We start from the raw sequence: 72,089 nt of genomic DNA, 5'->3' as shown, positions 1-72,089 counted from the left end.
TGAATATGACCAACTTTTGCAAAATTTTGTGAAACTCATCACAATTAAACTTGCATTCATGAGTTTGAATATTCACAAAAAGTGGTGACACGGGATTATTCAAGAACTTCTAATACTAAAAAGTCTTCTAAGCTACACCCTCACACGATTACTAACTTAGGTACCCCTTACACGGAGGGGGGTAATCAAATATATAGTTAAAGCTACCTCCATCACCTCATGTACACACGCAAAAATATATGTTATTGTTATTTGAAAAGAGGGGGTAGGCTAACTGCACCTCAAAGAGGTCCAGTTGAAGCACCCAAATCCGTTGTGTGCTTTGAGGTATTCCAATATCTCAAATCCAGTTGAAGCACCCAAATCCGTTGTGTGCTTTGAGATATGCCAATATCCTTGAAATTCTCCCTCACACATTTCTCAATGTTGAAGAGATGGAAATTTCAGGGTGACTCACCTCAAAAGTCTCACTTTTTGGCCTGCGGAAGGCCATAGGGTTTGGGCTGCAAAGTTGTTGCAACTTTTGGGCCGTTCGATACATTCATTGGATGAGTGCCACGTGGCCCTAGGTTCACTAAAGGGTGTTTTAGACAACCTGCAACGTCTTTTCCTGCTGCGGCCTGCTCTTGGCAGGTCCCGTCGGTTTTTGCCCTGCTCCTAGCAGAGAAGGCGACGCGTGTAGGAGGTGTCGTCCTCCCGTGAAGGTGGCGCGCAGCAAGTACATGTGTTTTCGTGTTGTTGCTGCCAGAGGACGTGTGCAGTGGTGTGGGTCTTCCACACGGCAATGCTGTGTGTTGAATGCTGAAGGCGGGCGCTGTCTAGATGCTTTTCGAGGTTGTGGATCCGTGTGATTTTAGGGGCGACTCCATTCAATGTCGTCAGCAGGTGTGGCCTCAGGTGCTGAATGGCGTTAGTCTTCATTCTCTGTGCTTGAGAGCACGTCTTGGGATGCGATGCTTAGAATATATTAATCCAGTCCAGATGCTCATTGTAGCTTCTATAAAAGATGAGAAAAACGCAGTGTTGTAAAGTGTTGTAAGAACTCCCTGTCTCAGCTGATCATCATTATGCTGTGTCGTGGTTTTGCACATGTAGCAGATTCTCAAGTGTCTTTTACTGTTCGAGCTTTTGAGCTATGATCTATGGAAGATTCTCTCTGTCCTGCCTCTGTAAATATGCCAGGAGGTCTTTTCTAAATATGCCAGCAAGTCTTTTGTAGATGTAGAACAAGTCTCAAGTCTTTTTTACTGCTTCAGATTTTGATGTATTTATCTACTGGAAGATTCTATGTGTCCTGCTTTTGTAAATATGCCAGGAAGTGGCGATCTTTGCTTCTATGTTTAGGCCTTGATCTATCACTATTTGGCGGAAGATTCTCTTTTCGCTATCCAATTTCTATGTACTGATATGCTAGAATTCCAAATTTAAGCTCGCTTGAGTCACCATATGTGAACGAACGTTTTCTTTTGCTGAATTCTGTTGAAGAGGTTGATGTTGGTCGTGAGCAGTTGAAATTTTTCGAGCATCTGCTGCGGATTGGTTTGAGGGTTGTGTGTTTTGCTTAAAGTATCTGGATCCTTTATTATCATGGCATCGGATGCTGGTATTTCTGGTGGCGGTGAAGGGAGTGCAAGCAATGCCTCGCCTAGCGGTGGTGAGAGCATGGACTTCTCCGGAGGTTTGTTTCCCTGCTTGCTCAACGGTTTCGTGTACGCTTATGTATGCCGATAATTGTTGTCGATTTGCTTGTGCTATGCTGGTCTTGATTTTGACTGTCGGTCCTGGTTTCTTTTTGCTTGCGAGCGATGCACTCGAAGTGTTTCTTGTGCTGGTGTTCTTGTTGGTCCTGCTTTCTTTCGGCTTGGTGCACCTGACGAGGCAGCAGAGCATGGCATGACGAGCCTAGTTCTCGGCCTTGGCTGCACTGCGAGTTTCAAGTGCTCAACAAACCAAAATATATTGCTTGCATGTACTTGTTATTAATAAAAGTAGTTATGCTACCCTTGTTCCCTAAGCCTTGCAGTTTACTGTCGGTCTCAGTCTTGGCCGGCTCTTGGTTATATGGAATCTTGCAATGAGTGAGAGAGAGAGAGAGAGAGAGAGAGAGAGCTGGACTAATAATCATCTGGCAGAGCATCTGTTGCTGCTCTTTGTCATGCTCACTCAAACTGATTTGAGATTATGTGAAGTTGCTTCAGTCCTTTACCATGGCAGCAGGGGATAGCAAAATTTCCAGCGCTTCGGCAATGGCCGAGTGGCGGCTGGCAACGACAGCTGGCAAGACACGTTGCATTATTGTCCCCGCCATTTCAACAGTGGTGCCCAGCTCATCCACCATTGCAATTACACATTCAATCTCGGAATCAACCTCGGATTCGGGAGCCTGAAGCTTGACTTTGACGATGAACTCGAGCCCGGTGGCGTTTATGACCATCATTCCGCGCAAGGCCGGTGCAATTACACTATAGGGGACATCGGCAAGTAAAGTTGTGAGTAGCATGAGCAGTGAACTTGTCACATCTACATCGACTTTCCCCCACAATGCTCAGCCACGTCAACTCCTCGACTAAAGGATCAGTCATCGTTTCCATGTGCAAACCTTTTGCATGACGCACACACGGATGTTGTAGTTCCAAAACTAGAACCTTGCTTCTTGCCAGCGATTGCTTTGCTTTCTCCTCGCTGCTTGATCTGAAGCTGCTGCAAATTGAGAATATATCGTTTGTTCTGTAAGTATTGCATGGCTCAGCAAATGCCACAGATGCATCATGCTCCAGGACAGCATGCTCTGACATTGTCATTATCACAGTGAGTAAGAGAGTGAGAGAGAGAGAGAGAGAGTGTGTGTGTGTGTGTCTTGCGTCTAAAACACTGCTAGATCTTGTTTTTTAGGATCCATTCAAATAGATAATCAGAATCAATGTCCAAAACAATGTGTTTAGAACTATATTGCCCAAATTTTGACCTTGGAAATCAAAGGTTGAATTAAATTGAAACCGGGAAATCTACGCTTCAAACTGGGATATGTGAGCATTGATTCACTTGAGTAATGGGGCTCGGTCGGTAAAGAATGCGCTTGATGCTTTCCGTATTTCTGTTGGGATAGGATGGGTGCAAGCAATGTAGACTCCTTGTTAGGATGGAGACCATTGCAAGGCTGTAGTCATTCACACACCTAACTCCTTGTTTCCATACCATACATGTCATGTGTAGCGTATGTGTAGCGTATGACAAGAAGCACGAGAATTCTCACAACGTGACTTGCATCAACATCATGAGCTTTTGTGAGGGGGCCACCGTATACCTGGCTGGGTACGATTCGGGGCAAGGGGCTTAGCAGTAGCATCATGCGCACGCAACGGCTATCTCGTATCCCACAGCTCGACTCTTCTTATGCTCTGGTTATACCTTTTCTGAGTTGTCTCTACATGCAACAGCTCACAAGCCTCAGCAGGGCCAGGCTCAGGCATCAGTCCTCCATTAGCTTTTGACTTATGCATCTCTACACATGCTCGCATCTCTCGCTCGCCTGAGGAGAGTGAATCAAGAGGCTCTAGCTTACGCTCTTTATGTTCATGCTCGCTTGAGTAACTTGCAATTTTGCTTCCTGGCTCGACGGCCTCCATATACGTTGCCTCTCGAGCAGAGGCTCATGATGTTATACATTGTAAGAAAAACATTCAAAGACTCTATTTCCCTGGATGAGGAAATTTCTAAATCTTCTTGTGTATGCAACCTTGCGAGGGATTTGAAACGTGACATTTTCCAAGATTAAATAGATTAAATAACAACGTGACTTGCATCAACATCATGAGCTTTTGTGAGGGGGGCACCGTATACCTGGCTGGGTACGATTCGGGGCAAGGGGCTTAGCAGTAGCATCATGCGCACGCAACGGCTATCTCGTATCCCACAGCTCGACTCTTCTTATGCTCTGGTTATACTCACCCGGTCAGGAAGCTCCTCAAGCACTTTCTGTGCTTAATGAAGTGCACCACATCTGGCATACATGTCCAGCCAAGCACGACGTTTTCTTTCAAGAATCGCTTCTCTTTTCTTTTACCCGGCAAAAAGAGCCGAGAGCCGAGAGCTTCTTGGTCTTGCCCAAGTTGGGCATATCCTGCAATTAGTGCATTCCAAGAAACGACATCCTGAACAGGAAGCTCTTGAAGCACTTTTTGTGCATTATGAAGTGCACAACATTTGGTATACATGTTGCTAAGGCAGTGCCAAGCTTATGTGATTGCATCTAGAAAGGCATCCTCGCTTCGCACCTGCTAGAAACAACCCTGAGCTTCTTGGCCCTACCCAAGTTGGGCATATTCCGCAATCATTGCATTCAAAGAGACGACATCTTGGACAGGAAGCTCCTCGAGTACTTTTGTGATTTATGAAGTGCACGACATCTGGCATACATGTCAACCTAGAGGGTGCCAAGCACGACATATTTCTTTCAACAACCACTAACTAACAATGCCATCGTGAATTTTTTTGGCCATATTAGCATCTTGGGCACCACCCACAGTCACTTCATTCCAAGAGACGACATCCCAGACACGATTGCAAGCATGCGTGGTTGCATATGGAGAGATGCCCTCACTCTCTATCTGTGCTGAAAACAGCCCATAGCTTCCTCACCCTGATGCCTTCAAGATGCAAGCATATGTAATTGCATCTGGAGAGACACCCTTGCTTTGCATCCGTGGAAAAGAGCCCAGAGCTTCATGGCCATGCCCAAGATGGGCATATCTCACAAGCAAACATTCACGGAGACGACATCCCGGACAGGAAGCTCCTCAAGCACTTTTTGTGCTTAATGAAGTGCACCACATCTGGCATACATGTCCAGCCAAGCACGATGTTTTCTTTCAAGAACCGCTTCTCTTTTCTTTTACCCGGCAAAAAGAGCCGAGAGCCGAGAGCTTCTTGGTCCTACCCAAGTTGGGCATATCCCGCAATCAGTGCATTCCACGAGACGACATCGTGGACAGGAAGCTCTTGAAGCACTTTTTGTGCTTTATGAAGTGCACAACATTTGGCATACATGTCGCTAAGGCAGTGCCAAGCTTATGTGATCGCATCTAGAGAGACGGCCTCGCTTCGCACCTGCTAGAAACAACCCTGAGCTTCTTGGCCCTACCCAAGTTGGGCATATTCCGCAATCATTGCATGTAAAGAGACGACATCTTGGACAAGAAGCTCCTCAAGTACTTTTGTGATTTATGAAGTGCACGACATCTGGCATACATGTCAACCTAGAGGGTGCCAAGCACGACATATTTCTCTTAACAACCACTAACTAACAATGCCATCGTGAATTGTTTTGGCCATATTAGCATCTTGGGCACCACCCATAGTCAGTTCATTCCAAGAGACGACATCCCAAACACGATTGCAAGCATACATGATTGCATATGGAGAAATCCCCTTACTCTCTATTTGTGTTGAAAACAGCCCAGAGCTTCCTCACCCTGAAGCCTTCAAGATGCAAGCATATGTAATTGCATTTGGAGAGACACCCTTGCTTTGCATCCGTTGAAAACAGCCCAGAGCTTCATGGCCATGCCCAAGATGGGCATATCTCGCAAGCAATACATTCACAGAGACGACATCCCGGTCAGGAAGCTCCTCAAGCACTTTTTGTGCTTAATGAAGTGCACCACATCTGGCATACATGTCCAGCCAAGCACGACGTTTTCTGCAGCCAATATCGATATTGAGTATTTCAGTCAATATCGATATTGCACTCAGGAATGGAGCTTTGGGAGATGCTTTACTCCAAGGTTGCACAAAGCTTAAGAACCTTCTTGAGATCCATTTTCAGCTCGCTACACTCGAAAGAAACCTTTTGTTGGCAGCACCCTGCTTTCCATGTATGGCAAATGTGGGTTTCTTGATAAAGCTCAACAAGCGTTTGAGAAGATTTGCAGTAAAAACGTCGTTTGTTGGACTGCACTAATTGCAGGTTTTGTTGAGGATGGGCATGGCGAGAAAGCATTAGAGCTTTTCAAGGAGATGCAAAAAGCTAGTGCTTCCCCCAATGCCATCTCCTCTGCCAGTAACTATCACACATTCGTCTTCTAGATGCCTTGAGGAAGCTAGCACACATGCGTCTTCTAGATACCAAACCATACCTGCGGGGGGGGGAGAGAGAGAGAGAGAGAGAGAGAGAGAGAGAGAGAGAGAGAGAGAGAAATGAAATGTAATATTAACATCTTCAAAAGGCCAAAGGTGAATCTAATACCAGGTATGGGTACAAAAAGTACAAAGAACTCAAAAGAAAATAGTTGGTGGGGGTGGGGTGAGAGCTGATACAAAGGGTGAGTTGATACAGTGGGGCTCTCTGACAATGGAGGCATCATATACATATACATCAGTATCCAAAGATATCAATCATCGGACAATGACGGATAATATCAATGTCCTCCATGGTGAGCACTCTTTCGAGACGGCTCCTATGTCTCGCCAGTATCAGTCATCGGACAATGACGGATAATATCAATGTCCTCCATGGTGAGCACTCTTTCGAGACGGCTCCTATGTCTCGCCACTATGTTATGGATCCTCTATTATGCATGCCATGCAATTGCAATGGAAACTTCTAAGCTTAAAGATGAGCCTCACACATGAAAACCCTTGTAGATGATCCACACACTAAAAAACACAAAAGTGTTGGTGCACAAATAACCAAAACCGTTTACAGCTGAGTAAGCAAAATGTGTGTGTGTGTGTGTGTGTGTGTGTGTGTGTGTGTGTGTGTGAGAGAGAGAGAGAGAAGGATACGTGCACCCTAGTAGCGTTATTCACCTTTCTGGTGGAGCATGCTCTGGCTTCTTGATCGAAAGAATTTCCCTGACGCCACCTCCAATAGATGCCACCCGCACAGTAATCACTTGACCAACTTTGAAGAGGCGCTCCAGGATGGCAAGACCACCTGTGAGTCCAGTATCCTGGGCCGTAAGATAGGCTTCCTTGCTGCTGGCATAGTGACAAAGTACCCAACACGAATGACATCCTTAATGATGGCCTGCTGCGTGCCAGGGTCTCCTTTTTGCAAGAGCTTGTGAGGGGCCAGGTCCGCATGGCCGCTGGGAGGTCAGGTCCCACACTCTCCCTATGAAACGCTAGCGGCACTCTCTCTCTCTCTCTCTCTCTCTCTCTCTCTCTCTCTCTCGTTGTTTCACTGTTTGCGCAGTGCACACCTCCGGATGAAGGAGGTAGCGCCACCTGGCAGCCGGAAACACCCTGAGCTTCTTGGCCCTACCCAAGTTGGGCATATTCCGCAATCATTGCATTCAAAGAGACGACATCTTGGACAGGAAGCTCCTCGAGTAATTTTGTGATTTATGAAGTGCACGACATCTGGCATACATGTCAACCTAGAGCACCATGAGTTTAAGACACGTTCTCATGATATGAGAAATAGGGTAGAATGTGTGTTTTCATAGACATAAAGATCAAGTTCAATCACAATTTAGAAACTTTAAAATGAATATTCTAGTTCCTTCATAAAAATGCTTCTTCTAAAGTTAGAAATATTCCCTTGACGTTTCATTCTTAGAAAACATCATTGCATTGTGAGAAAGTAATTCATATGATGAGAAAAATTTACGATCATTACTATTTTTCATTTAAATTTCTAAGTAAGAAAACCTACTTTACATGGTTAGAAAGTAAACTTTTCATGGCTAAGTGACTAACATGAGAAAAATTCATAGGACCTTTATAAGATAATAAAGTCATTTTCTCACAACATAAACATCATATTCTCCTCATCGTAAGAATAATTTCATTATGATAATACAATTTTGCTATTTTTATGAATAAAATATTTTTTTCTATTAAAAATTATACTCTTAAATAATATACTACCTAGGATAAAGGGGCCATATTAACAACCTTTACGTTGGTGCCGAGCGAAAAACGTGGTTGCTACATGATTTTGATGACTTTGTGCCCAAAACACCGATGAAGCAAAGGTCATGTTGCTACAAAGATTTGGGCCATGATAACGTCTTTACAAACATGGACGACAGAAAGCAAAAATTTTCTCGTGAAAAATAAAGGGGTTCAAGATGCGAGACAAGCATGGGCTTATTCACGAATGCGGACTCGCGTGGACTTGAGCCTGCTCTCAACCAATAAGAGGTTGATTTAGCTCTCAAAAACCATCCCACCAAATAACACTCGATGTCTTAGAATGTGGTGCTTTTATTTAAGTTGTTTTAAGCCCCGTCCGTTTTCCTACAAGGGACCATCCCATTATTGACCCCCGTACCCTAAAATTGTATATTTTGATACCAAAAAAGTCAGTTTCTCTCTCACACCTTTCTATCACCCAAGTGTGGTAGATTGGTAATGCCACTTCCCTCTTGAATAACAATCTCTCTCTCACACCTTTCTATCACCCAAATGTGTGGTAGATTCGTAATGCCATTTCCCGCTTGAATAACAGGTCTTGAGTTCAACTCTCATCATCGGATAGATCTTTAAGGTCTCTTGGGATAGTTTCCCACGACGTTAAAATACTCTTCTTCTTCTTCTTCTTCTCTCTCTCTCTCTCTCTCTCTCTCTCTCACACACACACACACACACACACACATACACATGCTTTTATGGATTATGTATATATTTCCTCAAAACCATCTTACATATTCTACCTATCTAAACAAAATCTCCTAAGACCTAGAAATTGTTCAATAATATGAGCAAACTTTACTTTTCATCTATAGAAGATTCTTCAATACATCATTTAAAATCTTACAAGATAAAGAAACCAAAAGTGAAACACAATTTTACAGAAGTACGTCAATTTTGATTGGTAATTTAAAGCAATATATATTGTAAAACATTTAGCGTATCAAAGTTGGAAGATATACCATAAAACTTAAATCAACATTATAACTATCATTCAATTCCAACATCAATTCTTACTATGAATTGATTAAGATAAAACAATCACGTCTTGAGTAGCAACAAGCCCTATGCGTTGATTTACATGTACCTTTCCCAATGCAATTACCCAAGAAACTAATGTGTCCAACATGACAATCTTTGATGTAGACCCTTTTACATCCACAAAATGTACGTTGTTTGCTTCTATTAGCTTCACCTTAGAAGGTAGGTTTCCATACATGGCATCCACATCATTTTCCCCTAAGTACTTCATGACAATTGCTTCCTTGTCCTCATTTGTAAGGACATCTAAATCAACACTACTCTTGCTTTTGATATCACCCTGATAAACACCCAAAGAAGTAATCATTTTTGTACAGGTTGAAGATACCAACCAAGTAAATAAACACATAAATAACAATACTAAACACAAATCAAATCACACACCTGTGTAAAAAAAGATAACTTCCATACTTGAGCATCTCCATGTTTTTCTTGTCTCACTTTCCGTTTTAGTGTTGTTTGCTTTGTAATGTCAATATTTACAATCAAAGACATTTGTGTAAGCTTAACCTTCAACTTTCAAGCAAAACACTTATAATCAAAGCTCCATAATGCACTACAAAAGTAATTCTTGTTACATGAGTTTACTTAAAGAAGGAACCTCTAAAACTTTTTAGCGTTCAAGTATAAATTCATAAATGTAATACTCAAAAGGAGTGAGAATTCAGCTTATATGTATAAGCATGCATAAGTGGCAATTTACTATAGCATGCATAAGCACCTCATTTATAAACGCACTAAAAATATATCCTTCATACAGTAAGTCAAGTCCCACAAAACCAAGGTAAAAAGCCAAAAAGATAACTTCAATCCCAATCTCAATCTCTATATCTAGAAGGAGCTCTCACAAGACGTTCTCGTCTTCCTCTTACAATGGATACTTGTGATTTCTGCAAAAAATTGGATAACTTGCAGAACATTCCTTATACAAGACAATCTATATTCAACTTAAAGAGAATGAGCAGTAACCTTAGTATCTTGTTTGGAACTTTGAAGACCCTTGTTGTTAGCATTTGTGATATCACTCAACGCCTACAATAAAACATTACTTTAATCCACTTGCACTTGAAAACCAAAGAAACAAACTCAATCTACAAGTAAAAATCTTTTTCTTCACACTCTTTTCAAGCTCTTTTGAATTTGTCCTCTTTTTGGAGCTACCTTCAACCTACATGTGACATGTGACAAGACTCAAGTAGAGAGTTGACTTGTATTTAAACACATACGATTCTAAATTTTGATGTATACAATAAGATAGAATTCTTACGATGTTAGAGTTTAAGTGAAAAAACTTTTTCCTCAAATTTTCGTCTACTTCAATGTCCTACAAGATTCAAAGCAAGAAATCATGTAAAGTTCCAAGACACTTTACATAGATGTACATACTCTTCAACTTACATTCTCAAAATCACTAGAAGCTTTAATTTCTTGAGCTGCACTCTCATCATCTTCTTTCGTCTTGAAGGCCTCTTTTGTGCAAAGTGTTGCTTGTCTTGCAAGACTAGAAGTCATATCAATCTATCAAAGAGAAATAAAAACACACGATGTTGAAAGAAACTAAGACCATAAATCAACCCAAATAAGCATCTTGTAATTCATGATTGCATGCATGTTACACATTACCGAGTGATATTCATGAACTAGCTCATCGACTAGGATGTTTTGATCTTCCAATTTGCTTCTCCATAACTTTTGAAGTATTGGCAAACTTAGCATTGTCGTCATTGACAACATTCTCTTCACAAGTCATTGAAGCTATGAGTGCACATGGAGACGTGATACTCATTTGACCATGAGTGAAGTGATCGTCCTAAATAAAGGAACAAGAGTTTGACAAGTAACTAGATAAGCAAAACAATATAAGAGTAAACATATTATTGCTTTTCACATTATAATAAGAGATAGAAACCACTTGAAACATGTACCTCATTATTTTGCAGATGGGGGAAGCTCTCTTTCTCATTCTCATTAATGCTCGGTTCATCAAAAGCCTAGACAAATAGCATTATCACCATCTTTAATATAAGATTATCCTCGCACAACAAACTCTTTTACAAAGCACTTATAACAACTAGCTTTGTCCAAGAAAACAATGAAATCAAGATCTGTAAGCTAAAGTGCAATACCTCTTTGATTGTTACACTTTCATAGTTGGACATTTTTTCTTCACTTTCGCTCAAGCCAGTCAATATCTAAACATTAAACACTTTGCATTCATGTCTAACATGTGAGATGTATCTAATGGTTTAAAGCAAGTAGAAAATTGCTCTTGCTTTGTGCAATATCCTACCTACCCTCTCATGGACGATGCAATGTACAAATGTAATTTTACACATTTAGAAAACAATGAACTTTGGCAAGCTGCATACTACTTGAGTAGCACTTCCCATAATCAACAACTACATGTATTATTACCTCCTCCTTTTCAAGTTTGTCAATATTGGCATCACTTAAACATACACACGTTTCATTATTTTCCTGTAACATATCAAAATGAAAGTATTTATTAAATCAAAATGTAGTTTTAATTAACATTCCATTATGAATATTTTTCCATTGCATATACAACATAATGCCAAAGCACTTCAAGTTGCAAGCATAGGTGATAGTCTTGATAGACATCTTCACGTCAAGGGCCTTTAGGTATGAGTTTAAAACCAAAGATAGAATGCAATGCAACATTTGTAGCACTTACAATGAGAACAAATATAGGAAAACACATGTCTAGAAACGAACGTATCTGCATAAATTTGCATGTGAGATCAACCTCAACAGACCAGCTAATTCCCCAATTGAGGGTGCCTATACCACAACCACCTTGGCCTCGAGAGCCTCATCAATAGCTAGTGTGAGGTTCCAACGATGGGACCAATGGTGGCTTTTGAACTAGGAGCCGCATGAGATCTAAGAATTGCCACACTAGGAGCCTGCCACATATTTGATTTTAGGAATTGACAGATATGTGGGAGAGTGGTGAAGGAAGCTGGCTAGGAGGAGGGAAGGAGGTTGCGATTCCCAGCCAACCAAAACTCGACCATTTAGGTCCTGCCAAGGCTATCAATCTTGTCCTCTCCCCTATCCAACTTATAGTTGAGGCCTTTAAAGTCTCTCCATTTAGAACCCTTTTTAGGTTTTCTTTCGGCAACCAATGATTTGCAAACAAAAGTGAAGTAAATGCCAATCTAGCAAGGTGGGACAAACCTTTGAAGGGTGGTTGGGACTCTGTGCACATGTATAAGCTTGAAAGAGAAGCGAAGAGAGAGAGAGATTGCGACAAGGAACAACTTCATCATCATATACAAGATGTGTACAAGGAGGAAGCCGAGATCTCCCAAACGCTTCTTGTTGTTGCGCTTCTCCTCTTTGCCTGCCCTTGCCATTACTAAACCTCACCCCCCTCCCCCCTTGTTTGCACTACCAACCTCTCACCTCCTCCCTGTGCAGTGTCGTACAACGCCCCCCGCTGTCTGCTGCTTGTGCCCCCTTGTTGCTACATGTTCCCCTCCCTCACACTGCCATTCCCCTCCCACCCTGCTTGTCACAGGCTTGGGCACCCCAAGTCGAGAAATCCGACATGACACACGAGAGAACCACTTAAAATACTTTACAACTTTAAAAACTTGAGTCGACACGGCCCGATGTAGTTCCGTGCCCAGAGATTGTTGGAATTAGGGTTGCAGAGAAACACACACAGCTTGGAGAAGACGAAGGAAGCTCAAGGCACACAATAGAGAGTGTGTTACTTAGTGTGCAATGGAAAGATAGATAGCCCTAGAGTGATGGGCGTATATACAATGCACGGGGGAAAAAACCTCCTAAAGAGGGAAAAAATGCCCCGGCGGTCCTAGTGTGTTCACACACATCACTACCATATGTATATGGTAACAAATCCCCCCTGGAGTGATGCGGTGAACGAGAGCTGGCACATGAGTAAAAGGAAGTGCCATACCCTGAGGACATGATCAATCCACAAAGGGGAGTAAGCCCAAAGCTTTGCGGAAAGCTTCAAGCTTCTCACGAGACAATGCCTTTGTGAAAAGATCTGCAAGGTTGTCCTGTGTTGGCACATAAGCCAAGCTGATCTCTCCTACTAAGAGCCTCTCCCTGACATAGTGGTAATGCACCTCAATGTGCTTTGTGCGAGCATGAAAAACTGGGTTCCTCGCAACTGCCAATGCGCTCTGACTGTCAGTGTAGATAATGTTAGCAGTGTCCTGTCCAACACCCAAATCAACCATCAGGCGTCTGAGCCATACACACTCAACCGTAGCTGTGAAGATTGCCCTGTACTCAGCCTCACAACTCGAAGTGGCCATAGTAGGTTGCTTCTTGCTCAACCATGATATACATGAACTGCCAAGCATGAAACAAAAACCACTTGTGGACACTCGCGTGTCAAAACAACCAGCCCAATCTGAGTCCAAAAAAGCATGTAAGTCTGGCGGCAATGATCCCCCCTTGGGATAAAACAAGCCAAGATGTAAAGTGCCACTAAGGTAGCGGAAAATCCTCTTGACAGCCTGCCAATGCTTAGACCCTGGGCTATGCATAAATCTGCTGACATGTGAGACTGCAAACTGAATATCCGGCCTCGTGTTGCATACATAAATGAGGCAGCCACCAGCAGTTTGATAAAGAGTGACATCAGCAAGATCGCCAGCATCATGTAGACTCAACTTCAAACCTGTTTCCATGGAAGTGGCAATAGGTTTGCAATCCTCAAGTCCAAACTTACATAGCAATGTCTCTATGTAACTTTTCTGACACAAGGCAATACCACCATCACATTGCTTAAACTGTATACCCAAATAATCATACAACAGCCCCAAATCTTTCATTTTGAAAGTAGCATTCAAATCAGCCTTAAATTCAGCAATATGTCTCTCATTTGGTCCAGTGATCAACAAATCATCAACATAAAGAACCACAATGAGAAGTACATCACCCTCACGCTTTACATACAATGTGCTTTCTGTTGGACTGTTATGAAAGCCTTGTTTGACCAAATGAGTGTCAGCTTTCTCATACCAAGCCCGAGGAGATTGCTTCAACCCATACAAAGCCTTGTTACATTTGCACACTTTGTCCTCTTGTCCTTTTATGACAAAACCGCAAGGCTGCGTTACATAAACTTCCTCAAATATGTCACCATTCAAGAAAGCAGTAACAATGTCTGATTAATGTACATCCCAACCAAAATGAGCTGCCAATGCACATAGAAAACGCACAGTAGTCATACGACAAGTGGGAGCAAAAGTCTCTTCATAATCTATGCCTTTTTGCTGTGCATAACCCTTTGCAACAAGTCGAGCCTTATGGCGATCGATCTCACCATCCGGCTTGCGTTTCAACTTGTAAACCCACTTCGTACCAATGGCCTTTTTGCTAGGAGGCAAATCACATAAAGTCCATGTGTCATTCTCTATAAGTGCATCATATTCTGATTGCATGGCAGCCATCCAATTTTCTGAATTCTGTGCTTCATCAAAAGATAGAGGCTCCTCAACATCATGTAAACTAGACTCAGCCAAAGCATAACAATCTGATGCATAAGATGCATGGCGAGAGCCTGAACGAGTACGACTAGACAAAGGTGCATCCAATTTACTGTCACGCAAAGTGTGCACCAGCCATTTTGGCATACCTCTAGCCTGCTCATTTTCAACCCTTTCCTCATCAAGTACATCATGTACATCTGCATCAGTAATAGGCTGATCTAGAACATTTTCAGAAACCCCCATAGGCTGTACATTTGCCTCATTGGAACTTACATTCGTATTTCCACCACTGAAAAGAGACAACAAAGTGTCATAAATGTCCTGTGAGCTTACATTACTGTCTTTGGTACATGACAGCAAGGGCTGAACAGAATCTTCCACAAACACTACATCCCGTGAAACCAGAATACGTTTTGTTTGCGGATGATACAACCTGTAACCTTTGCTTTCAGCACTATAACCAACAAAAATACATTTGATAGCCTTATCATCCAATTTTCTGCGCTGCACTTGTGGCACCAATGCATATGCCAAACAGTCAAAAACACGCATGTGCTCAATAGAAGGCTTTCTATCATGCCATGCTTCATATGGAGTAATAGACCGCAAAGCTTTCGTAGGACACCTGTTAAGTACATAAGTGGCACACATAATGGCCTCAAGCCAAAAAGAATGCGGCAAAGCTTGACTTTTGACCATACATCGTGCCATTTCTGTCAGTGACCTGTTTTTCCTCTCAGCAACACCATTTTGCTGAGGTGTATAAGGCACTGTACATTGGTGTTTTATCCCACGACTAGCCAGAAATGCATTAAATTCATGAGACATATACTCCCCCCCTCGATCAAAACGGAGGGTGCCGATAGTACATTTCGAGACATTTTCAGCCATAGCCACAAATTGTTTGAAGCACATAAAAACTTCGGACTTCTCTTTAAGCGGAAATACCCATGCATGCCTGGAGTAATCATCAATGAAAGTCACGAAGTACAGGTAATTACCCAAGGACGGAGTTTGCCTGGGCCCACAAACATCACTATGCACAAGCTGCAACCTGCATGTGGCCCGAACTGAACCATCCTTTGGAAATTTAGAACGCTGCATCTTACCCAAAATACAGCCTTCACAAACATGTTTGACAGGTGCTTCAAGAGGCGGCAAAGAAGCAACCATATCAGATTTCTGCAAACGCAGCAAACTGGCAAAATTCAGATGACCAAAACGTGCATGCCAAAGTTTTGCATCTGAAATAGCCCTTGAATCTGCAACAGCATTTGCAAAATTTTGTCCACACTTGTCATACAAAGTGAGCTTATACAGCCCACGGCACAAAAGCCCAGATGCAACAATTTCATCACCAAAACTGAGGTCATGAACTGTACATCTATCATCCACAAATTTGACTACAAGTCCAAGTCTAGCAAGTGCGGATACAGACAAGAGATTCTTCTTGATCCCAGGTACATAAAGTGCATCAACAAGTGTGAAGGAACTGCCATTAACAGCAGTGAGCACAATCTTTCCAACTCCCTGACCTGGATAAGAGGCGTTGTTGACACAAGTGACTGAATTCCCATCAGGGACAGACTCAAGACAGGTAAACAATTCACGATGTGAGGTAATGTGCTTTGTAGCACCACTGTCGAAATACCACACATGTGAATCTGCAGCAACTGACAAGCATGCATCATGGACAGCAGGATTGTAAGTGCACTCTGCGCTAAAAGCCCATTCTCTTCATTACAGTCTCTTTTCACAGAAAACTCAACAATGGCTGCATTTGTAGTGGAACTAGCATTTACAGTGGAACCACCCTCTTTCTTCTTAGCCTCTTTGGCCTTCAACTTAGGACACGACTTGATCAAGTGATCATTGGCTTTACAATAATGGCAACGCATCTTCTTTTTGCCCTTATCACCAGAATTGCCAGACGAAGTACTGCCAACAGAAGCATTAGTACGGCCTTCGGAGGAGGGTTTTACAACGTCTCTCTTCTCTCTCTATCTCTCAGTCTCATTCACTTGCACGCACAATGTCCATTCACTTTGTTTGTGATCATAGCACTTTCCATTAAGAACGGAAGGCTCTCCCTTCCATAAGAACTAAATGGAACCTTGAGCACAGTTCGGAGCACTCATCTCGAGCAAAGCGCAAACAATCATTCCGCTGCACCTAACATTGACACGTCAGGAGTTTGTGACATCCCCCCTTCTGGTGTCGTATCTCTCTTCTCTCTCTATCTCTCAGTCTCATTCACTTGCACGCACAATGTCCATTCACTTTGTTTGTGATCATAGCACTTTCCATTAAGAACGGAAGGCTCTCCCTTCCATAAGAACTAAATGGAACCTTGAGCACAGTTCGGAGCACTCATCTCGAGCAAAGCGCAAACAATCATTCCGCTGCACCTAACATTGACACGTCAGGAGTTTGTGACATCCCCCCTTCTTGAAAGAAAGTAATCGTCCGCGATTACAAAGCAAATCTGCAGAGCAGCTCAAGTTAGCTCAAAAATTTTCGAGGGACATTTCGAGGGACAATCTGAGGGTGAACTCTTCAACTTTTGACAAATTGGGCACTTGTGGACATAGTCATCCTTTTGCTCAAAAATTTCCAAGAGACATTTCGAGGGACAATCTACTCTTCAACTTTTGACAAATTGGGCACTTGTGGACATAGTCATATACATCCTTCCTCAATTTAGGCCGAAAGAATGACCTCTCAAAGCTTCTCCAAAGTACTGTTGATACCTCGATGACCCCCAACAAGTGAATCAAGAGCACCATGAAGGAGCTCTTTGTTTTGTTGTGATGCAAAGGCAACCCCTGTATAAGAGCCAACCGTCGTGAAGAGTGTAATAACCTGGTTCTCTTGCCAAGGCCAAATTGTAGAGAGTGCTAAACTCAACGGAGTCACGATACCCTGCTTTCATGCTATCCAAGTCCATGCCCTAAATCTCCAAGATTGTGGCTGACCGGATGGTCTCTACTATGTCAGACTTCCAGCTAAGAGCATCTACAATTGGGTTGTGCTTGCCAAGCACATACTCTATCATGCCACCGAACCGTTGAAAGATGTGTCTTGACAATCGCTCCAATCAGCACTAGGCATGTTCTAAAGCCATTTGAGGGCTTGATGGTATGTTTTAACTGTGAGCTCTCTACCATAAATAAAGTGCTTACAACGTTTGAAAGCCGAAACGATTGCGAACAAATCCTTGTCGTAAATGTCATGCGAAGCAGATAGAAATAGCTGACAAGATCTAGCTTTATGCTCTTCACAAATCCTTTACACCCGATGGGGTCCCAACCAACCCTCTCAAGGGCCCCCACACCGTTGCCGATGTGGTATTTGCTTTTGATTGCAATAATGGAATTTACACAAATGCTACTTGTATACAAGACTCTAGACTCTGAGAATGGGGAAGATGGCACCAATAACTCTCCGAAATGGAATACCTATGGGGCTGATGTGAATTGTTGATGTTGCGACTCGATAGAGAGGCCAGGAATGCACCGGGAATTGCCGGGCTGAATTGGCCTCACCGATTGAAGAGGCAAACCTAGCTGAGATCTGGACTGGTATTGGAGCAGGGAATGGCTCCTGATGTGGCCCAATGATGGCTGCAAAACAGGCTGAGAATTGCCTGATTTGGATGAGGAAGAATGTCCTCCGAGATGGGGAATTGGAGGAAAATGAGAGGGGAATGGGGCAGCCACGAATGGGCTGCCAATAGTGACCTCAATGGGAGATGGAAAGCTGAGATGGCTCCCAATGTGCCGCCGGTGAATGGGCTGCAATGAGGGGCTTCAATTGGCGTTCCGTAGGGCGATGAAGGCCAGCCAGGAGGGGCGCCTATGGCTGCTGAGATGGATCGCCTACTGGTTGCTGAAACACCATGGGAAAAGGCAGGAAACGCAGATCGCCAACTGCTCGAGAAAACACAGCTTTCAACCCTTTTGAAAACGCCAACCATGAGCCATAAAAGAGGGCACCCAAACTTCTGGGAAATGGAGGGGCAGGCATCCTTTAAATAGGCAAGGGGTTTTCCTTTTATATTTTAGGAAGGGGATGCATAAATCGAGATTTGACAAAACCAAATCCCTAAAAATAAATAATGCACATTTATGCCAACCTTGGGACCAAATCTAGTCCTTACCTGGTGACCCGGTGATATGATGGACTTAGGAATTCCACCACAATTGTCGCCCAAGAAGCTTCTAACTTCATGACCATTCTTCAAATCGGGCCAATCACGTATAGTCTAAATCTTGGCCGGGTCCATTTATAGTCCTGCTGGTGAGACGATGTGTCCCAAAAAGTATATCTCCGGTAAGAAAAATTCACTCTTCTTGGCATTGATTACTAACTTGTGATCTCGCAATGCCTGAAAGACCTGTAGCAGATGTTGTCTATGTTCTGCCTCATCCTTGGAGAAGACTATAATGTCATCAAAGAAAATGCCAACAAAAGATCTGTACTTTCTGAAAATCCTATCCATCATTCGGTTAAAAGTCGATGGAGCATTGGTAAGGCCAAAAGGCATCACCAAAAATTCATATAAACTGAAGCTCGTCCGAAAAGCTGTCTCGTAGACATCTCCCGACGCAATTCGGATATGATGATATGCGCTTTTCAAATCGGTCCTGTTGAAACAAGAGGATCCCTGTAATCTGTCAAGAATATCATCGATCCTGGGAATCGAAAATCTGTTTTTGATGGTGATTTTATTGATAGCTCTATAATCAATGCACATTCTCCAAGATCCGTCTTTCTTTAAAACCAACAACACCGGAGAGCAGTAGGTTGAAGTACTCGGGTGGATAAGACCCTTTTCCAAAAGGTCTTTCACTTCTTCATAATCTCTTCATTTTGCCCTCGGCTCACACGTTAAGGTGGCCGGTTCGGTGGTGTGCTTCTAGGTATCAGATCAATAGTATGATCCTGAGGACGAGATGATGGCAACTCGCCTGGCAGGCCCTCTGAAAAGCAATCGGCATGAGTGTGGAGAAAAATCTTGGCATTCTTTATTAAGGTCAAAACATAGTCGACCTTCAAGTCGCTTTCTCAGCTCGATAGTCAACCATGGTGTTGTTCTTGTGGTACCAAGGGATTTTGAGGAGGATGTCACAACCTTCCTAAGGGCATTACGTAGAAGTCCTCGTGCCCTAAATAACCCTGACATTGCAAACAAAGTTTGCCAATGATTGGTGTAATGGCAACATCCCATCCGGATGCCCCTAGAACTTCTCCGCCTGTGGCCTCAGCCTGTCAGATGTAATTCCAAGTCGAGCCGCCAATTTAAGTGAAAAGAAGTTGGCCTTGGCTCCTCCATCAAAGAAAATAAGGGCTTCCTGATCTTTCACTTTGCCCTAAGTGCGGCAAAGTTTTGTACTTTCGTCCATCCGATTCGGATCGGGCCCCATGCAATGTGGTACCAGTTTTGTTTTCATCTGCCTTTTCTGCCACATTCCTCTACTGCTCTAGAACTCTTTGGCCTATCTTCAGTCTATTCTTGCTATGCCTTTTGGGGCACTTTACGGAGATGTGTCCAAATTCCCCGCAACCAAAACACTTCCCCTCTTTGACATAGATAGCCCTTTCTCTAAGAGTCAGTCGAGGACGTGTATCTTTCTTTTCTTTGTCATGGGAACTCTTTCTCTTTCTACTTTCATTATGAGAGATCTATTGGTTCTCTGAGTCAAGATCTCATCAGTGGGGTAAGTCAAGTTTCCCAAATGTATCGCAAAACCCCGTTTCGCATGACCCATCAATTCTTGAATAGAATTCGACTTTTGTTCCAGGCAGTAGTCTCGGAACTCTGTAGGGAGTCCGCAGCAATACCGCTCGATCTGTATAAAAGAGACCTTCATAAATGAAGAGGTTGGTAGAAAAGAGTTCCAAAATATCTCGCAATAAGCGTCCAAAGAATCTCCCTTGGTCATCCGAAGATGATTCCAAGCGGCACGTATATCTCATTTGTACTCCCGAGTCAGCCAAGAAGAAATAAAGAGCCTTCAACCATTTAACTGGAGCTTCCTTCCTCAGAAGAAGAGTGGACTTCCACACCATGTTCGAGCATTTCCTTTGAAGAAAGATGTAGCCATCCTAATCTTGGAGTGCTCTGAGTAGTACCCTCCAGAGAAGGCTATGTCAAACTACGGAATGAAGGCCAAAGCCCTCGGAGCATCTCGGAACCCAGAAAAGGATTCAAATTTAATTGACTTTCCACCTTCTTTAAACTCTTTTGTTTTCTTGTCTTCGAGGAAGTCATATTGGTTTTCTCTGTAGAAGTGCTTCCTTTCAAGAGTGCTTGTCCATGTCTTTCTGCGAGTACAGGTTCCGCTTTTTTGCACTCGTCTGTCTTTTCGGCTTTCCTCCCTACTTGAGAGGAGAAGCAATGGCCACACGCCATCTCGAGTAAATCTTATCGATCGGGTAATTCTTCAAGTGTTTCGCCAATCTCAGGTCCCTGGAGTACTTAATCAATCTGTTCACACATATGCAAAAGACCTCGGAGCATCTCGGAACCCAAAAAGGATTCATATTTAATACAAGTTCCGCTTTTCTGCACTTGTCTGTCTTTTCGGCTTTCCTCCCTACTTGAGAGGAGAAGCAATGGCCACACGCCATCTCGAGTAAATCTTATCAATCGGGTAATTCTTCAGGTGTTTCGCCAATCTCGGGTCCCTAGAGTACTTAATCAATCTGTTTACACATATGCAAAAGACCTCAGAGCATCTCGGAACCCAAAAAGGATTCAAATTTAATACAGGTTCCGCTTTTCTACACTTGTCTGTCTTTTCCGCTTTCCTCACTACCTGAGAGGAGAAGCAATGACCACACGCCATCTCGAGTAAATCTTATCAATCGGATAATTCGTCAGGTGTTTCGCCAATCTCGGGTCCCTGGAGTCACACATATGCCGATCTGCAGTTGACGTTTGTACTTCTTTCAGGCAAACTTGTCCAAAGAAAAATTTGCCCAAATCTTCATTCTTTTCTTCAGTTCCTGCGCCGGATTTTCAACTTTTCTTTGTCTTCCCATTGAGAGGTGTCATCTCTGTCGGATTCTTCACGAGAACCCATGTGTAACCTGGGATTCTTTATGGCTTTATGCCCTGTAAGACAGAGCGATGAAGATGGGAGCGCACCCGATGCGCGATGTATGAAGGGTGGGAATGGCTAATAAGTCCGGGGTCGGGACACGAAGATTCTTTCCCAAAAGCTGTGTGCTCTGCAAAAAGGATCGGATCCTCCGTAGAAGAAGAATCTTTCTATGCTCTGATACCACTATAACAAACTTGGACACCCCAAGTCAAGATTCTACCGCGACACAACAGTGATTCACTTCAAAATAGTTCACAAAATTGACACGGCCCGACGTAGTTCCGTGTCTAGAGGTATTGGCCCCAAAGACTGGGGCCCCTATCAGTATTTCTTTTTGTATTAATCTGTGTTCAAAGTACAAGAGAGTAGGTAGGTGCTCACTCTCAAACTCTGCGTCCAGATGCTCTGTGAAATGAGGCCCTGCCCACTTATTTATTAAGTACAAGGGATGCCCAAAAGCAGAGCCCCAAAAGCATTTAACTCAAAAGCAATTGCCCCAAAAGCTGCCAACAAATTCAGCCAGCACAATTTACAAAAATCCGTACGGAATGCCATGTCAGCAAACCAGCACAAATTGCGGAGGTCCATACTGCCTGCCACATCAACCTGTCATCCCATTTTCCGACGAGAATTGCGGCGCGTTTTTCGGTTGTTGCTGCCACGTCAGCAAGTGTGTGTGTGTGTGTGTGTGTGTGTGTGTGTGTGTGTGTGTGTGTGTGTGTATCTGGGGGCACTGCCACATCACCAATTTGTGACATTCTTGCTCCGTAGTCAACACATAACCGGACTGACTTGTCCTTCTTCATGATGAAGAGGACGAGTACTACGAATGGTGAGGATGATGGGCGGATAAATCCTACCTGCAAGAGGTTTGCAATCTGTGTTTCCAATTCCCCTTCTAATGCTTTGGATAAGCGATGGAGAAATTGGTGGGGTGGTTTTGCACCTAGAATGAGCTCGATCTGATGGTCACAAATTGATGGATGAATTGATTGACTGCTCCATGGTTGGCCTTACCATCATACTTTGTGAAATTGGGTGAGTTATGAACCAATCGTGTGTTGTTGAACCGTTGCTCGGAGCATGGGGAGCCTTAATTAGTATGACGGAAAGATCAAGCGTGAATCCAAAAGCATTTGCTCTCAAAAGCTACCAGCGTGAATTGCAAAAATCCATTCAACCTGCCACGTGGCACAGTTAGCGCAAAACGGGGAGTTTTCGTACAGTTGTCCATGTCTGCACTCCACGCGATTTAGTCTTTTGGCATATTTTAATGGCCTTGTGTCCCTTGGGACCCATTCGAAAGGAACCATAAGTTGGAACAACTTTAAAAATCAATTTTATCTGATGTTCAGGTAGTCGTGCCACGTCATCACTTTGTGAAATACGCCCCTCTTGAAAGAATTGTAATCGTCCTCGATTACACCTGCAAAATTTGACATAAGCCATAAACTAGTTAAGTAGACACTAACTCTAAGTTCTGACGTGTTAGACGACACAAATCTAGCACTTGCACAAAGACGACAGTCACTGAACATCCACATCACATTCAAATCATATCTGTAGCGCGGATAATGTGTCGTGCTCTCTACAGTGGGTGGTCCTCAGTGCAATGTGCGTGACAATCTCACTCAAACAGACTGAACAAACAGACTGAACAGAAAGGAAACAATAGACATCAACAGAGCTCACAAAGTCACAACAGCAGACCAGAACATATGACTCGACTATCTCAAAGACTGATACAGACTCTGGCGTGGTAGCACACTCAGCTCCAGCCCAGGACTCACAGGTACAATGGGGTGTGGAGGCTCAGATGTGCAGGGATGGTGAAGATGTGCTCTGTGAATAGAGTCACTCTAGACGACTACGTACAAGATAATCCCCCTGGCCCAAAACGACTACTCATATGTACAATCATCAAGAGCTACCAACGGCTCATAAAGAACATCATCTAAGTCTATCCCCACTGGGTAGCGGTGTTACCTGGCCACGATGTTCGCTAGACCACCGTATCCCTACCACGTCTCTGCCCAGCGAGTCCGTCTACCAGCGAGTCCGTCTAGTGTGAATCGACCAGACCAAAGACCAACTGTAAACTAACTGTCCTGTGAAAGTGACACTGTAGCCTGCTACAGGTTGCCCGCCACAAGACCGCTGTCCGTCCCGGAGAGCGGAACTGAAGAACTGAAATATCGGCGATCTACTGTTGGTGGTCGGATGATGGAGGAGGAGAAGGAGGAGACTGATAGAAAGGTGGGTAAGGAGATGGAGGCCAAGTGTATGGTGAGGGGTAGTGGCCATGAGGAGGGTACATCGGATATGGAGTAGCCACCCCATGAGCAGCAGCAGGCTACGTAGGGTGAGAAGATGGAGCTGGTGAAAATCCAGGAAAAGACTGAGTAGGTTGAGAGGGTGGAACAGGTTGTTGGAATCCAGGGAAGCCATAGAAATGCTGAGGAAAGGATGGGGACTGGGAGGGGGAGGCCATAGAGGGTCCATGAAATTGTGATGAGACCGATCCTGCTGGTTCAGACTCCATATTGGTGGGATTTGCTTTCTCTGCTGTTTGAGAATCCCCTGAATGGGCTTTGGAAACGTCCATCTGTATCTGTGTTGCCATAGCAGAAATTTGCATAGAAACCGGGGTTGTAGTTGTAGTTGTAGTTGTAGCTGTAGCTGGAACTGTCTGTGAAATGGCCACAGCTTGGTATTTTGCACATGAGGGACACAATGTATGTACCACAGGAGAGAGGTCCTGAACTGCTCTGGCCATATCATTTGCCTCTTTTAATTGTTTTTGCTAAGTGTGGACAATTAATTGTTTGAGGTCCACTACCTGTTGAGTTAAGATTTTTATGCGATCTTGAGCCGTAGCAATGAAATTGTCCCGATCCATCGCTCGTTGACAATGAGCTTGCACTTCCCTTTGCATACCGTCATAGCAAGCCCGATGCAGACCATTGGTACCTTGCAATGAGAGGGCTACATTCATAATCGTCGCAATGGCTCTTCTGTCCGCATCTAAAAGTCTGTCGGCCTGAGGTGCAAAATTCTCATATAAGTTATGCTTTTCAGATGTAGGTGTTCCAGAGCTAGATGCCCCTGCAGTACCCCCAGGTCCCCCTGCACTAAGAGTAGTACGTGGTGCTGGCGACACCACTGGAGTTTGTGTTTTAGTGACTGCAACACTACTCACAAGAGGTGGTGTGAAAGTTGAGGTGGCCACAGAAGTAGACATACGCATTGATGGTGTTGTAGTATGGACGTCAGAGATTTTGACCTGTGATTCGGAGAAGGGTAGTGTTGCTAGTTGCTCAGACGAATCTTTTTGTACCTTTGCCCTCTTGCGCAAGATGCCTTTCCCTTTGGCCATTTTGGAACAGTCTTGTTCTTTTGGATCATCTTGAAGGGTGAGCACAATTGTTGCATCTGCCTTTTGCTGCATAATCTGCACTACCCAATACATAATAGGGGCTGCATAGCAATTGAACCTTTCCGCTTTCCCTTTACGCTGAGTCCGAAAACGCTTTGCCCTGTCCTGTAGCGCTTTAAACAGCAGATGGTGAAATGGATACGGCACGCAGTGGCAGAGACAAAAAAAAGCATCGCATATTGCTGGAGAACTTGGAGAAGATGGAACCCCTATTCTTTCTGGTGTGCGCAGTAAAAAATAAGACTGTAACACTGAATACAGCTGCTGACTCCTGTGATAGTCTGGATGTGAGTCCAGCAAAAGTTCCTGACAAGCATTTGCAGCTTCCTCTGGGTAGAGATTCGAGAAGGTTTTGGTTGCGGACAGAGGTGCCAGCACAGTCAATATTCCCATAGCCTGTCCGATATCCTCCACTGTAAGTGTAGTACCATTCAGCTTTGGAAAAGTGAGCAAGAGGGAACTTAGCTTGGCAGTAGAGATATTGCAGGACAAATCGGCCTGAGCCAAATTTTGAAGACCCAAGTGTATCATTTGCTGCTGAGAGAACACATCCTTGAGTGCCGAGTTAAGCGCCTGTAAATGATATATCATTAGTAAAGGTACCTTGGAGAGGGCACCAGACGGGCGAGGCACCTGGAGAGTGGTGACCCTGTCAGCAGTGACTGATTGGGGTGAATCTTCCTCTAAAGATTCCGCTGAAAGCTGCTCTCAACTAGGAGCATAGTCTGATTTACTGTCAGAGCTATCCCCAGAGGCAGAGGACTCTTCCTCTGATTGGAGATGCTTTTCTCTATTCCGAGTACGAACCATCTTTATAAACTGTGCCAAGGACTTCCACTGAGAAACTTGGGTAGCAAGGTGACGGAGCTTGGGAGGCACCCTAGCTATGGGAAGAGGTTGGAGTCAGGAGTACGCTTGGCGCTTCTGATATGAAGAAGTTGGAGGCTGATTTACGTTCAAATTGAAGCTAAAGCCAGGTAAGTAAGCTTTCGCTTTCTAGATGTTTTCTTTTTTTTTTTAATGTGCTTTTCTGGTCTTTGGTTTTTTTTTAATTTTGATTGCCTTTGGCGCAGCAGCCAGGAGGCGAGGGTGCTGGGAGGGCGAGGGCTGAGGACGGCGAGGGACTTGAGGGGCTTTAGGGACGAGGGCGAGGGGTTAGGTGAGGGCAAGGTGGAGGGTCGAGGGCGAGGGGAGGGAAAGGGCCAGAGGCGAGGGCAAGGGGTTAGGTGAGGGCGAGGTGGAGGGTCGAGGGCGAGGGGAAGGGGAGGGCTAGGGCGAGGGCGAGGGGGAAGGGTGGGCTAGGGCGAGGGTGAGGAGGAAGGGTGGGCTAGGGCGAGGGAAGGGACAAGGCGAGAGGCTAGGGGGCTAGAGGCGAGGGCGAGGGGGAACAAGGGCGAGAGGCGAGGGAATGGGAAAGGGCGAGGCTATAGGGGCGAGGGCGAGGGTATAGGGGATAAGGGTAGCGAGGGCTATAGGGGATAAGGGGGGCGAGGGCGAGGGCGAGGGCAAGGGGAAGGGCTAGGGGCGAGGGGCGAGGGAATGGGAGAGGGCGAGTGGCGAGGGAATAGGGGATAAGTTAGGGCGAGGGAAAGGGGAGGGCTAGGGGTGAAAACAGAGGGTGGTAGAGGAAGAAGAAGAGAGTTTTAACATGCAGGAAACTACTCAGAGATCATAAAGATCAAGCCGAGGAGTTGAACGCAAGACCTGCTATTGAAGAGGGTGCGATTGAAGAGGAAAAGGAAATGGCATAGCCAATCTTCCCCACGTGGTTATAGAAAGACCGTTACGGCAACAATTCATCAGGGTTAGGTTAGGTGAGGGGTTAATGGTATTTTCAAGGCACTCACAAGCAAAGAGAAGAAGAAAGCAAAGGGAAGGAGTGAGATTGTGGGTTCGGGTCCCACCGTGATCGCCAAAATGAGAGCACTTGTAGCGCGGATAATGTGTCATGCTCTCTACAGTGGGTGGTCCTCAGTGCAATGTGCGTGACAATCTCACTCAAACAAACTGAACAGAAAGGAAACAATAGACATCAACAGAGCTCACAAAGTCACAACACCAGACCAGAACATATGACTCGACTATCTCAAAGACTGATACAGACTCTGGCGTGGCAGCATACTCAGCTCCAGCCCAGGACTCACAGGTACAATGGGGTGTCGAGGCTCAGATGTGCAGGGATGGTGAAGATGTGCTCTGTGAATAGACTCACTCTAGACGCCTACGTACAAGATAATCCCCCTAGCCCAAAACGACTACTCATATGTACAATCGTCAAGAGCCACCAACGGCTCATAAAGAACATCATCTAAATCTATCCCGTTCGTCTAGTGTGAACCGACCAGACCAAAGACCAACTGTAAACTAACTGTCCTGTGAAAGTGACACTGTAGCCTGCTACAATATCACATAAAATCCATCGAGATCTCAGACCATGGTCTCTCGGCAATCGCATCTAGATCCACACCGGATCTTACTGATGTCGGATTCTGTTAGATCTCACTGATTTATGTCCCTACTCGACCCAGCCTGTGCCTCCTATGTAGGCAGCCCATTGGACACTAGGATCAACAGAAACGGAAGAGAAGATAGCCAGCATTTTCAGCCTCATCTCCTTGGCGTTTCCAGCCCGGATCAGCCAGTGTTTCTCAGCCTCTCCATCAGCGTTTTCAGCCCTAGATGGTCAGCGATTTTCCGGCAAAACAGCCAGCACTTCAAGTTGAAGCGCCAGCAGAACCGCAGCCTAGCCTCGTCGTGGTTGCAGACCCCTTGCCATCAACACCGCTAGCAGATCCCGGCATTCAACCTTAGCGTCATCGTCGTCGTTGACATCGTCGTCATCGTCGTTACCTTCGTCAACACAGTACCCCAGCACCCAGTAACCCTTGTGCCTTGTCTCGGCATAAGGATCCACAGAACCTCGTCGTCGTTGTCGTCGTCGTCATAGACTTATCAATACCTCGTCGTCGACATCTGCACCTATTGAGGCCTTCTGCTGCCCCAATCCAGCCCCAGCCCATTGCTGCATTTTTCAGCCAGTTATCCTCTCCCACTCAGCCCCTCCCTTGGCTCTAGGAGGTGGTTCCAATTTGCTGCAAGTTTCAGCCAATTTTTGCCGACTATCGTGGTGGTCAGAGGGTGTCAGAGAACCCCAAATCTACTGCGTTTTTGTGTGGACAGTTTTCAGCCAAGGTGGTCTTCACATCTGAGACGTTTTGTTGGCCTCCTAACCACTCTCCATTGGTGGTCATAGGTAGCCCACAGCAAAGGTCTATCGTAGGTACATCAGATCAGCCCCAAAGGCCCATTTATTGAAGAGGTATCAAGGCAGTATCATCTCCCTAGTCTCAAGTCAAGTAGTAGTCATGCATCAAGAATCAAAGGGTGTATGTTCACTTTATGCAATGAAAAATTATTACCATCCTGGTAACGGGATGGGGGGCCATTGAGAGGGTATTGGGACCCTAGTTGGTGTGTGGTCTTCTCTCTCTCTCTCTCTCTCTCTCTCTCTCTCTCTCTCATCATCTCTATCCGCATTCTCTAAAGAAAACTTGAGATCTAAAAAGAAGCATAATTGAAGCAAGGAGGGGGTATTTGGTATTGTGTAGCATCATGTATACGGAGAAACTGTCTGAAGAAGTAAACTTCAAATTTGGAGTCCGATGCGGTGACTACAAATGTTCTTTCTTTTACTTTAAATCTACCTTCAACTTCATTAGGGACTTGTAGAGAGTTGCATTTTAATAATACTCTTGATAAAGTTCTTTATCAGCACCAAGCTCACTGATGGCTCTTACTTCCTTGGCAGGACTTAGAGGACTTATTCAGTCTCTAGAGGATGGGGTGGCTAACGAGTCAAAGGTTGTTGGCCTTCGTGAAACTCAAAAATGGGACAAGAGTATGTTTCCTTCTTGCATTGTGAGCCAGACTTTGGAGCAAGATGGCTCGACTGGTTCTAGGAGGCAAGGCCGACCTCCAACTTTTCCATATACCTTACAACTGTTGATAAAGCATGCCCCAAGGCATGGTGCACATGCGGAGGAGCTCTAGCTTTTACTGTTGATAGGCTCTTGGAGCCAAGGAGACACTAATGATGTTTGTACCTGCTTGGTTGTCATTGGTGGATAGAATTGTCTATCCACGTGCCCTATGATGTTCTGTAGAAAGGTGAATTTGATGCGGTGGTGTATAGGAAATGTAGATTATTTCCTATACCTATGTTTTAAATCTTGGAGGCCATCTAGTGGCAGCATCTTTGAAAACGATGGTTCATATGTATATCAAGATCAAATTTACACAAGAGTTTTCCTCATTTGACACCTCTCTTGAGGTTCCTAGAGGCAAGGCCATCCCCTGCACACCACTTTACAATCAGCGCTTTTTGCATCAGCATTGTTTTGCAAATCTGGAGTAGAAAATAAGCTATTCACTTACCACTCTTACAGAACTTGCCACTCTCCTTGTTCCCGGAAGCAACAAAGTACTCATACCAATACCAATGGCCAAGTCAGTAACTTCAACCTCCCACATTTCATAAGGACCTGTTAAGATTTTTTGAACAAAAGCACCGCCTCCGAAGCCAACCATTCCTTCATCCAATCCTTAAGGCATGTGTACTCTATTGTTGCGCCTCTAGCTGCCAGCCTATCTTGGCGAAATTGGATCACTTGCTCCGGAATGAAGAAGGAACTACCAAACATGGCGACGCAGAGAAAAGAAGCATCTTTTGCTGGGATCGGAAGAATCATGTCCTCCATTGATGTTGTCATTTTAAATTGAGTTGCACTGCTTCTTTCTTCTATGGTTGGAACGTAGACTTCTTCATGATGTGAATGCAAAAGCAAACTTTTGGCTATATTTGATGAGGACCCTTTCTCTACTGGCTGTGTTTTTTTCATGTAGTTTCTTTGCGTGAGTACCTTGGAAAATAGCTCCTCCATGCTCCAAGCACATTCCTTCCCATCTTTGAATACTGATGTGAGTTCCCCTTTCCTCATCTCTATTACTTCAACTATGGCAGCCCTCAACTCTGGATTTTTCTTTAAGTTTCCACTAAGAAACTCCTCCCTTGAAAATCTTCCAGCACCATTATCGAACCATTTTCGCATGTCTTTAATATTGTCATTGCATATCTTTGCTTGAGATCTATAGCTCTCCTTCAAAATAGCTTTTGCAGGTACCTTCTTTTGCTCCTTGGCTTCAAGTGCTATTTGTATGTCACTTTGTTGTGTGAACTTCTTTGTATTGAGGGTTCTTTGTGTATCCTCTGGCTTCATTAACTGCTGGTTTCAAGCTTTATTTGTTGATTCCATGGAGAAACGGCGAAGCATGCTGACCTTCTCTGGATGAAGATTCATCTTTCCTTGCACCCAACCATGCAGCTCTGTGAGATAGTTGTTGTATTCCGAATTGCTTCCAATCCTCCAGTTGCAGGCTGACCAAAGTTTGTCCATTGACATTGTGCATTTTCAAAGGCTTGCTGTACATGTCTGTACCTAGTAGCTGACTAGCAAAGTTGGCCACTTGAAGTGAACTCCAATTGCAGATGCTCTCGACGCTATCAAACTCCATTTTTTACTACAAAACAGAAGCTATTAGATAGCTGTAGAAAGAATAGAGCCAAATCCTAATGCATTCAAATAAAGTTTTTTGAATCTAAAGCAAAAGCTGGAGATGAGAAGATCATCCTGAGTATGAATGAAACAGGTATTTGAGAGTCATGATGGGTACAGCTAGACCACTCTCACCTTTTGACTTTCACAAGTCCGAGTTGCAAGCAGGTTGAGATTTTCTGTGTCTGTTCAACTAGCTGCATAAGAAAGAAGAGAGATGCTAATTGCTCGAGTACTTGAAAGGGAAGTGAAGAGTGATCACAAGCTAGGCCTATTGACACTTCCTTAGCCTCCATCTCGATCCCCAACCTCTAAGACGTACGCTCGCTGTGTTTTGAGTTTAAGGCAAGTAATCATAAATCAAAATGTTGGGCGCCAAGTCACCTTGAGCTTCATATAATCTGTTTTCAAGTGTTGCCACCAATTTAGAGCCCCTTTTTTATGACGAATTCACGCAACATGCATCATGTTCGCTCTTACCAAAGAGCCAATCCTATACAATTTCATTTTGAGCCAAGGGAGAGAAAGCTTGCGAGCAACAGTTAGAGGGACATGACACAGTAGGACATCAACCCGGATGCTAGTGGTTATAGATCTTGTAGTGGGTGGCGAGTTGTAGGGTGGATCTATATTGGTGAAAGGCATATGAGGCCCTGTGAGACGGAGACGCCGGACAGGGCCCCTGATATGTAGAATTGGGCTCGTTCCTTGTCACACTTGGCGCCGGATAACAATTAAAATTCTATTTTTTGACTTGGACATTCGTCGAATGGGCGCAGCCCAACTGGTGAAACGTTTGCCTTTGACGTGCGATATTGTTGGCTCGAATCCTAGCAATGCCCTTTCCACCGCCTCTTTTGAGCATGTCCGCCATGAAGCGGGGATGGGCGAGGGGTTTGCCTCGGGTGATTTCGCACAGCAACGGACACATTCTTCGATGAACCACTTTTTGCCACCTCAGTCTCACACACGTCCAGGCGGACATGTGACATAGGCTTCACTAAAGTGGAACTCGATGGGAGCTAGAAGTTTTTGGTGGCAACGAGTGGTGTAGGCCTCATAATTAACCTTGCGAGGCTTCTCCAATCTCAGTGTCTCTTTGGAGAGGACTTTCGGAAGGTACGTGGAAACATATGCACCCTTTGGCTCCTCTTCCATCTTTTCCCTCTCCCACTCGACTAGAAGGACCGTGTGACCAGTGACCACTGAGCGTCCCACTCTAAGAGCACCGTTGCACGAAGGGGGACCAACCTCCATCTGGCACGAGAGAGAGAGAGAGAGAGAGAGAGAGAGAGAGAGAGAGAGAGACCCTAGGCCCGACACTTCAACAAAGAGAGAGCAGTCACAGCAGCAGTTCAAAAGTTCAGTATATATATATATATATATATATATATATATATATATATATATATAGAGAGAGAGAGAGAGAGAGAGAGAGAGAGAGATAGAAGAAGAAGAATAGAATTTTAACGACGGCACTTCAATAGAGAGAGAGAGAGAGAGCTCTACACTGATTTCTGCATAGAGAGAGAGAGAGCTTTGATCGTAGCAGTTCACCGCCTGATCCCATATTTCCACTCAGGAATTTCAACAAACCTCGCTTTGAACCTCCTCCATGTGGCACATGGCATTGTCTGAATTTGGGCCTCCGTAATATAGGCCATGTCCTAAAATTACAATGCAACCTTGTATTGCCCTCCCGTGGCTTTGATGGAGTTGGAATCCTTTTTACTTTTTTGCCTACAGTCAATTATCCTAGAGCAATGGAGTGAATTTTTGTCTTGTCTCTCAAGTATAGTGTACAAGCTTATCATTTCAAAGAAATTTGTTAAGGAAAAAAATTTCAAAGTTAGAAGTATTGTGGATTTATTGATATCTTGTCTCTCAGAGTTAATCTGGAGATGTTTCTATTGCAATTAATACCATTTCTAGGAATGTTTTTAAATCCATTGCCAGGATTGCTAGCAATCAACACGATTGCTAGGATCTCCTTCTTGGAGCAATATGCTAGGAGTGTTTCTTGTATCCATTCAAAAAGGTCTGTGTGGTCCACAAAAAGAAAGTATTCTCATTTGCCCACACATGTATAGGTACTAGTAGACTCCCTCAATGGCCTTTTTCTTTAAGTTACAACAATTGCCTAAATGCATGTCATCTTCTATGTATTTTAGTAGGCTCCTCCGAAAAAACAAATTATTTGGCTTGGGAGACCTCAATTATGTTGTCACAAAGGGCTCAAGAAAAGCTTGTTCTTTTATAAATGGCCCTTAATTGACTTGGTTAATTCTCTTTTTCATTTCAATAGTTTATTTAAAATTTAATCAAAAGGTTTTGTGTGTAAAAAAAGTATTTGATTAATCAAAGCCTCTTATGTATTCAAAATAAAGCAGTCAGCACTAAGCTTAAAGCATTTCTTCTAATGCCGCATCTGATTCACTTACTTGACAATACTTCAAGAAGCAAATCAGTAGTCTGGCGAAGTTACCATGCCAAATAGTTGATACAGTGTACGTTTTAAATATACAATTAGAAAAAGAATCCAGCCTTATAGTAAGCAATTGGTCATTGAGAAACCCTTACATGAAAGATTTTATTGCATTAGCTCTCTTTCAAGAGTTTCCCTAAAGTTTAAAAGGGGGTTTTAAATAGTGCCTCTTATTATACAAGATTATACCAATGTTAGTACTACCTTTGTCATCACAAGTGGCAAGACCTTGTCATTGAGCCTTTAAATTGCGAGAAAAATGTTTGATGGTTTTAACTTTCATATATGGCAGGTAAAAATAAGGTTTCATTTAATGAAAATGGTTTGTGAAATATTGTCAAAGGCATCTATATACAAGGGAGCACTAAATGAGGGCACACTGTGGCAATTTAACAATGATATGACCTTGGGGATCATAGACAAAAGCATTGATGACACTTTATTGATTGTATTAGTCTTTACTCGTAGCAAAAGCAACATGGGATGCTTTATGTGGTTCTTCACGAGTTGCTTGTAAGCAATTATATCAAGAAACTCGTGAGTCGTATATTTCTATGCGCTTATAAAACACTTATAAAACAATCACAAACTTCGATGGAAAATCATTTAAGCTGCCATCAATAGTGTGCTTGAACATTTGACCCGAATTTCAACAATACTTAAAATAATGACATCAGTTTTTTAAAGCAATGGTCAAGATGTCTCATCTCTATTATAGTCTCATCTCTACTTAAAAGGATCTACCAAAACCAAAACTTTCTAACAAAAAAGCTTCATAAAACAAGAAGGAGAACAAGAACTCAACAAAGACTCATTAATTCATTGAAGGATTCCTTTATGCCCAAGCAACATTGCCTCTTCCATGAAGACCAAGAATTATTTCAGAATGAATGAACTCACCCTAGTCCCTACTATAATGTAAGCTGCCCAATGTTTCTTTGAGAATGAACGTGCAATTTTCTTTGCATGGGTCAACATAAACAATACAAAACATTTAAGGTTAGATATTCCTAACTTTAGAACATCAAAGTTTATAAATAGTGATCGTGCAAAAATGTGGCCAACGTTTTTATATAACATAATAGAAAATATAAACTTTCTAAATTTGGAATAGAAGTCTAGGTAATCATCAATAAAAAGATATTTATCTATGTGGTACATAGTTAATGTATTTTTGCCCACATATTTGAAAACAAATGAAGATTATCTCAATACTCCTTCTTTTCTTGAAGATATAGCTTTGTTCTTCACTCCATGCCATCTTTTGCTTTCATAGCAAGCTGTGAGAGAGAGAGAGAGAGAGAGAGAGAGAGAGAGAGAGAGAGAGAGAGTCCACATTGTAATGCTCGTGGTGTTTCCTACCTAGCTTGAATGGTTTGGTATCCAACATGTTGTTCGCTCAAGCAATTATGTCTTTGGAGGGAATGATTGCTCGGGTGCCGCTTCATGGTTGATGAATGTGCCATGACTTCACTAGTTTGATGAGAGAGAGAGTGTGATTCCCCAAGCTACATGCTTACATCCACATGGTATATGTGAGGTGCCTTGGATATGAATCCGCCTATTGTCAAAGATATTGAGGCTCATTGTAGACACCTAGTTTTTCTTTCATTTTCTATATGTTTTTTATATGGAAGGCCCACTATATACATGTTCCACACATGAACTCAATGTTTACACCTTTCTAACTTTTGGCATTTTTGTTGAATTATAGGAGGAGATGATTCACTCTTACTACACAATTAGTATAAGTCAAGATTTGGGCCGCTTTAGACAACATATGACCTTTTAGGACATGGTAATCTTCACAGACCTTCTTTAAGTTTTGACAACACTACACGATCGTGCAAAAATGTGGTAGTCTTTATTGGTACAAATGTGATAGTGGTTGTTGCTGCACACTTCTATATATTTACACATGTTAAGACAAGCCATCCACTACCATGGCTTCCCAATTTAGCCTAAATAATGCAATCTATGAATGTCTCCCACTACTTGATCGCCTCAAGAGCCTCTCCCTGTGTCTGCACAACTCTAGCAAAAAAAACCCGAGGCATCTTTGATCTTGATATCTGACAAATCCCTCTCTAAATAGACAATGAAAGTGGTCTTGTATCTCATAAGATACTAGCTGATGACATATGTGATGTAACTCTGTCTCTGGCTCTATATGGCAAATCCTGGTCTCTACTAGTACTCTCTCAAATCTGCAAGTCTCAATCACTAATTGATGCGATGATGTGAGCATCTGATCAATAGCACATCGTATCCCATGGGATAAATGAGTGTCTATATAAGCAAGTCTGATCACAAATCCATCCTCTGCGAGTTGGAGAAGATGCTCTCAATAAAAAGACATCTTCGTGCCCACCAACCTCTACGTGGCTGTATCCATGTGCTCTTGGCATCTAGCTGAATCAGATCCTGACGTGCGAGTCTAGTGATCATTGACCGTGTGCGAGATAGGGAGGGTGCATCCAAGGAGTACTGGAACGGAGGCAGTCTATCCATGTTGAATGAGAATGAGAGAGAGAGAGAGAAGAAGAAGAAGAAGAAGAGAGTTTTAACATCGTAGGAAGCTATCCCAAGAGACCTTAAAGATCTAGTTGACGAGGATTTGAACTCAAGACCTGTTATCAAAAGAGAGAGAGAGAGAGAGAGAGAGAGAGAGAGAGAGAGAGAGAGAATCGAACTTTTAACGTTGTAGGAAATTGACATGCTTTGAAAATGCTGGGCGTTTATCGCCAAAAATCACAGGGCGACGAAACGAGAGAGAGAGAGAGAGAGAGAGAGAGAGAGAGAGAGAGAGAGAGAGAGAGAGAGAGAGAGAGAGAGAGAGAGAGAGAGAGAGGGGGGGGGGGAGATTGCTTGCCTGCAAAAATGGCATTCAACGTCAATTGCAATATGGATCGCCTTCCCATTAATTTGCTGGTTCGTAGTGGTAATTGCATACAATGGCTAAAATAAGGTCCAAGCTGCAAGATAGAAAATTTTCAGGTATGCTCTGCACGTTCAGATTTTTTATTTGTGCAGGTTCTCATTTTACTGTTCTTGTTGTAATCTAATGTACCGTCAATTTGACATTGGAACTAGCTAGAGAGAGAGAGAGAGAGAGAGAGAGAGAGAGAGAGAGAGAGAGAGAGAGAGAGAGAGATAGGTGTAGCGGAATGAATGTTTGCGCTTTGCTCAAGATGAGTGCTCCAAACTGTGCTCAAGGTTCCTTTTGTTCTTATGGAAGGGAGAGCCTTCCGTTCTTAATGAGAGAATGCTATGATCACAAACAAAGTGAATGGACACTGTGCGTGCAAGTGTATGAGATTGAGAGATAGAGAGAGAAGAGAGATGCGACACCAGAGACGTTGTAAAACCCTCCTTCGAAGGCCCCACTCTCGTCGACGAGAGTGGTCTACTTATGATTGCACAATCTGGTACAAATGGAATGCATGGGACCGATGCAAGTCTAGGCTATGTCGGCGATGACGACGGTGATGACGAGACCGACACTAGGACTGAAATCTGCAACCTTTCTACTGCTGTCCAAAATCTCTATGGGCTGAAATCTGCTGCTAGTCCAAAACGCTGATTTGGGGGGGCTGTTTTTGTGGGTCTTTGTTGCTGAAAATCTGCAGGTTTAGGGCTGAAAACTGAGGTTCCTTAAGGCTGAAAACTAAGGTTCTTATTGGGCTGAATGTTGTTGGTCTTTTCTACTGCTGAATCGCATGATGAATACTGCCAAAAACGCTAGGTGATGAAGCTCTCAAAAACGCTAGCTGCTATGTGTGGCGATGATCTTCTTCAAAAACGCTACTGTCTTGAAGCGGCGGCGAAGATGATCCAAAACGCTAGGGGTGCCTGTGGAAGGAAAACCTAGGCTAGGGGGATGGTTCTTCTTTGCTTGGAGGAAATCCACCAAGGGGTCTTGTTGAGAAGTTGCCTGCTAAGCTTGGCTCATGTTGCCTCTTTTGCCATTTAGTGCTAACTCTAGTTTGCTTATATACAAACTTACTCAATTTTCCCTACCTACTTTTCAACAAAAGTCACTTAAAAATAATAAGTGAAAAATGTTAAAAATAGGTAAAATAGGCTAAATGCACTGGAAAATTCCCTTGAAGGATTCTGATGGGAATTCTTATGATCATGCTATGTGCAACCAGAGGATATGCATCTACACTAAGTGACTGGGCATGCACGGTCTACGAATAGACTCACAAAAGTGCCATATCACTTCTAATCTAGACGGATTGGACTGACTGAACCCTGATCGTGCTGTAGCTTGTCCACGGACACATAGGGTTGGATGTGTCACGTGACAAAGACCACTCACATGACCATAACACTTAATGAGAGACTCATCAATGGGAGGATCATGAGAAACTTGGGAAACATGAGTGTTCTTATTTATGGCATTAACAGAGGATGTGGGTTCTGTGGGTTCTTTAGATTCATTAGAGTCAAGCTTAGGAGATGTTCTTTTTATCTGACCCCATCGGGCATCGCTCTCTTCTTCCCTCTATCTCTCTCTCTCTCTCCCTCTACACCTCTCTATTGCATTCTCTCAAACCCTCTCTTCAGGGGAAATTAAAAGGAACCATCATCTAAGCTAAAAGGAATCACTAACGCAAGGAAGGAAGTTGAAGGATTTGTGGAAGTGTAAAACTAGATCATCACCATTTCAATTCCACTGCATTTGGCACCCAAATTCCATAGTCGCAGTTCGCACAGGGGTCGGCATTCCAGGGTCCACAAACTGGGACCCACATTGCGCTTCTCAGCCCCACAATTCATATGGTATAATTGTACCATTTACTAATACAGTAATTGCGGGTTAGGTAACCTTGTGTTATGATCATTTCTCTCAATTTGTATATTGAGTTTTCTCTCTCTCCCCTCTAATCGGTTTTGCAAGTGGGCAGCTTTCAGTAGTAGTTCTCGGTGGTGTGTTACACATAGCCTTGGAGCTTGATGTCTATGGACGATTGCTTTGCGACATTGAGGGCTAGAGTTACCTGAGAGGAAGGTCCTGGTGTTGCCGGTGTTTCTTCAAGATCAAAAGCTCGATGCTACCAACCATTTGGATTGGAAGGTGCCTATGGAGGCAGTGTTGGAGACCTACAACCTTATCTTGATGATGCACGTCGAGATTAATCGGCCAAAGGCTCCTACATGCATGTCTCTCTCCCACCCATGTAATCGAGGAAACTTACAGGCTCAACTGTCTTGGGATCAATGAAAAATAAGGTTTCGCTCATTTTTCTTTCTCGATGGAAGAGACAAAGCACTTGGATGATTGCTTTTGACGAGAGCTTATTTGGAGGTACAATTGCACACCATGGACACTTGACAATCGGCACCCATGAAGGATCACATTCAAAAGATACAAGAGATGCAACAGGTGCTTCATGCAAGGAACCTGATCTCTTTAAAGGATATGGCTATCATCTTGATGACCGTTTGACTCCTAAGTTCCATGGTGTTCGATCAGGAGGACCAATTACGGAGCTTTAGATTAAGAAGAAGAAGAAGAAGAATATTTTAACGTCGTAGGAAACTATCCCCAGAGACCATGGCATAATAGTCATCCATGAAAGAAAAGTAGAAGCAAACGACACAAAAAATGATTTTTTTCTTTTTTGGTGAGAGAATCAAGGAAACGATACGTCATATGTGTGCATATTCAAAGGAATTGTTTTGAAGAACTCAAATTCAGATTTGAATTTGGATCAGTCAGAGGAACCTCTGCTATATAAATACTAGCCAAGGTGTAGGTGTAGGTAGTCTTTATTAACTCTCTCTCTCTCAAGAGGATCGTCAAGAAGAAAATAAATACATATTCTTTAGAAATACACATGCCAAAATCTTGTTGGAACGAGCCTTAAAGAGCCTAGAAGATAGAGATGTTAATGCTCACCTAAGGATATAACTAGCAAGTTTACACCTTTGAATTTGAAGCATGAAAATGTCAAAAGTAGTCAAAAGTCCAATAAAGTAATTTGTAGTGTGGATGAATTTTTTTAAAGACTTTTGGTTGTGAAGTAATTGTGTCAATCCTATTTGTGGCTTTATGGTTTTTCTTGGTGTTTGCATCTTAGGCTATGTTTTATCTTGATGGAGTGTGTCAAGTAACCAAGCAAGAAATAGCACAGTTAAACACCAAGAAGACTTCCTAGTAGTAACATTGTTAAGGTTTTTAATATAAACTATAGGGCCTTGCAAGAGATCCATTTATATTGCAAAGTCTATATGTTGTGATTGTTATTACAGTTAATGTTGGCATCGTATCGATTAGGGAACCTTTCAAATAGGTATCATGCAGCCTCTTATTGTCTTACATGACATTACTATTCGGTATTGAGTGGTCAATTTGTCAATATTAGAGCTCTCGTATCACTAGCATGTTACAATACTCGACTTAGAGAAGGAGACCCCTATCTTCAATTTCTTTATGTACAATGTTTTGTTTCTCCTCTTGATGTCGCTGAAGCCATCATGCAAATGGATGTAGGTATCCTCATATAAAGTTCAAGTGTGATTTGTCCTTTTTTTCTTTTGCAAATGTAGCAGTTATTTTAAAGATCACTTTCTCTCTTTTGTCGCTTGCCTTTTTTTTTGGCAATTGAGACAATTGTTTCAAAGCATGAACTGGTTTTTTTAAAATAAATGGCATGATGATTTCTTTAAATAATGCTCTAAAAACACGTTTGATTGTATTGTTGATGTATCATGAATGATCAATACTACGCTATTTTAAACACTCTTTCATATCTAGGTCCTTACCACTTTCAACAAATCATGGATGTGCCCTTTTGTTTCAAGGAGGATAGTTCACAAAATAATGTATCTGATTGCGTGCATGAAAGGCATATCAATCACGAACCATGTCTCTCTCAACTAGATGGTGAAGAAGCTGGAGAGGTATTAGACATAAGTGGATAGATTTTAGATTGGAGTAATAATATGCAAGCATTATGGGATGAATTTAGAGCTCCCCTTGCAATGCAAGACAAGATGACAAAGATGTTGTTTGCAGGAGTGCAACCTTGCAAAGGAAAAAAATCATTGTCTAATAAGCAAGGACTCTCGTTGGCTTCAATTTTTCTCAATAATCAAAAGGAAGCGATAAAAGCGCCTATTGCTCAGAATTTAGATCAAATGTTTTGTCATTATCGCTCTTTGGGAATGGTGGAGCCAAAACGATGGTGGTTATGTGTGGGCTCAAGAAATCACAACCATCAACCAAAAGTTTTTAGTCCACGGAGATGCATCTGCCCCTCAAGTGTCAATTATGCATCAAAAGCAAAGTACGATTGTAATGTATGCTCTATTCCTTGTGACAAATGTGGAAATTCTTGCAAGCAAATGGTTCCATTTGACTACATGTAATTTGTAGAGCAACTAAAGCTTTTGTGTCAAAGTTCTACAAATTGTCACGAGTTTCTTGCCATGTGGCGAGATAGTGTTGGGGTAAGCCCAACTTGTGGTGACAAAGTGGTGTCTATCTATGAGGCTTGCATAAATTGGTTAGACCGGAGGTCCCTAACACCTTAAGGTTTTGGGGTCTGGATGGCTAGACCAATTTGTGGAACGTTACAGTTAAGCGCATATGCGCGGGAACAGTACTGGGATGGGTGACCTCCCGGGAAGTTGTTGCCCTCATGACCTACAACTGGTATCAGAGCCATGGTTCAAAGTCCAACCTCTGAGTCCGTGGAACAGGACATGTTGATGTTGACTTCAACCTCTGAGATAGCTCCCGGCCACGTTGAAGCTCTCAACCTCTGAGCCTAGAAAAAGGCGGAACACGTTGGTACTCAAGGGGACGGGAAAGTCCCAAGTTTGGCTTAAGGGGGCGATTGTTGGGGTAAGCCCAACTTGTGGTGACAAAGTGGTGTCTATCTATGAGGCTTGCATAAATTGGTTAGACCGGAGGTCCCTAACACCTTAAGGTTTTGGGGTCTGGATGGCTAGACCAATTTGTGGAACGTTACAGTTAAGCGCATATGCGCGGGAACAGTACTGGGATGGGTGACCTCCCAGGAAGTTGTTGCCCTCATGACCTACAACATATTGAAGGGGATCGGGGAGCACCACAGACGGAGAGTGAGAGAGAGAGAAGGAGACGCACACACGATGTGGGTGGGGAGACTCCAAAAGAGTGAGCAGCCCCCTATACACTTATGCTATGTATAAGGTATACAAGTCAGTGGGCGCCCAGACTCTGGGCGGCCAGGCAAGGCACACACGCCTATACCCCAACAACCTCCCACTTAAAGGCGACTGTGCCTTTAAGCAAGGGAACCTAGTCTAAAGACTACAAAAGGTGAGAGAAAACCGCTCTCAACCGATGCCCACTGGGTGGCTGTGATCGTGTGCATCCGGCTGTCCTGCTTCCGTGTAAGTCCATACACCACCAGACGTACCGCACACGTACTGCAAGTATGTACGCAATACCTGAAAACCTCCCCTATGCTCTATGCCGAGATCAGTCATCGAACGACTGATCAACCCTGCTGCAAATGCTCCCACTGCAGCTGCTATGTCGGGCCTCGAGATCAGCATCTCGTACATAAGGACACCGAACGTTGATGCAACCCTGGCAACCTCTGCCACCTCCAACTCAGAACTCAACACATGGCAATCCTGTCCCCTATCATAGAGACCATGGCACTCTGACTCCGAGCTCTGGAGTGACTCCTCGTGCCCACCACATATCACATGTGTACCAAGTGTATCCATATGTCCTGAATCTGCATCAAGCTCTGGCATAAGCATATGAAGAAATGACTCCACAATAGTCGACATCTCAACATCCATGTGAGTCATCTCTGTCATCACCTCTGATGACTCATCCTGCTGTGACTCACTAGAGCTGTCCCGCTCTACCTGTGCATCCCTAGACGCAACCTGCACAACAAGGTCACTGCTCTGCACTCCATGCAAAGCATCCTGCAACCCACAAGCAAAAGAGACTCGCCTGCTCTCTCGCTCTCTACCTGGCTACGTGATCACAGAGACAACACCGTCTCTCGTGTGATCCACATGCAATGGGTAACGTGTACCACTCCTGGCACCTCTCGCAATCACTAGCGAACCCAAATGCATCACAAAATCTCGCTCTCGTAGCGAAATCTGACATCCACTATCCCGTAACTGTCTGACTGAGATCAAATCCCGTCTCAGATCTGGCACATAACGCACATGACGCAGGGTAAATCTCATACCACTGGGCAAGGACAAACATACGTCTCCTGTACCCTCAATGTCATACACAGCACCATCAGCCATGTGCACACAACCAAGTCTCCCACTAGAAAACGTGCTAAACCACTCACGATGCGACGTGACATGGAATGTAGCATCTGAATCTAGTAACCAATGTGAAGACAATGTGCAATCCAATATGCAATCCGTAGACATAAGATTGTCTGAAGACAAGCTAGATGTAAATGTGACATCGCCGTCACAAGCATACTCAGTAACCACCGTACTGATCTCACTAGCATCTGTCATGCCCAAATCTGCATCACGCATCTGTCGCCTCCGTTGTCTCAAACGCCTGAAACATCGACGCCTAATGTGCCCTCTGTGTCCACAATGCCAACATGTCAAGTCTCTATGTCGTCGAGACTTGCGTGTGGGACCAATCTCTCCCATGGACATAGAAGTGGAACTAGACTTCCCTGTAGACATGGATGTCCCGTACATAGCATGTAAACTCTGCCATAAAGCATGAGTTGTAGTCTCCCTCGAGACCTGCCAGTAAACAGACTCAACCAGATGCAAACGAATCGTAGACATTGCTAACTCATCAAGATCCTGCCAATCATCATCACTCATAGACTTGGGCTTCGCCGATAAACCACGCAAGGGTTTATCCTGCCCCAAATCTGTCAATGCAACAAGCATATGTTCCTTCCAAGCAACAAAATCTGCACCATCAAACTGTGTCAGACCATAACGCTGGAAGTCAAATGAAAAATCAGCCATAATGCTCGCAAAAGAGCAACCAACAATGAGTAGCAAATGTCAACCAAATCAGCCCTAAACTGGCTCGAATCGCATCAACAAAAGTCTACAAATATGGCTGTAAGATATGGCTGCAAATCAGCCCCAAAACAACCCCAAAATTCAGCTCTTAAACAGCTGCATAAACAAGTCACAAATGTGTCCCAAATCAGCCTACAACTGAGCCATACATGGACACCTGCAAAGAGGAAACAATGGCTGAAAATTCAGCACCCAAATAAGCCCTCAAACCTGCCTGTAAACTTGTAAACCTGTAGCTGAAACCTGCTGAAAAACCTCAAGCCATTAGTGCTCGAATCCGGCTACCTAGCTCGTAGCCACACAAGCATACATCACAATACTCACTCCTGTGAGTGTGCCAAGATAACTGTACGCCTGTCAAACCCGTGAGCTAATCACCAAGCCCACACTGTGCGGTATCGATGCATACACACGCACAAATCTCCCACCTGCAGAGAACACCGCACACAAATGCTGAGTGCAACCCGCAATCTCTACCTAGATCGCATAAATGATGCGCATAAAACTCCTGGGAAAATTTCGCCAGAGTTTCGTCAGTAAAACGGCCACAAAACCAGTAACCAAACTGACTGCACGCTCAAAATCATGAGCAACCAAAGCACATCAAACCGCACTCCAAATGCATGCACCAATCTCCACACTTTGCATACATCATTGCAAGCACCTGCAAATCTAGTACACAAATATCTGCTCTACCTGTGACTGCCAAAAAACATGCTCGAGGCATACATTGCCGAGCTCAAAATGCAATCACATTAGTCTCCTTGAGCATCAAACCACATAAGGCATACATCGTATCCTCCCACCTGTGAGGAAACTTGCAGCAAATATCACTCTCACATCTGAGAGCAAACCATGTGTGGAATCCTCGACACACAATAAACAACTGCTGCTGCAAAAAATTCAGCGTTCAGAATTTTAAAATTCTGATATGACGAGGGCGTCCGGAGCGTGCCAAAACCCCAAGGTAGACTCCTGGATCATATGTATCCGAGTCCGGGTGTGAAAGCTATGCCAAAAAGAGTGTTTTTGGGACCCGAAAGTGCACAAATAAACTTGCTGCTGTACCTGCTGTAATTCAAAGCATAATTTCAGCAAATAGACATCACCATCGCGTCCAGAGCGTGCCAAAACCCTGACCTATACTCCTGGATCATGTAGATCTGACTCTGTATGACGGAGCTACGCAAAAAACTGCGTTTTAGAGCCCGAAAATGGCAAAAACGAGCTGCACACAGTCTTGAACCTGCTCCTGCTCCACTCTGCGTGATGCAATGTCCTCTCAATGCAAGCTCCAACACAAGAGCTCTGCCACAACAGCATCCAAGCACTCGAATGTCAAGCTCTCCTCCGCCGAGCACTTCTCTAACGAGCTCCACTAAGCTCAAAAGCTCCTCTCACCAAGGAAGCCGCAACCGCCTCCTCGACCAAGCTTGACCACACCAAGCTCCTAAGCTCCAAAGACAATGCTCCTCAAGCTAAAATCGCTCTCCGTGAAAGTCCGCGATCGAACTCCACCGTCGAGAGCGAGCGAGCTATCGCCTCGAAGCTCTCAAAGCCGTCGTGCTCTCCGCGGTCACCATAGCTCTGATACCAATTGAAGGGGATCGGGGAGCACCACAGACGGAGAGTGAGAGAGAGAGAAGGAGATGCACACACGATGTGGGTGGGGAGACTCCAAAAGAGTGAGCAGCCCCCTATACACTTATGCTATGTATAAGGTATACAAGTCAGTGGGCGCCCAGACTCTGGGCAGTCAGGCAAGGCACAGACGCCTATACCCCAACAGATAGAACAACATGGCTCATGGAAAATAACACAAAAGAAAGAAATATCAAGCAGCTTTGGGATGGTCAAAAGATTAAACTATGCAAAGAATTTTGGGATCCGAATGCTCTTTGGGAACTCCTTGTTATTTGTGATAATGAACAATGCAAAAAAATCTACAGGGCCTTCCCTCTTTCTATGAAAAGTCAAGAGCTTGTTCATGGCTGGAATGCTCAAGAAAAAGAGTATGCCTTTCGATGCACAAAATGTAGGGGATGGATTCAAAAATAGCAACAAATGTCAAAGGTAAGAATCTTTTCCATATTGTAGTGATATAGTGATTAGTCTTGAATCTTAAGAGCTGGCCAAATTTTACGATTTCATAAATTGCATGCATCTATTTCTTTCTATTTTTGTAAGTTTGCATACCAACAACTGATGCAAATGTTAATAGTTTTTATTCATTTCTATTGGATGTAATTTTAGTCCTTGCAGATGTCTCTTTTACAAAATAATTTTATCTTTATGATTGTGGCTTGAAGGGGGATCCAAGGAATTTTGCAGTAGTTTGTCATTGGGATGGATTTCAAGCTGCAAAAACTAAACAAAAGGAGGTTGGAATTCTGGATATGTGCATTGTCAATGCAAAAAAAGCCAGTAAAATTGGTCCTCTACCTCTTCTTTTTATTCCATTCATCTTGATTCAGTTAGAACAAAGACATGGAGACATTTCACAATATTTTTTGACTCCTCTAATAAACGAACTCGTATCTTCATTTGTGGATGGATTTATGGTGCAATATTGCTATCCGACACAACTCATTACAGATGGGCTTTTTAATGATGACCAAGGTCAGTGTAGGTTGCGATCGTTATTAATGTTTTGGACAGGAGATCATCGTGCGCGGTGTAAATTGGGTTTATTAAAAGATGGCGGAAAGAATGGTTGTCGTAGAGATTGTCCAGTAACAAGCAAGGTGAGCCAACAAGGAAGAATCCCTTTTTATGTTTATGATCAAAATAGATTACAAGGTCGGAATCCAGCCCCCAAAAGGAAGGTCGATCAAATGTATGAAGCGATAGGTCTCTCAAAGCGAGAGTCCACAAAGAAAGGAAAAGAGGAAAAACTTTCAAGTGCTAGCCTTACAGGTGAATCTTGTTTATGGGTGTTATATGACCTTTATGGTTTTGATATCAACAAGGACTTGGTTTATGATGTTATGCATATTTTTGCATTGAATCTTTTCAAAAAGTATATAAAGAGTCTTTTTGATGGATCAAGCAATCAACAAAAGAAACTCATAGATACATGTACCCAAGAGGCTATCTTCGCAGTACCAAAAAGTTACAAGAATCAAGGGCGATGGCCTTCGTTCAATCCAAGCCAGCATCATAACATGTTTATAGCCGAGGAGCACCAAAAGTTTGTAATGTGGTGTCTACCCCATATATTGAACATGGTGACAAGCATCAGCAGGGAGATGAAGGACCTTGGAATGTTGCTGATAGATATTGCTCATATCTTCTACAACTATACAAGGTGTCATGGCTGGTCACAACAAGATTTTGAAGTGGTGCAAAAGTTACTACTATCATGGCGAATAAGATCAGAAGAGGCTTTTGGACCGAATGCTTCTCCCTTGGAGCATGTTGCTGGTAAGAAGACCTTCAATTTGAAAATCAGCTTTCATAAGTTTTGAAGCTCTAAATTCAGTTTGGTGTACCTTGAGAGTATAAATAGCTAAACAATTTTCAATGTAAATGTGATTGTAGGAAATGCAGAAATGCTTGATGACATACTACAATTTGGTGGACATGATGGTATGTGGTGTTACAGATACGAAAGAGCTGTGAATGGGGTTGTTTCTATACCCACCAACAACAAGGCAAATGAAATGACGTATGCTCATCATCACAGCAGGGTTTTGTTTACGAAGACAAGACAAAATATAAAGGTAGAAGAAGATGGCTTGCAACCACAAGAGCGACTATTAGTGTTTATGCATACTTGTTTGCAAAAGCCAGAGGGTACTCTTTTTGATAGAGATCTTAGTCTTTCATGTGAAGAATGGCACAAACAAGGTGTCCTTGTTGCAACTTCTGAGAAAGTAGCACTAGATCTTTTCTAAGCACGCGATCTTCTAGATCCTTGTCCATGCAAACATGTTTTGGATGCAAAGGGAGTGCTTGTGGGTCCAAAAAAAAGGAAATTCAGGTCTATGGCTGATTTTAAAAGATCATATCTTGAATCTTTTTGGAGGTCTGATCTATTTGTTCATGAACTTGCTACATTTAGTAAGGTGTTTTTTAAGGGAGAAAAATACAATGTCAATGACAATGTGATAGCCTTTTGCAACCAGCAAGAAGGTATTCGATTGTGCGAAATTCGAGAGTTCTTCTTTCATGAGAGCCACCACAACATTGAAGTATTCTTTGTTGGAAATTTTGCCAACAATGGAGAAGAACTGGATGGATTGCCAAGGAATGAAGTCACCGGTATGAAGGTAATTTCAGCATTGGAACTCCACAACAGGACCTTGCAAATAAAGTCAATTTCTAACCTCAAGCATAAATGTTTCCTTCTACCTTGTGGTGAAAGTGGAGACAACATTGTCTATGAGATGCAAGATGATGAAGTTCGGAAGGGTTTAGTAAAGCTTGGATTTCCAGGTTACCCTCCACCTTGGGTAGTATGTGGTGACATTGTCTTGGAAAACCTACATAACGATTTGGATAATCTTCAACATTCAGTTGTGCGAGACATTTTCAATCAGTTACACAAAGTGAAATTGGCAATATTGAGTAAGATGATAGCAGATGAGTGGGAGGTTGTGAAGGAGGAGGACACATGGAGAGATATGAATGTTTGTTTGAAGGTCTTGTCAGGTTGGATTCCATTAGGAGCTGGAAACATTGAAGAGGCAAGTGATGCCATTTGCAATACGACTCGTTTTAGACATGAGGAAATCTAAAACGGATAAGATGTCTATAGTTTTATGCTTTGTTCCTAAGGTATCTACATGTCTAAACAAGATAAGCTGCTCAATACTGTATGCAAGGTTTATGCTCCTACACCTTATTTTGAAGCGATTGTAACAAAATAACATGTATGTACATCTACTTGAGCATTATTGTTAGTAGGTATATTTGCAATTTTCATGATAAAAATGACAATTATCATGGTTTTTAATGACGACGAATGACTTTGTGCATCGTAAAATTGAAATGGACAATTGCATTTGGCTTTTTAATTGCATTGTAGGATTATGACTGAAAACATTGGAGAGCTGGAGATTATTTCAAGTAATTTGAGAGGCCTCAATATAGACAATACTCCAAGTACTTTGAGAGGCCTCAATATAGACAATACTCCAAGTTCAGATAAATTTATTTAAATGGTAAGTTATTAAACGTCCTTTGAATGCTAAATCTTTCTAATATACGTTCTATCAATGGCTCATTTTATTAGTTAATCTCTTTCATGCTTGACAAATACTTTGTTTAAAGCTCGATTGCTCTTAAAGCCTTGGCTTTGACATTTATAGAGATAGTTTGGATAACAAAAATGTCATTGGCTTCCAAAATGTTGATAAGACCAGCTTTAAAGATGATCTGGGCAAGTGCTTCACGGTTGAGGAGTTGTTGCATTCATTTGCTCTTGAAAGAAATCTGAGGAATACCAAGGTTTTTACACCAGCATTGACTATGAAAAATCTACCTGTTGTGCTTGCAACAACTAATCCAACCTCACTCTCATCACCCTCGCTAGGTGTGATAGCAACTGTTAGATCAGTTGGTAGTGGGGTTGTCGGGAAAGAGGCTAAGTTTGAGGTTGCCGAAGGTGACAATGCCTAGATTGCAAATGCTATAGTCAAGGATGTCGGCAAGCATGGAAAGGCTGGAGTTGTCGGTAGGGATGTTGATGATGAGATTGATTCCAAGGTTGTTGGAGTTAGAGTAGGGGTTGCCAGCTATGAAGAGGTTGGGTTTGCTAGTTGGAGTTAGAGCTGGGGTTGCCAGCCATAAATAGGTTGGGTTTGTCAACAGGGATGTTGAGGTGGAGGTTATAGAGGATGTTGGGGTTGAGAACAAAGAGTTCAGGGTTGCCAGCATGGTGGGGTTTGCCAGTTGATGAGAACCACACGTGCCCACATGGGTTTGCAATTGGGTTAGAGGCAACAACATTCATAGTCAAATTGGTTTATTCACACAACATGTCACGTGCGCACTTCACTTGCGCTATGTGGACATACTTCTCCTATAATTTAGCATGAGTCATTAGCTTAGGACAGAGCTTGGCACCTTTGTGAGCCTCTAGCAGGACATGCATGTCGAGACTGGTTATAGTTGCATACCCTCTCTTGCACAGGACAACATTTCATCATGTAGGTGTTTTGCCGCATGTGAACCACCTCTTAGCCTGTCTTATTTAATAAGTCACTTTTCAGTCTATTATTTAAATGGTCGTGGGGCTGAATTAAAGCATGCTCGATCCAACGTTGGTACAGATGAAGGTTGTCGGCTCATGGAAATACTAGGAGCAGGTGCGTGAAGCTTTGCAGGAGGATATCTGAATACTTGGGCACGTACTAGATGTAGATGGGAACAGGTGTTCTTGTGATGTGTATGTGTGATATGTTGATGGTCGAGTCATGGATTTGAGCTCTATTGGTCGGGATGTCTCAAGTGCGAGGACTATTGATATTTTTGGTGGCTTTTGATATGATGTGTGGTTTGGGTGTTACGGCTTGCCCTGTGCAGCTCTTGAGGGGAAGCTGTGCTTGATCGGTGGACGAAATCAACCAGCTCGAAGTTTGTGATGACCATGGCAGTTGTAGTCTCTTGGGACTGGGATCGACCAGGATCTCGCCGACCGGGAACTACCGTCGTAAAGACATCTGTGCATGATTGGTATCGAAACTCTGATGCCTACCACCAAGCACAGCATTGACATAAACATAGCCAAGCGAAACTCAAAGTGAATCGATCACCGATCACCTTGTGCGGGAATGCTACCCAATTGGGGACGTTAAAATTTTTTAAAAAAGAACTTTTGAAAAAAGCCAGAGACGAGTAGCACAGGGAGAGTGGCGCCACCTGGTGGCCATGCAAAAGAAAAAAATGAGGGCCATAAAGAGATGGCGTTAACTGCAGAGGTGGCAGTCTGAGAGCGCTGGAAGAAGGGCTGCGGGCTCTGTAGCTTGCATGGGAAAGTAGCGCCACTTGGAGGTTTGCATGGGAGGGCGGTCAGTTTTGGACAGAGGTGGACGGGGTTTGATCGGGCTGCTGCAGGGGGCCGTAGAAGTGATAGGAGGGGCTGCAGTTAAGGGCTACAGGGAGGATGCTACAAAGAGTAAATATGATTCAAGGTGTATGAGAGCTAGCCAAGGGCTGGCCGAGCAGCGAGAAAGGAGGACTAGGAAAAGCCGCGGGCTTTCTGGAGCAAGCAATACGGAGGGGGTGCCTCTGAGGATGGCGGAGTCTGCATGTGTGGAGCTTGGGAAGACCAAGGGGGCATTTATTGGAGTCAAGACGGGCTGCAGAACCGACAGAGGCCGCCATGAAGAGGGGGCCAAGGCTGAAGGGAGGCTCAAGGCTGTGACCAAGGGGGGTCCATCCAAGGCAATCACTGAGTAAAGAAGCAGCCCTAGAGGTGTTGCGTGAGGTGGCGGGGGCTTCATAAGGCGAGAGAGAAGAGCGCCATCTGGTGGATAGAGGAGGGGCGTCCACTTGTGGAAGGGGTCGACTGGTGTGGAAAGAAAGGTGCCGTGAGCAGAGTAACACAAAGCCATGTTAAGTTTTGGGGGAGCGCGCTGGTTGGAGGGAGTTGTTACGCAAAGGGTAGCATGTCAAGGATGCCCATAAATTGAAAAGGTGCCGCTGCAAGCTGCGGATAGCTAGACGCCAAGGCACAAGGAAGCACGAAGGAAAGAGTACAAGAGGAAACATGAGCACGGATAATCTCCAAAAGCCAAGGAAGGGTACCATGTTGCACCAAAGCACGCATTTGACAGTTACCATCATTGTATTGGGATTGTGTTGATGTGATACATAGTTGGTTTGCGTTTTTTGTCGAGCTTGCCATCGATCTCATCTATGGCTCGTCTTTTGCCATATGCCCGTGGTAGCATTGGCTCCGGGATTGTGTGTGTGTGAGCAAAGAGGGAGGGAGAGAATGATTGAGTGAGCAATTATATGTGTGGTCGAGGTGTGTGTCGCCTCCCTATGTGAGTGTGTTTACAGTATTGGGATGAGTGTATGCATTGGTGGGTACAAGTGTGGGATGGTGGTTTGTTGACAAATGTTTGCGGTTATGGTCGATTGTGTGTAGCTGTGATTGCTCGTAGGCGAGTCGGTGTATGGAAGATTGGCAGATAGCGTGTGTTTGTATGTGATTCTGTGTGGTTAGGGGTGCGGAATTTATCTTGGGCTATAGAGAGGCAAGTGTAGAGTGTGCTGGGTTTGTTCCCTCTTCCCCCTTTCCAACGTGTTAAGTAGCCCATAGGGCGCTCGTAGAAGCCAGAGAACCAGGGAATTTGTAGGGCACCAAGCCGTGCCGTAGTAGCCAGTAGCAACCCAACATTTTCTCAGCAAGACAAGCCATGATGACCAACGTTTTTCAGCCATAATTACCAACGTTTTCAGCCATGATGATCGGTGTTTTCAACCAGCATGAACGACGTTTTTAGTGAAGACAGCCAGTGTTTTCAATTGTGAAGCAGCAACAGACCTCAACCTAGCCTCGTCGTTGGTTGCAGACCCCTTACCATCGACACCGCTAGAAGATTCCGACATTCAGCCATAGTGTCGTCGTCGTCGTCGTTACTGTCGTCAACACAGTAATTGAACACCCAGTACCCCTTGTGCCAGACCCTCATCGCCGCCGTCATCATCGTTGACGTAGACTCCATCAGTACCTCATTGTCGACATCATCGTGGTCGACATAGACCCCATCAATACCTGGTCGTCGTCGACATAGATCTATAGAACCTAATCGTCGACATAGACCCCATCAATACCTTGTCGTTGTCGACATCATCGTCATCAACATAGATCCCATCAGTACATCGTCGTCGACATCGACTGCAAGAGTACCTCAATCGTCATTGTCGATCTTTACCAATGTGGTCACTCAAGCAACGGAATCTGAACTTTGGTGTTTTGTTTGCTAAACATTTGGTGTTTAGAGGGCTAGATCAGTGTGACATAAAAACACGTTTTGTTACTCTGAAAACCCAAAACCCTGAAATAGCCGAAATGTTTTGGCAAAACTGCACGAAACATCGGGTGTTTTTTTAAAACCCGTTCTTGGGCATCCTTGTCGACTCCGATAGAATCTTGTATAAGGCCCTTGAGCGATCTTCTTTATGTGTCCTTTTACATAACATTTTCTTTTATGTAGATCACTTTCATTCTCTCCTCACTTCTTTTTGCACACATGCACTCTCATAAAACCCTTAGTTGAGGCTTTAAAAGGAAAACTAGCTCTCTATTAAAGTGCAAAGGAGGATAACATTTGTTCCTAGACAACAAAAACTTGTAAATATCTATGTTGGCACATGGTATCAACTCATGCATAGAGTCACTCGCTTTCTGTTTGAGGTATGTTTGTATAATACAATTTACCCTTGTTGTTTAAATCGTGTGTATAATACATTTTACCCTTGTTGTCTAAATTGTGTTTGCAACTAAATTTTTTTCATGTTTTACTCGTGTGGAGGTTTTTTATTGGGATGACTTCTTATTTTGGACATTGAAGTGTTCTTTATATTTTCTCTTAGTTGAGAATGTTATATGAGTAGTGCTTGTAGGTTTGAGATATGTTTGAAGTTAGACTTAATGATATAGCTTTTTTTTTAATGTACCTTTGTTTAGATGTTCTTTTCTCATTAGTGCATTACTCGATCTCCCATTTTAAAATGTAATTGGTGGTTGGCTTTTGAGATTCAAAATAAATAGGTAATAGTAAAAGAATTGTAGAGTATTCTTATGGCTATTCTTTATCAAATTTTGAATTTTAAATCAAGCCTTTTCTTTTAGACTGTGGTTAGTTATTTTATTTTTTTTATAAAGTTTTGCTCTTTGAGTCTAAAAAAAAATATGAAATGTAATCTAAGAGAACGTGTCACCTTATGCTTTTTCAAGATTTTTTTTTTTGAAATGACATAAGTTGATCATAACTTTTGAAAGATAAGTCTAATTCGTTTGAATGTTGTTTGATTTATGTCTCCACCAAGATTCAAATAGATAAAGGATTTTGGAAATTCATAAAAGTGGTCTTTTTTTTGAGGTAATGGAAATCACTAGCCAAAGAAATTTCATAGTTTGTGGGGAGAACAATTTTAATTCAGTTTCCTTTAATAGCTTTGGCACATCTATCAAAAGATTAATTTTTCTCTACAATTTAATTTTTTGGGCCATACCTTTGATGCACTTTGTATATTTGAATTCAAAATGAGAGCTACATTGTAGTTAGCTACCTTCATTAGATATATGTTTGTACTTTATCAATTTGTTAAAAGAATGAAATACACTTCAATTACCATTTTTGTTAAAACAATGAAATACACTTCAATTGTCAAATGATAGAAGTGACAACATAAGATTTCTTCTTTAATAAAAAGCTTAAGGTTATTAAACCTTAACTTTCTATACTACTTGTCTCATCCAAAGAGGACAATACATAACCTATAATCAAACTATCTAGTCACCTATAGCAATCCACAAACAATTTTTTTGAGAAATAAGTTGGATGAAGTAGTCAATGCTCTTTTTGTATAGCTGTTAGAAATGTTTTCATCTTGTTAATGTGAAATTTTGGTTAAGTGAGATTTTTCATCTGGTTATGTGAATATATTTCACATGATTTTAAATTAAAAAATTAACTAGAGATTAGTTACATCTTCTATTTAACACAAAGAGCCACGAGTCATAGGTTTAAGATGTATGTATAATTTAGGGTTGCAAGGGCTTGTGTAATCTCTTGTCTTGCTCATGCGGTCTTCTTGACAGTTTGTTTGTTTCAAGTCCTTTCGAGGGAACACACTTTCCAGTGGTAGTGGTTGCTTGTTGATGACAACTCGGGAGATCTCTTGGTGATGGGCACATTTGAGCCCCACCCTCCCCACCCTGTCGGATCTATCTGTTAGTTTTTGCGATGTTGGATGGTCTCCCTTATTTGATCGGTGATTTTGGGATGGTTCAATCTTACTGCTTATGAATGTGTATGTTTCGATGATGCTCTAGCACGGTTTGTGCGCAGGGTTTACCATGTGAATTTTTTGATTAATTCAATTCTACTCACTGTGGTAAGTTTTTCAAAAACATAAAAATGAAAAATAAATTCTACAAGTATTCTGTTTGGTTTCTTTATTAAAGCTTCAAAGACACAATCAATTTTCAAATGCACATTCTCTATCTTTTGAAGTAAGAATATCTATTTTATATGTGCAATAATCACATTAAAAATTAATCACGTGATTTATATTTGTAACACTTCTAAGGAATTGTTGAATTAGAGGTAATGGAAAAAAAATTTAAGATTGCTTTTTAGCTTTCATACGAGTACAAAAACAATTACTTTGTGCTAGTGCAAACACGAAGCATTATTGTATATTATAAATCTAAAATGTGGACATCAATTAGGTGGCGATGGTATGTGACCCTTACCCGACCATGTTTCATAGCTAATATTGAAAGGGATAAGCATCTTCCCTCGTGGGCCCTCTGCTGTGTTGAAGAATAAAATCAAATAAACTGTGTGCATGCATATTAACTTAAAAAATAAAATTTGAATTATTTTTTAGGGTTGTAATTTGGTATTCTTTTGTTTACAAACGTAGAACTTCTACATTCACATGGTTATGAGAGTCCTTGAAAAAGTAACATTTCTTATGATGAGAAATTGTTTGTTTTTCACGATGAGAAATTGTTCATCCATAGAAAGTGAAAGTTCTTATGCTGAAAGTGTATGTCAAAAAGCACACATTCTCATAGTGAAAATATTTTCACCTCGTACAAAGTAAGGTTTATTATCATCTTCATGTTTCTCAAGTAAAGTGCAACTTGTAAATGTGTCACTTATTGTTATGCAAAATGAACAACTTGTTAAATCCGTGATTCAAATATGCAAAATTTTCATGGATGTTTCTAATCATGATAACACGTCTAAAACTCATGTGGAGGGTGCCAAGAACGACATATTTCTTTCAACAACCACTAACTAACAATGCCATCATGAATTCTTTTGGCCATATTAGCATCTTGGGCACCACCCACACTAGTCACTTCATTCCAAGAGAGGACATCCCAGACACGATTGCAAGCATGCATGGTTGCATATGGAGAGATGCCCTCACTCTCTCTATGTGTGCTGAAAACAGCCCAGAGCTTCCTCACCCTGATGCCTTCAAGATGCAAGCATATGTGATTGCATGTGGAGAGACACCCTTGCTTTGCATCCATCGAAAAGAGCCCAGAGCTTCATGGCCATGCCCAAGATGGGCATATCTCGCAAGCAATACATTCACAAAGACGACATCGCGGGCAGGAAGCTCTTCAAGCACTTTTTGTGCTTAATGAAGTGCACCACATCTGGCATACATGTCCAGCCAAGCACGACGTTTCCTTTCAAGAACCGGTTCTCTTTTCTTTTACCCTGCAAAAAGAGCCGAGAGCCGAGACCTTCTTGGTCCTACCTAAGTTGGGCATATCCCGCAATCAGTGCATTCCAAGAGACGACATCGTGGACAGGAAGCTCTTGAAGCACTTTTTGTGCTTTATGAAGTGCACAACATTTGGCATACATGTCGCTAAGGCAGTGCCAAGCTTATGTGATCGCATCTAGAGAGACATCCTCGCTTCGCACCTGCTAGAAACAACCCTGAGCTTCTTGGCCCAGAGTTGGGCATATTCCGCAATCATTGCATTCAAAGAGACGACATCTTGGACAGGAAGCTCCTCAAGTACTTTTGTGATTTATGAAGTGCACGACATCTGGCATACATGTCAACCTAGAGGGTGCCAAGCACGACATATTTCTTTCAACAACCACTAACTGACAATGCCATCATGAATTCTTTTGGCCATATTAGCATCTTGGGAACCACCCACAGTCAGTTCATTCCAAGAGACGACATCCCAGACACGATTGCAAGCATACATGATTGCATATGGAGAAATGCCCTCACTCTCTATTTGTGCTGAAAACAGCCCAGAGCTTCCTTACCCTGATGCCTTCAAGATGCAAGCATATGTAATTGCATCTGGAGAGACACCCTTGCTTTGCATCCGTTGAAAACAGCCCAGAGCTTCATGGCCATGCCCAAGATGGGCATATCTCGCAAGCAATACATTCACAGAGACGACATCCCGGTCAGGAAGCTCCTCGAGCACTTTTTGTGCTTAATGAAGTGCACCACATCTGGCATACATGTCCAGCCAAGCACGACGTTTTCTTCAGCCAATATCGATATTGCACTCAGGAATGGAGCTTTGGGAGATGCTTTACTCCAAGGTTGCACAAAGCTTAAGAACCTTCTTGAGATCCATTTTCAGCTCGCTACACTCGAAAGAAACCTTTTGTTGGCAGCACCCTCCTTTCCATGTATGGCAAATGTGGGTTTCTTGATAAAGCTCAGCAAGCGTTTGAGAAGATTTGTGGTAAAAACGTCGTTTGTTGGACTACACTAAGTGCAGGTTTTGTTGAGGATGGGCATGGTGAGAAATCATTAGAGCTTTTCAAGGAGATGCAAAAAGCTAGTGCTTCCCCCAATGCCATCTCCTCTGCCAGCAACTATCACACATTCGTCTTCTAGATGCCTTGAGGAAGCTAGCGCACATGCGTCTTCTAGATACCAAACCATACCTGCGGGGGGGGGGGGGAGAGAGAGAGAGAGAGAGAGAGAGAGAGAGAGAGAGAGAGAGAGAGAGAGAGAGAGAGAGAGAGAGAGAAATGAAATGTAGTATTAACATCTTCAAAAGGCCAAAAGTGAATCTAATACCAGGTATGGGAAAGTACAAAGAACTCAAAAGAAAATAGTTGGTGGGGGTGGGGTGAGAGCTGATACAAAGGGTGAGCTGATACAGTGGGGCTCTCTGACAATGGAGGCATCATATACATATACATCAGTATCCAAAGATATCAGTCATCGGACAATGACGGATAATATCAATGTCCTCGATGGTGAGCACTCTTTCGAGACGGCTCCTATGTCTCGCCAGTATCAGTCATCGGACAATGACGGACAATATCAATGTCTGCCATGGTGAGCACTCTTTCGAGACGGCTCCTATGTCTCGCCACTATGTTATGGATCTTCTATTATGCATGCCAATGGAAACTTCTAAGCTTAAAGATGAGCCTCACACATGAAAACCCTTGTAGATGATCCACACACCAAAAAACACAAAAGTGTTGGTGCACAAATAACCAAAACAGTTTACAGCTGAGTAAGCAAAATGTGTGTGTGTGTGTGTGTGTGTGTGTGTGTGTGTGTGTGTGTGAGAGAGAGAGAGAGAGAGAGAGAGAGAGAGAGAGAGAAGGATACGTGCACCCTAATAGCGTTATACACCTTTCTGGTGGAGCATGCTCTGGCTTCTTGATCGAAAGAATTTCCCTGACGCCGCCTCCAATAGATGCCACCGGCCGCACGGTAATCACTTGACCAACTTTGAAGAGGCGCTCCAGGATGGCAAGACCACCTGTGAATCTAGTATCCTGGGCCGTAAGATAGGCCTCCTTGTTGCTGGCATAGTGACAGTACCCAACACGAATGACATCCTTAATGATGGCCTGCTGCGTGCCAGGGTCTCCTTTTTGCAAGAGCTTGTGAGGGGCTAGGTCCGCATGGCCGCTGGGAGGTCAGGTCCCACACTCTCTCCCTATGAAACGCTGGTGGCACTCTCTCTCTCTCTCTCTCTCTCTCTCTCTCTCTCTCTCTCTCTCGTTGTTTCACTGTTTGCGCAGTGCACACCACCGGACGAAGGAGGTAGCGCCACCTGGCAACCGGAAACACCTTCCCTTTTATGTATAGTATAGATTAAAAACAAGGAGAGGATGGCATCACCTCCCCATCCATACAACACATATGATTTTTTGTCCTTCCTTTGAGGGCACAAGCATTTGCACACACTACGCATCTCTCTGCATTTTACAAAATCAGAGTATGAACAATCTTTACCTTTATACAACTATTAATTCCAAACTTCACTTTGTCACGAGGTTGGAAGCATCTTCTTGCGAGAATGCTACAAAACCTAGAGAAACGCTACGACAAAACAAAAAAGGTACACGAACACTTTCTTCTTTTTTAATAGCCACATTTGAACACCCAGCTAAGTCAAGACACACTAGTTAAACTTACGACAAGAAGTGGCAAAAAATTTCTTTGCTTGGCACATAACATAACGACTAGAAATATATTAAAGTAAAGATTAAAACAGACAATGAGCTCTCAACCGATATTGGGGCTTTCCCTCAACCATCTCAAGCAAAGCTGGCTACAATTAGTGCCACATCAACAATGATAGACGCAGTTTTCAGACACGCCTGTAAAGCATGGCTGTCCACAAGCTCCTTGAGCAGGCGAGCAATCTTGCGGAGAATACTCTCGGCCTTCTCGGCGGTCTGAACAGGGCTCATTTTAGTGATGTCGGGCGTGACCCAATGGTTTGGGGCCACCAGCTTGTCCAGCTCCTCTTCGAAGCGCTGCAGCTCCTCCGCCCTACACTCCGCCAGATCCGCCTCGTCCTCCTCGTCTCTGCTGGGTGGCGGAAAGTCGACGCAAGCGAAGTTGCAGCACTCGGGGAACTCCCTTCGGATTTCCTCCATCTGCCCGTCCAGCCAATCCTGGCTGGCCTTGGTGTACACCACCACGAAATGCTTCTCCGCCCCTCGAAAAACCTCCAGGAACGTCCTCCACATGACAGTGTTGAGGCTGTCCAGGCGGCCCTTCTCGATGACGAAAAGGAGGTGGGTGTAGCTGCCCTTGACGCACTCCAGGAAGGAGATCACCTTCTGGCGGGCGTCTTGGTCCGGGACAGTGCCGCAGGAAGCCTCCCCCATGCCCACCGTGTCTATGACGGTCCACCCCCTTCCGTTTACCGTCTTGCACTCCTCCGTGGTGCCGCGCAGACCGTGGCCCACGGGTGCTGCTTGCGGCTCCTCCAGGTTGCCTTGCACGAGCATGGTGGCCAGCGTGGACTTGCCGGAGCCTGTCCTACCCATCACCACTGCTCTGCGAGAGCTTGCCCCCTCGGCCTGCTGCGCCATCTTCCCCGTCTCCCTAGACGTAATTTGCGAGCTACAACTGATCTTTCGCAGTCTGCGCAGGTTCTAGCCCAGTCAACTTCCAGCCAAAGAGTCAAGTCCATATGAATATATCATCATCCAATAAAAAAAGACAGCAACTTGCTGGACCACAGCAACTTGTTGGACGGCTGCAAAAAAATCAAAAAAGAAAGAGAATCTTTGCACAATGCTTTCTCTATTATACCATAGCATAGCATTATCTTTTCCCAAGCTTATGTGCAAAGAAGGTTTTCACACGGTGAGTTTCAAAACTCACAACTTTTCTTTGAAACCACGTTCTCACACACGAAAAGGAATGCTCTTAATTTGTACAAGAGCCTACTTTAAAATGAGTATCTTTTGGTTCAACCAATAGCAAAAGATCTTCTTTGAAACTACGTCCAAACTGTTAAAACTTTTGCTAAAATGCAAAAGTTTTGAAAAAGGAACAATGACCCCCTATATTCACGATTTCTACCTTAGTTTCGTGTGTGTTCCTTTTGAAAAGGAACCGTGTGAAAACGCTCAAAGATCTCTCTCTCTCTCTCTCTCTCTCTCTCTCTCTCTCTCTCTCTCTCTCTCTCTCTCTATTTTTTTGCGATTGTGCAGACTTCTCTATATTTATATGCCTCTATTTTAAGACCTTGCTTGCAAAGGTAGGGTTAGCTGGGCTCATGCCTTCCTCGCGCTAGAGTCTGCAGGGGATGAGTCAAGATCTCTCTCTCTCTCTCTCTCTCTCTCTCTCTCTCTCTCTCTCTGTGTGTGTGTGTGTGTGTGTGTGTGTGTGTGTGTGTGTGTGTGTGTGCACGGACAGTGTGCATATGGGCTATGATTGCATGACTTTTGGCTACTGTAATTTTGCTTGAGATTCTCGTGGAGACAGCCAATAATTCAGAGAGAGAGAGAGAGAGAGAGAGAGAGAGAGAGAGAGAGAGAGAGAGAGAGAGAGAGAGAGAGATTTGGGTTACTGAATCCGCATGCAATGAAGAGGGAAGGTCGGAGGAAAGGAAAGCAAGGGCAAGGCATGGTCAAAGGGCTGTATGAGGGCGAGGGCAGCGGGTAGAGCGAGGGCAGGACAGAGGGGCAAGGACAAAGTGATACGAAAGGGTGCAAGGCCAAGGGAAGGATGGAATCGCGTGGCGTATCTACGGTTTTTTTTAAAGACCTGCCAGTAGGGACCCCCCCAATGACGGTGACGGAACAATGACGCTGACGGAACCCCGTTTTCAAAAAGTCTCATTTGATGGCATCTTCCCTGAAATTGTATTTTTGTACGAGCAATATAATAAAGCCAAAGACTAAAAGTATCTTGCATGCAAAACTCATAAGAGAGAACCCAAGGCCTTGGACTTAGAGCATTTGACTCAACCCCTTGAGCTAGCACTCGTTGGTACCTAGACCTTAGGGGTTGTTCCTACATGATGGGTTGGCCTACCTTGTCCACTTGAGATGTCTCCACCTCACGGGGGTTGGGTGTGTGCATGTGTGTTATTTCAAAGTTGTAGGTAATATTAAAAATAAAATTAAAAAAACTCATAAGAGAGAAACTACCAACAAGTGCTAGCTCAAGTGGTTGAGTCGAATATTTTATGTCCAAGGTCTTGGGTTCGACTCCCCTTGGATGCTCATATGGTACCTAGCCCTTAGCAAGGTGTTCTTATATGATGGATTGGCCTACCTTATCCGGTTGGGATGCCTCCACCTCGCGAGTACATGTGTGTTATTTCAAAGTTTAAAAAAAAAAAAAAAACTTAAACTAAGAGAGCAGGTCGCAATAGAGAGAGAGAGAGAGAGAGAGAGAGAGAGAGAGGGAGCCATGGGAGGTCATATTTGACCTCCTAGGACGATAATAGAACTCTCTCTCTCTCTCTCTCTCTCTCTCTCTCTCTCTCTCTCTCTCTCTCTCTCTCTCGCTCTCGTTTCAACTCTTGTCAGCTAGATCAATTTGGTCTCTTGGGATAGTTTCCCACGATGTTAAAAGGTCTCTCTCTCTCTCTCTCTCTCTCTCTCTCTCTCTCTCTCTCTCTCTCTCTCTCTCTCTCTCTCTCTCTCTCTCTCTCCACATCGACATCGCATGCTGTCTCTTTCTTCAGCTCTCTCTCTCTCTCTCTCTCTCTCTCTCTCTCTCTCTCTCTCTCTCTCTCTCTCTCTCTCTCTCTCTCTCTCTCTCTCTCTCTTTCTCCACATCATCGCATGCTGCCTCTTTCTTCGGCATCTCTCTCTCTCTCTCTCTCTCTCTCTCTCTCTCTCTCTCTCTCTCTCTCTCTCTCTCTCTCTCTCTCTCTCTCTCTCTCTCTCTCAGACGCCACATGGCCGGATGTGGGGGAAACAGTCTTGATTTTTGCGATGGGGAATGAGAGGAAACGAGGGCAAGACAAGGCAGGCTAAGGGTGATGGTGATGGCGAGGGCAGGGACACAGGATGGGCACGGGACAGGGTAGGCTAGGGCAAGGGCAGGACAATGGGGAGAGTGAGGGGAAAAAGAAAGAGCAGGGGGAGGGTTTAGGCACTGCAAGGTATAGGGCAGGGGTAGTGCGAGGGTGAAAGCAGGGACAGAGTGCAAAGGCGAGGGCACAAGGAATCTCGACGGGTATCAGGGGTTTTTTTTTACATCACCGCGAGATAGGTCCACCAATGATTTTTGGAAAATTGTTGATGTGGAGAATCTTCTGTAATACTCTCTTTATAGCTCTCTCTCTCTCTCTCTATTGTTCCTACAACGCTTAAGATTCTTCTCTTCTCCTTCTTCTTCTTCTTCTTCTTTCTTCTCTCTTGTTAACTGTAGTTCGCATGCACCTCTCCTCTTGTTGATCTCTCTCTCTCTCTCTCTCTCTCTCTCTCTCTCTCTCTCTCTCTCTCTCTCTCTCTCTCTCTCTCTCTGTCTCTCTCTCTCTCTCTCTCTCTCTCTCTCTCTCTCTCTCTCTCTCTCTCTCTCACGGTGGGAGCACTTTATGTGCTTGTGGCACACAAGGGCCAAGCTATGTGCCTAACGGAGTTAATCGGACCGATAGGTTCTACCTAACGGATGCAAAGCCTCAACACCGTCAGGTAGCGATCTGTTTAGATCCGTTAGGCACATACACAAACCAGTTGCTGCCATGTGTCTCCAAGAATTGGCGGCATGCTACCGAAAAAAGCAAGATCATGTGCCCCTGTTTTTGAAATTGTCGGGCAAGCCTGTGTGCCCATAATTTTGATACTGCACTCTCAGTAACTTTTTGATATTAACCAAACGGAACCATGCATGTGCCCGACCTCTCTCTCTCTCTCTCTCTCTCTCTCTCTCTCTCTCTCTCTCTCTCTAGACCTTGATATGGAAGAAAGACAATGGCTGGCTGCTATGGTTGTGTGGGAGGGCAAGGGTCTATACGAAGGAGAGGGGCAGAAGTGACCGGGCACATAGCTTCCACATGGAAGGAAGACAACGGCCAGAGAGAGAGAGAGACAGAGAGAGAGAGAGAGAGAGAGAGAGAGAGAGATCTTTGATCGTTTTCACACGATTCCTTTTCAAAAGGAACACACACAAAACTAAGGTAGAAATCATTACAAGTCTGCTTCATTACTCCTATGATTGCCTCGGCCAACGTGCAGACTTGCTCCTCCTACACCTTTAGTAAGGCTTAAAAGAATCTGGGGACTAATACAATTTATTTGAAGGCATGCCATTAGGAGTAGGGGAATCCCATTTACAAAAAAAAATCGTGCGGAATCTGTCAAGATGCTTGTTTCACAATGGAAATTAAAACTAAAAAAGGAAGCATGGCGAGGGTGAAGGCAGTTGGCCAGACAGCAGCAGAGAGAGAGAGAGAGAGAGAGAGAGAGAGAGAGAGAGAGAGAGAGAGAGAGAGAGAGAGAGAGAGGTGGGGGACTGCTATATCGCTTAGACTAGTGTGTAATAATGTGACGCTGCGTTTGTTTGAGAGGTGACTTATGCCTTAGATAATGACTCCGGCATCATAAAATCTCTTCACATAACAAGACAATGGACTTGAGTCAAAGAATGAGGATCAAATACTCTGTGTGTGTGTGTGTGTGCGCGTGTGCGCACGCACGCACGCGCATGTGTGTGTGCATGTGCGCACGCACGCGCGTGTGCGTGTGTTGGTTGTCTAAGGGCTGGTGCACGTTTTCTTTTTTTAATATTTTAATTAGGCGCCTACCTGGACATGCCGATGAAGTGGCTAAGTTGGGTAGCTCAATAATGAGCGAGTTGTCAAGCCATGCGCTCGCGTTCAAACCTCGTTGTCTAAACGCCTTATAATATGTGATCGAACGCTCTGGTTTGACATGCTTGCAAGGAATCTTCTCAGATTCTTGCTAATGGGATTCTTGAGGAGTGAGCAAGTAGGACAACCCCAGTTTGAAAAATGTTAATTATGAAGAATCTACGAAGATGCTACACTAGTTTCAAAAATAATTAAAAAAACTATTTATGTGGCCTGCGAGTGGGTGGTGCCATGGCATGTATGCCATGCCTGGTGAGCAACGGGTCTTTTGCGTTTATGACTTATCAATGTGTGCCCTCTACATGCATACCTCTTTCTCTGTCCTTTGCATGCTTGGCCTCTCCCTCTCCTGACAGTCGCCCTCACCTATTCTTCTCCTACACTCACTTTTGCTCAGCTAGTATTGGCCAAGAGCAGGGAATTGTTGTAGGGAAGGTGAGAAGGCACACGTTGCAGGGAAGGGAAAAGCGTGCTCTCTCTCTCTCTCTCTCTCTCTCTCTCTCTCTCTCTCTCTCTCTCGTGCGCACGTGAATGCAGCATTGAAACTAAATTGGATTGCACGTCATACAGAGACCAACACATATCCGGATCATTTACGCAAGAGACAATTATGCTACGTACTTTCTTTTTTCTGTACTGATTGACGCCTACTTATACAAACACTTTATCAGACATAAAACAATTCACAAGACTTTAAAAAACACTTTATTAAACAGAGATGGGCAAGGGCAATACGAGGGCAGACGAGCTCCAAAGAGGGAAGGTCAAAGAGCAGAGGGAGCATTGGAAAGGGGGGCAAGGGTTGGAGGACAAGGCAAGGGGAATATGAGAGAGAGAGCAACTAGGCAGGGCGATGGGACAAGCGTAGGGTCAAAGGGTGAGGATGAGGGGAAGGAAGGAATCTAAAGGTTTTTTTTTTTAAAGACTCTCGAGTAGAAGAACCTCGAGTAACGTTCACGTCATCTAAATAAAAAAATCATAAAAAACATAGTGAGAAAGTTTTGAACCTGGCGTTTTCATTTGTTTTACTTTCCTTTAACATCTAAACTAGATTATTTTTTATTTAAGCAGACTTTAATCCTAGCATATGATTGACTTTTGGTAAAATAGATCGAAAGAAGTAAAGATTACACTATTAAAATATAAAACTTCGGAAGGCTTCAACAACACATTCTGACCAACTTCCAACTTGCAGACAAACATTAGAACATAAATAAATAGACATGAAAACAAGTGATAAAACGAAGGTGATTGCCCTTGGTAGTAGCCTGTTTTTCACAAATTATGTCTACAGTTGGTGCGACAAACAATGTTTCAAACGTGAATCTATTTAACAAAATTAATATAAACACTATTAAGAAATCCAACTGAAGTTAAGGAATGCATAGTGTTTAGAGACAAAAGAGTGCTACAAGCGAGTTGGTAAGAAAGTGCAGTAGAGCGATATTGTTGAGTAGTTTAAAAACTCCATCGCTTATTGAATCCCTTGGCTCTCAAAAAGAGGAGGGAATTATCTAAATAGGTATTGGAGAGAAAGGAGAATGGTTCGCAAAAATCTAGAAACTTTGAGTGTGGTACAAAGGTCCCATTGCGAGACATGAATCAATTGGAAAGCCTGGCACTAGCCAAAGGATGGGAATTCTATTGTTGAAAATGAGCATGGTTAAGCAGAACGACAATTGGTTCCTGCCACTTAACAAGATGTGGGGAGTCCATTGGTCCAAAGAAAAATGGTACACTAGTGTCAACAACCTGTGAGGCACAAAATGGCCAAATGCGATGAAAGTGTTCTTGTGGAAGGTTATGTGGAGAGCCATTTCATTAGGGGACAGAGTGGAGTTCGTGTGCGTGCGACTGCAAGAGAGAGACACAGTCTTTGGGCATTCTAACACATAAATGTGTAGGTTTAGGTTTGAATCCTTATTAGTTATGTTCACAATGAATGGTCAACGTTAGTGTCCAACCGCTTAGTTACTCTGGGAGAGCACATTGGGCTTTACCACCCCAAAAACCTCCCACTTAAAGGACAATGTGCCTTTAAGCGTGGGGTAACTATTATACAATCTATGTATATACAACCGTGAGTAGAGGACACTATCTACCCAACACCCATGCTCTATAGTGTGCAAATCGTTCAGGAGATAGACCCTTGGTCATCAGATATGTAGGGTTGTCATCAATGTGAACCTTCACAAGCTCCATAAACTTGTCCTCAAGCATGTCTGTATGAGGTGATACTTCACATCAATATGCTTGGTCTTTGCATAGAATATCGGATTCTTTGCCAACATGATACCACTCTGACTATCGCAATATAGTGTAGGCATCGCAACTGTAATCCCCAAGTCTCTCCCTAGATGGGCAAGCCATATAGCTTCTTTGCATGCCTCTGACGCTACAATATACTCCACCTCAATAGTGGACATTGATGTAAAATCCTGCAACCAAGATGGCCATGATACGGCACCACTTGTAAACATGAATACATACCTTGATGTGGACCTTCTCTTGTCCATGTCTCCTGCATAATCTACATCAGTGTAGCCCTCTACACATGCTCCTTTGCTTCCAAAGCAAATGCACACATTCCTTGTACCATTCAAATAACGCATGATACCCTTCACTACCTGCCAATGCTTCTTGCCAGGATTAGACATGTACCTACTGACCACTCCCTCTGCATAAGCAATATCTAGCCATGTATATATCATTGCATACATTAAACTACCAACTGCAGAACAATAAGGCATCTTTGCCATTTCAACTTTTCTTTATCTGATTTGGGACAATCACTTAGGCACAATTTCACATACGAAGGTAGTGGTGCACTCAACGCCTTCCCCTTTTCCATATTGAAACATTTTAGCACTTTATCGATGTTCCTTGATTGAGATAGGTGTAATAATTTCTTGTCTCTATCCCATACAATGCACATCCCTAAAATGTGACTTGAATCACCCAAATCTTTCATGTCAAATGTATCACTCAACTTTGACTTTAAGGCTACTATCTCATCAATGTTTGTTCTTACAATGAGCATATCATCCACATAAAGGATGAGAATAAGCAAACTCAAGTTTAGCTTTCTTTGTGTATAGGCAGTGATCTATATCATCACTCCTTTGATAACCTTGAGAGAGCATGAACAAATGGAGTTTATGATACCATTCCCTTGGTGCTTGTTTCAAACCATACAAGCTCTTGTTGATCCCACACACTAGACCCTCTTTTCTCTTCTCCTCAAACCCTTTTGGCTGCTGCATGTATATATCCTCATGAAGATCACCATGTAAGAATGCCGTCTTGAAATCCATCTGGACAAGTTCCATGTCCCTTTGTGCAACCAATGCAAATGTCGTCTTGACATCCATATGGACAAGTTCCATGTCCCTTTGTGAAACCAATGCAAGAACACACCGTAATGTGCTCGTCTCAACAATTGTTGAGAAGATTTCTTCAAAATCAACTCCTTGTTGTTGCCTAAAACCCTTTGCTACCAGTCTTACCTTAGACCTTAGCTTACTTGCACTATCTCTGACCTTCAATTTGTATATATACTTACATGGAAAACCCCTTTTACCAACAGGCAAATGTACCAATTCTCATGTGGAAATCTTATTCAACTAGTCCATTTCCAATTCAATGGCCTTCTCCCACTTGAGCTTGTCTTCCCTTTGCATAGCCTCTTGAAAACAAGATGGCTCCTCGCAATCTGTCAACATAACATAATCTAGAGAAGGAACATATCGATCATGAACTCTCGTAGCTCTATCAAACCGTCATTGAATAGGTCGAGCCTCAACATGCTGTTCTTCCTCTCTAGCTTCTTGTACATGGGAAGCTTCTTGTCCTCCCAGCCCAACATTCTGAATCCTATGATTCACATGTTCATCTTCTTGAAAGATAACTCTACGTATCTCTACTGTCTTAATAGGTTTCTTGTGCATCTTTTCTTCATTGAAGAGAACGTCATTGCTGCAAATGATCTTCCTAACCTTTGGATCCCATAGTCTGAAACCCATCTCCTTAGGTTCTTCATAGCCAAGAAATATACATTTCTTTGACTTAGGTGTCAACTTGTCTCAAAACTCTTTTGAAATATGGCTTGAGGCTTCACAGCCAAAGACCCTAAGATGCTTGTAAAAAAGTGGCTTTTCAAACCATAGCTCTTTAGCTTCCTTGAACTCTAACTTCTTGTTAGGTGACCTGTTAATCATGCTGTGGCTAATGCTTCGGTGCAAAAATCATCAAGCAAATCAGAAATTGACAACATACTTCTGATCTTTCTTGTATGGTCATGTTCATTCTTTCTAAAACACCATTTTGGGGAGGATTGTATGGAGTGATAAAATCCCTCTTAATCCCTTTTGAGTCACAAAGGTCCCAAAAGGAAATTGACACACATTCCCCACCATTGTCAGAACACAAGTGGAATAGCTTGGGCTAATTCCAAAATTTTAGGACTAATGTTAATGGCAAACAATTAGCAGACTAATTTTGTTAATGTAGAAGCATTAACAGTAGAACAGACAGTTGATAATTGTAATGGTCACCACAGTGACAGTAGACAATAGCTAACAATAGCAGTAGATAATAGACAGGAACTGGTATTGCATTAACAATAAGACTTAATGGTACAATTGGAGAATGCCATTAGGTAATGGGTTTGTACAAGTTTCATCAGTACCATAGGTATGACAAAAGGAGAACAGTGCTCAATGTATTACCAAAAGGTTACAATGATTACAAGGCTCAAACTAGGATAAAGACAATTGGTATTGACAATCTGGGATATGACAATCACTCTTGTAAAAAAGTAGTGGTCCCTTTTTATAGGCTTCCACTGGGCTTTGACTGGCTCGACTGTGATTGTCAGTGTTGTATCCGCCACGTTGCTACTGTTGCTACGTTAGAGGCTGTTCCCACTGCTTAGTGACACTATCCTCAAATTTCTTCTCCCCTTTCTTTGAATTTCATACAATAATGAAATTTTTCCATTACTAAGGGTCTTTTGTATTGGTCACTGTGTCCTCTTGCTTTTTTCTGGAGCCTTCTTCATAGGTGGTTGTGGATGACTTTGTACTGTTCTTTTAGTACTGGTGGCAGCCTCTATTGTTGCAGCTATAGTTTGTGTCTTAATGATCCTGAAGATGGCAGTCTGCTCCATTACCTCAGGTTCCTTAACTAGCATCTGCTGCTCGTATGGAGTTAATGTAAACCATTCTTTTGTAGCAAGATTATATAATGATTTTCTTCCTTTACTGACTCTGGCTCTAGCCAGTTTATGAAAATGGCTAGCTATAGCTAACCATCCTCCTGGCTCTGGTTGGTTGCTCTTGATCCTTGCTTCAAACATAATTTCACCTATCTCTCTAGGTATCCTCATTACCGGCTTTGTTTTCAATCTCCTTCTCAGGGATCTTGGAGGCTTCAATAGAGAGTTGAAGAAAAGAATTAATGTGTTTTGCTAATAATGTCATATGCCTCTTCTAGAATCTCATTCCTGCCCTGAAATGTATCAAGTCATCCTTTAGTTCCTTAACAGAATTCTTTTTCTCTGTCAGGCTCAGTACCTCTTTCCATTGCTTCCATAGCTCATCACTTTTCTCTCACCATACTCTGATCTGCTCTACAATCTAAAAATATCTCATTTAATCTGCAAGTTCAATATGTGGGGGGTACAAGGCTAGATAGAATTTTGCCAAGTTTGATTCTTCCATTCTAATGGCATAAAGCAATGCTGGGGTTTCTGGCATGAGCTCAAAATAGTTGACCAAGATTTCATTTTCTTGTGTCAACATTTTTATAAACAATCTAATCACATGCAGAACATTCCTTAAATTCTTCTCTTGATCTACCAGCTTCATGGTGTGAGAGCTTGTCTACAGCTGGAGGTATTGAGATCTAGAATTTTTTGTGCTTTCACGTCCATTATTTCTCTTGCTACCTTGATCTAGGACAACCCTTCTTTTATATTGTTCCTTGCTGCATGGCATGGGTACTGGGGTTTGTGCCCCAGTAGCATCTCTACTTGTAACCCCAAACTATTGATTTTGTCAGTAGTCAATTGGTTTTAACCCCTCTTCTCCTCAGTAGTAAGGATAATCTCCGGTACTCTTTCAAGTACTTGAATTACTACTGGATGTTTTGGGAGGTTACAACGCTCCCTGTCATGATACTAGACCATCTTCCATTTCTGTACCATTTTCTTTACTTCAGTATATAACATACAGATTCTGTCTATGTCAATGTACATGTCATCTGCCTTCAGATATTCCTTGAGCTGTATTTCCTTAGCCATTCTGAATTCTTTGTTCACCCAAGGGTTTTGTTGTGTGAGGGAGCTATCATCAGAACTGGTGGCCAATTCTTTCCCTTTAGGATAGCCAGGCAAGACTGCTTTTCTTTTCCTACAGGTCAACACACCAATGCTGCCTTCAGTAGGTATTTATCATTTTATCAATCATCTGCAATTGGCTTTGTCCAGTAGTTCTAGTAGCACCCATGTGCTCTAGTTCTCCCTTCAGGTGTTGGAGGAGGGGGCTATGACTGGGGAGTAGGAGGGTTAGATGGTGGATTAGCTAAGTTGCATTTATACGGCTGTATAATGAAATTTATACGTATATTACTCCATTATATAGTGTATATCCATATAATGGGGTATATCTGTATAATAAATCTTTCGATCAAAATATATTTCAATCGAACTATATTTCGATCGAAATATATTTCGATCAAAATCCTTTCTATGTAAGCCCGCGGTGATTCGCCATTTCGTTTGAACTTTTATTTTCAAAATTGTGTGACTGTAAGAGCTTGTGAGAGAGTGTGTGAAAGTTGTCAAAACTACTTGAGCTGCTTTTTTTCCGTTTGCCAACGTTCGACAACGCACTTAGGTAATTCTTTTATCAATTTTTTATATTTTTTAGGTTTTCTAACGTTTTTTATTTTTATTTTTTCGACTCTGTTGTTGTAGAGCATTGCTCACACCTCAGAGTAAGTTTGCAGGTTTAGATTCCCATCTCTGGCTGTGTAGACCACTGTGTCGCACTACAGAGAGGGTTAGGAATTAGATACCCGTCGTTGGTTGTGTAGTCCTCAGACACACTATAGCGGGGGTTTAGGATTTAGATTCTACGTTCCTGGCTGTTGTAGACCTTCGAGTCACACTGCAGGGCGTAGCTTAGGTTTTATATTTAGAATCCTTGCCCCTGGCTGTTGCAGACCTTGTGTCGCACTACAAAGTGAAGGTTAGGTGATTTAGATTCCCCGTCTCTGGCTATTGCAAACTTTGTGTTGCACTGCATAGAGGAGTTAAGGATATTAGATTCCCTTTCTCTGGCTGTTGTAGACTTTTGGGTCACATTGGAGAGAGAGGTTATGGATATTAGATTCCTCGTCTCTGGTTGTTGTAGACCATCATGTCACACTGCAGGGAGGGGTTAGGGATACTAGATTCCTTGTCTCTGGTTGTTGTAGACTTTCGGGTCACAATGTAGAGAGAGGTTAGGGATATTAGATTCCTCGTCTTTGGCTGTTGTAGACCATCGTGTCACTACAGGGAGGGGTTAGGGATACTAGATTCCTCGTCTCTAGCTATGCAAATCTTCATGTCGCACTGCAGAGAAGAATTAGGTTTCATAGATTCTCTGTCTTTGACTGTTGCAGACCATTACTCGCACTATAGAGAAAAGTTAGGTTTTGTTATAGCTTCATCTTTGTCTGATGTTAAGTGTGATGAACAAGTATTTTATTTCAAGTGTGGTGATCAAGTCTTTTATTTCAAGCGTGGTGATCAAGTCTTTTATTTCTAAATATTTTATTTCAAGTGTGGTGATCAAGTCTTTTATTTCAACTGTGATGATCAAGTATTTTAAGAATCTGTGATGATCAATTTTTTTAATGGTATGTGCTTATTTTTAAAATTGAAGTGAAATGTGTCTAAGAGCTCAAGTTTTTTTTTTTTGCAATGTAGTGATGGAGAATGCTATTCCTATGGAAGAAAACAAAGTACCACCTCCACCTAAAGTCCAACCTCCACCTCTAGATAACCAAGTCCCACCTCCACCCCCACCGCTTGTAAATGAAGATGCTTTATTAAATCATTGACTTGCACAAAAAATCTATAGAGAAGAAGATATTTTGGTTGCTCAAGGTGATTTGAGGGTGTTAGCTTTGTCTCAAGAAGACGAATCTGAAGTGCAAGGGGAGCCCTTGACTTACAAGCAATGCAGACAGCTTTGTCCCAACCATTATGTACGCAGCACACTATTTCGTATCACTGGCATCGCGAAGGCATCTGCGCCATTGAAAGTGTCTGATCTGCAGCATGTCGGGCTAGCTAGACATCTTTTGTCTAAATTTATAAAAGTATACAGATCACCTCTTAACAACAATCAAGTGGCTATTTACTTCGTGCAACAATGTTACTGCCACTACATTTTGCGTCTCAAAGTCGACTGGAACTATCGTCGTACAACAGCAGGAGTTGGTAAAGGCGGTCCTACAAAAAAGATGGCTGCTAGAGAATCCAATCAAGAAGAACCTCCGCGCAAAAAAGGATTTAAATATTTACCAGAAGAAACAGCTGTGATCGAGTAGTTAGCTACTCAAGGCACCGAGTTGGCTAGCCAAGGAGAGACTATTGAGATGATACGTGCTCG

At 43.1% G+C, this 72,089-nt stretch overlaps 3 protein-coding genes and 3 pseudogenes across 3 annotated transcripts; 2 read left to right on the top strand and 4 right to left on the bottom strand.

The window, feature by feature from the left end:
• Positions 1–2,194: 2,194 nt before the first annotated feature.
• LOC147446366 (uncharacterized) lies at positions 2,195–2,437 on the bottom strand. The gene has a single exon (XM_086526219.1). The coding sequence runs from the start codon at positions 2,435–2,437 to the stop codon at positions 2,195–2,197; it is 243 nt and encodes an 80-aa protein (XP_086382345.1).
• Positions 2,438–9,776: 7,339 nt separating this feature from the next.
• On the bottom strand, positions 9,777–10,760 carry LOC147446365 (uncharacterized; annotated as a pseudogene).
• A 19,714-nt stretch (positions 10,761–30,474) lies between these two features.
• Positions 30,475–31,870, bottom strand: LOC147446364 (uncharacterized). The gene is made up of 3 exons (XM_086526218.1): positions 31,682–31,870; positions 30,749–30,810; positions 30,475–30,578 (listed from the first exon to the last, which is right to left on the bottom strand). Exons 1-3 carry the CDS (start codon positions 31,868–31,870, stop codon positions 30,497–30,499), a joined length of 333 nt encoding a protein of 110 aa, XP_086382344.1. The 3' UTR covers positions 30,475–30,496.
• A 14,496-nt stretch (positions 31,871–46,366) lies between these two features.
• On the top strand, positions 46,367–51,783 carry LOC147446363 (uncharacterized; annotated as a pseudogene).
• A 3,611-nt stretch (positions 51,784–55,394) lies between these two features.
• LOC147446362 (uncharacterized) lies at positions 55,395–55,970 on the top strand (annotated as a pseudogene).
• A 2,340-nt stretch (positions 55,971–58,310) lies between these two features.
• LOC147446361 (uncharacterized) lies at positions 58,311–59,273 on the bottom strand. The gene has a single exon (XM_086526216.1). It carries the CDS (start codon positions 59,180–59,182, stop codon positions 58,397–58,399), a length of 786 nt encoding a protein of 261 aa, XP_086382342.1. The 5' UTR covers positions 59,183–59,273; the 3' UTR covers positions 58,311–58,396.
• Between the last annotated feature and the right edge of the window lie 12,816 nt (positions 59,274–72,089).

This window comes from Adiantum capillus-veneris, chromosome 12 (assembly GCF_014529385.1).
Source record: "Adiantum capillus-veneris isolate H3 chromosome 12, ASM1452938v2, whole genome shotgun sequence".
NCBI lineage: Eukaryota > Viridiplantae > Streptophyta > Polypodiopsida > Polypodiales > Pteridaceae > Adiantum > Adiantum capillus-veneris.
The sequence above is the reverse complement of the archived record's forward strand: the minus strand, read 5'-3'. Positions and strand labels throughout refer to the sequence as shown.

Excerpts from the sequence above, each read along its gene's own strand:
- LOC147446364 (XM_086526218.1), bottom strand. The coding sequence starts at position 31,870 with ATGGAGGTTGGTCCCCCTTCGTGCAACGGTGCTCTTAGAGTGGGACGC. Across the intron at positions 30,811-31,681 it reads GATTGGAGAAGCCTCGCAAG|CTAGTTGAACAGACACAGAA; the intron begins GTTAATTATGAG and ends TTTCTTATGCAG. Across the intron at positions 30,579-30,748 it reads GGACTTGTGAAAGTCAAAAG|TAAAAAATGGAGTTTGATAG; the intron begins GTGAGAGTGGTC and ends TCTGTTTTGTAG.
- LOC147446366 (XM_086526219.1), bottom strand. The coding sequence starts at position 2,437 with ATGATGGTCATAAACGCCACCGGGCTCGAGTTCATCGTCAAAGTCAAG.
- LOC147446361 (XM_086526216.1), bottom strand. The coding sequence starts at position 59,182 with ATGGCGCAGCAGGCCGAGGGGGCAAGCTCTCGCAGAGCAGTGGTGATG.